Genomic DNA, 63468 nt, shown 5'->3' on the forward strand with positions numbered 1-63468 from the left:
AGGAGACATCCGAGGTGTGAGGGGACATCTGAGGTGTGAGGGGACATCCAGGGTGTGAGGGGACATCCAGGGTGTGAGGGGACATCCGGAGATATGAGGGGACATCCGGGAGTGTGGGAGGGCACATCCGGGGTGTGACGGGACAGTGAGTGTGAGGGGACATCCGAGGTGTGAGGGGACATCCAGGGTGTGAGGGGACATCCAGGGTGTGAGGGGACATCCGGGGATATGAGGGGACATCCGGGGGTGTGAGGGGACAGCAGGTATGAGGGGACATCCGGGGGTAGGAGGGGACATCCAGGGCATGAGGGGACATCCAGGGTGTGAGGGGACATCCAGGGCATGAGGGGACATCCAGGGTGTGAGGGGACATCCGGAGATATGAGGGGACATCCGGGAGTGTGGGAGGGCACATCCGGGGTGTGACGGGACAGTGAGTGAGGGGACATCCGCGGGTGTGAGGGGACATCCAGGGTGTGAGGGGACATCCGGGGTGTGAGGGGACATCCAGGGTGTGAGGGGACATCCGGGAGTGTGGGAGGGCACATCCGGGGTGTGACGGGACAGTGAGTGTGAGGGGACATCCGGGGTGTGAGGGGACATCCAGGGTGTGAGGGGACATCCGGGAGTGTGGGAGGGCACATCCGGGGTGTGACGGGACAGTGAGTGTGAGGGGACATCCAGGGTATGAGGGGACATCCAGGGTGTGAGGGGACATCCAGGGTATGAGGAGACATCCGCGGGTGTGAGGGGACATCCAGGGTGTGAGGGGACATCCGCGGGTGTGAGGGGACATCCGCGGGTGTGAGGGGACATCCGCGGGTGTGAGGAGACATCCGAGGTGTGAGGGGACATCCAGGGTGTGAGGGGACATCCGGGAGTGTGGGAGGGCACATCCGGGGTGTGACGGGACAGTGAGTGTGAGGGGACATCCGCGGGTGTGAGGGGACATCCGCGGGTGTGAGGGGACATCCGGGGATATGAGGGGACATCCGGGGGTGTGAGGGGACAGCAGGTATGAGGGGACATCCGGGGGTAGGAGGGGACATCCAGGGCATGAGGGGACATCCAGGGTGTGAGGGGACATCCGGGGATATGAGGGGACATCCGGGAGTGTGGGAGGGCACATCCGGGGTGTGACGGGACAGTGAGTGAGGGGACATCCGCGGGTGTGAGGGGACATCCGAGGTGTGAGGGGACATCCAGGGTGTGAGGGGACATCCGGGAGTGTGGGAGGGCACATCCGGGGTGTGACGGGACAGTGAGTGTGAGGGGACATCCAGGGTATGAGGGGACATCCAGGGTGTGAGGGGACATCCGAGGTGTGAGGGGACATCTGAGGTGTGAGGGGACATCTGAGGTGTGAGGGGACATCCGCGGGTGTGAGGGGACATCCAGGGTGTGAGGGGACATCCGGGAGTGTGGGAGGGCACATCCGGGGTGTGACGAGACAGTGAGTGTGAGGGGACATCCGAGGTGTGAGGGGACATCCATGGTGTGAGGGGACATCCAGGGTGTGAGGGGACATCCAGGGTGTGAGGAGACATCCGCGGGTGTGAGGGGACATCCAGGGTGTGAGGGGACATCCGCGGGTGTGAGGGGACATCCAGGGTGTGAGGGGACATCCGCGGGTGTGAGGGGACATCCGCGGGTGTGAGGGGACATCCGCGGGTGTGAGGGGACAAGCAGGGTGTGAGGGGACATCCGGGAGTGTGGGAGGGCACATCCGGGGTGTGACGGGACAGTGAGTGTGAGGGGACATCCGCGGGTGTGAGGGGACATCCGGGGTGTGAGGGGACAGTGAGTGTGAGGGGACATCCGCGGGTGTGAGGGGACATCCGGGGTGTGAGGGGACATCCAGGGTGTGAGGGGACAAGCAGGGTGTGAGGGGACATCCGCGGGTGTGAGGGGACATCCGCGGGTGTGAGGGGACAAGCAGGGTGTGAGGGGACATCCGGGAGTGTGGGAGGGCACATCCGGGGTGTGACGGGACAGTGAGTGTGAGGGGACATCCGCGGGTGTGAGGGGACATCCGGGGTGTGAGGGGACAGTGAGTGTGAGGGGACATCCGCGGGTGTGAGGGGACATCCGGGGTGTGAGGGGACATCCAGGGTGTGAGGGGACAAGCAGGGTGTGAAGGGACATCCCAGGGCGAAAGGGAAAATTCCTGCGCCTGCTCCTGGGGACCCGGCGGCCGGGGCGGGGGCGGGGGGGGGGGGGGGGGGCGCAGTAGCAGCCGGGACTACCTTTCCCAGCAGGCGTCGCGCTGGCGTCACTTCCGGCAGCGCCCGCGGCGCGCGTGTGGGAGTGAGTAAGAGAGTGTTTACTTCCGGCCGCCGCCGCCGCGGGCTGAGGGCCGAGTGAGTCGGGCGGCGGGCGCGGCGGGCCCCGCGCAGCCATGGACTGGCTCATGGGGTGAGTGCGGCGGCGGGGCGGGCGGGCCGGGCCGCAGGGCGCGCCGCGGGCGGCACCGGTCAAGGACATGCTACCGGGCGGGCGAGGGGCGACCCCGGGTCGGGCCAGGGCCGGGGCTCCCGGGAACGGGTTCGGGGCCGGGCCGGGAGCGGGCCCGCGTCCGGCCTGTGGTCGAGCGCTCGCGCGGAGCGCCGCGTCCCGGGAGCCGGACCGGGGCCGGTGGCCACACCTCGCCGCTCGTTGTCGGGCGGCGGGAGAGGTCGGACCCGGGCTGCTCGCCGGTCAGCGCGGGGAACTTGCTTCTGCAAGAAATAACATTGATGCCGGCAGAGGACAGTCCCTTTAAAAGGAGGGAGAAAGAGCAAAACAACCCAACTCTGCCAGCGTCCGCCGGGCGAGGTCGGCGGGCAGGGTGCGCTCGGCGCTTCCGCGGGCGGCCGCCGCAGGGCGGGGTAGGAAGGAAGCATCAGCACCGGGCCCGGGCCGGGCTCTCCCTCCCTCGGCGTGTGTTGCGCTTGCTGGAGGTTAGATCAACGTGCGGGACGTCACGTCGTCCTCCACGAGTGATTCTACCTGCTTCGGTCCTTTTTTCTTCCTTCCTTTCTGTTCTTTTTTTTTCTTTTAACTTTTTGAGGATGGAGAAGGGCAGGCACTTCTCACCCAGTTGGGCGGTCCTTCGTTAGCCTGGCTCTAACGTGCACAGCGCTCCTCTGGAGTCTGGGTAGTTACTCTAGGGCCTTGGGGTGGGAGTGAGGGAGCGCTTGCCTGGCTGGGGTAGGTGGAAGGCTTGTCTGGACACCGAAGACCTGGAAGGGAGGTGAAAGGTCCCATGTACGTTTCATGTCACTGTCTGATCAGGCTGTTGCTGGCGTAGACAGTGGAGAGTGCTGGCAGGACAGTCAGCATGAGACCAATGAGACCCTTCCCTGCTGGCAGGTCGGCTGCAGTCTAGTGAAGGGGGAGACCAGACAGCGTGAGGGAGGAGTCAGAAGGCCAAAGACAGGTGCTGAGTGTGCCGGGGAGGATCTGGAGCCAGAGCGCAGGGACCAGGAGGGCATGGTGCTGTGGGGCGAGGCAGCTCACCTGGTTTCTTGCAGAGGCGGGACTCCCATCCCAGCCTTGCTGCTCAATAGCTGTGTGACTCTAGGTGGTCGCTTCTTCTCCAGACCTGCTTTTAAACAGTCATCTGTAACGTGGGAGCCGGGTGACAAGGACCACACTGTGGCGGGGCGCGCTGAGGTGGCAGAGCTCGGTGTGTGGCGCCTGGCGTTGGTGGCATAGGTGGAGGCGCTCGTGGGAGGCCTTTGTCGCTCACAGGCACCGAGACTGGAGGGCAGGCAGCGGTGTTATTTTGAATGGTGGGTGCTTGCTTTCTGCCTTTATCAGGAGAGACGGTGTTGGAGGCCACTTGGCCCCCTGCAGGTTGGTTTCAGAAGAGTAGACGAATGGCCGAGTTGGATCCGCAGGCCTCCGTATCAGGGGGACCGGCCTGGTGAGCGGGGCTGCCGAGGAGGCAGCTGATCGTGTTCTTCTGTGATCATTCTGCGCTCGTGTCTGCTGCTCTGTCCCTGGAAGCTGACCGGCTGGCTGCTTTCTCTAACTGCCTAAGGTCTGTGCCTTATGGACTTTCTTGTTATCATTGTGAACGACCAGAAATTTACCGCAGCTGTTCTTGAGGCCCTTATCAAGACTATGCACCCAGGTGGTCATCTGGGCAAGGTCAGCAGAGCAGTGACTTTCTCATGCTCAGTGGCCGGTGCCCGTGCTGGAGGAAGACAGCTTTAAAAGGGACCGTCTTGGAGTTGCTGCCTCCGTGGTCCCTGCGGAGGGAAGGAGCCCTCGCTGCCGCCTGGCTATAAAGTCGGCAGCTCTAAAGTGGCTCGAGCTCTCGAGAGAGAGGTTAGGATGGGGTTTGCTCATCTGTGTGTGTGTGTCTTTTTAAACTTGGTGGACTGCGTGTTGGATTTGGTGAATCATGAATTCTTTCACATCTCCTTAACTATGAACCCCCTGCTCCTTAAAAAGAAGGCAGAATAATCTCAGTCGTCACGTTCTGATCTTGAGAACATGTTTCCAGGGTGGGTGTCCTGGGACACGAGCTGGGAGCGCCGGGGTGTCCCCTTGTCCATCCCCCGAGTTTATCGAGCATCTGCTGTGAGGTAGGGGGCTGCCGAGGCCCGGACCTCACAGCCACAGGGGACATGAGCGGTGCAGACCCCGGACCGCCTGCCCTGGTCCACCTGGTGCCTCTGAGGAGAGCTGGCCAGAGGCAGGTGAGGGGCCTGGCTCCTGCTGACGCCTTTTACATGCTCAGTGCTGGGACTGCAGTTGGCCAGGTTGCAGCCTGGAAGAATTGAGGAAGAGTGTGTGTGTTTTACTATTTTTTGATATTTTTGTTAATTTATACCATCCGCTGTCAACCAGGCTGTTTGGAATAGAGATTTCATGTTTTCCATGTTTTTTGTTCTTTCCAAAAGAAGGACTTTCTTTGCCTTCATTCGTCTTGAGTGACAAAGTGTGGCCGCAAGTGGAGTGGCGAGTGGGGCGCCCTCCCCCTCTCCTGCTCGCCGTCCTGACCACAGGAGCGGCTGACAGACGGTTCTGTGAGCTTGCATCTTCCCCATCGCTGCAGGGCCTTGCTGAGCAACGCTGGCAGCCTTATCTTCAGCTCTCCCTGTCGTGGGTGAGGAAAGCGAGGCCTGCAGGAAACCTGCTCCGGGAGCTGGAAATGAAGCCAGCATGTTATGACTTGCTGCTGGGCTTTGCTGGGCTCACTTGCAGGAGAGCCTTGTGCCAGGCAGCTCACATCCGCCGTCTTCCTGTGCGTTTCCTCTGCTTGGCGTTGAGCCGGCCATTGAAGTCGGTGCGTGGTAGCTTTGTCCCTCTCCTTTTACAAAAGTAATTTCTAACTTGAAATGGGCCGTAACTTCTCGTGTGGTCACGTCTCTGGTCCTTGGCTCTCTCCTTTCTGGACAGCGGCTTACAGGCTGGCACCCTCCTCGCCCAGAGCAGAACCTGCGTGAGCTGGGCCAGCGAGGGACCCACCCCACAGAGCGTGGTGGCTGGGGCACCTTTTCATCCGTCCTTCGCTGGCAGTGGCGGGCATCTGGGAGTGGTTGATAGCAGCGCAGTTTATGTTTTGCCCGACAAAGCCACTCCAGAAGCTTCCCGGCAGCGTCTGGGAATGCAAGAGAGGAAAGGCACTCCCTTCACTTCTGCCTGGTGGGGCCCACCGGGTGAAGTTTGCAGGGACCTGCCCGCCAGGGCGGGGCCCGTGCACCCCGCCAGCCCCTGACGGGGGCGGCTCCCAGCCTGGACGTCGGCGCCTCCTGTTCCTCCCTGGAGGCAGAGGAGGCGGGAGAGGTGCAGGGTAGGGCTTCCTGGCTCTCCTGGCCGAAGAAGATTGGCTCCTGGACAGGTCACTTACTCCAGAGGGCAACGGGCTTGGCACTTTTGGGCTGTGCCTAGGGTTTGCTGTGCAGATGAGGCCTCTCAGGCCCAGTGGCTCTGCCCGCAGGCCTCATGTTCTCGAGTGAAGGGGACCCAGGGCTGTGGTTGCCACCCCTGTGGGTGTCTGAACTGGGTGTTGATGACTGTCCCTTGGCAGTTTGCCTCTGGGGAGGATGTCGCGGTAGCTGGCTGTCAAATCCGATCATGAGAACACCCAGGCTGAACTTTAACAGCCTCATGGAGCTGTAAGTTACATACCATAAAGTTTACTTGCATCCGGTGTGCAATTAACTAATTTTTAGTAAAATTACAGAGAAGCGTGACCGTCACCACAGTTTAGTTTGAGAGCACTGTGGTCACCCCGAAAGAAGCCTGGCTCTCGGTGGCTCCCTGTCCCCATCCCAGCCCTGGGCGCTGGCCCTTTAGGGCCCACGTCTGCCCACCTGCCTGCTGGGCCGTTTTTGTAGAGGGAACGGAGGCACAGCTTGTGGTCTTCCGTGACCCGCTCGCTCAGCTCTGCCGTGGAAGTCCTCCATGCTGTCGCTGGTCTCAGCTGTCCTTTTGTTGCCAAGTGAGAATCCGTGGTGTGGAGATTCGTGTGTATCGCCTCTTCATGGACACCTGGACTCTTCCTGCTTTTCGCTGGTCCTGAGAGATGTTGCTGTGACCCAGCCTATCTCAGCCAGCCGTGCGCCGGACGCTTCTCGCCGGGAGACCTCCAGGCCCTGCTGCGTTCGCAGTCTGGCGTGGGCCGGGCCCTGAGCCCAGGATGAGACGGAGAAGATAGTCTGTACTGCGTCAGGCTGGCGCTGGGGGCGCCGAGGGCCAGGCAGGTGGCTTGGGAGGGTGCATAGGCGCTTTCCAAGTAGAAGAGGGACGGTCATATCCCTGGGAGGAGGATGGCCCGTGCAAAGGCACCGAGGCAGGAGCAGCGGCTGGGCGTGCGACAGGTGGGCCTGGGCGGGTGTACCGACCCCTTCAAGGGGAGCCACGGTCACGTGGAGCATGGCACTGGGTCTCTGTTGCTGCACATGGGCTTTCTCTCGTTGCACGCGGGGGCTTAGTTGCCCTGCGGCCTGTGGGGTCTTCCCTGACCAGGGATTGAACCGTGTCCCCGCATTGGCAGGCGGAGTCTCAACCACCGGACCACCAGGGAGGTCCATGCGGGATCCTCTTGGAACGAGCCCCATGTGTCTGCACATTTGGTGGTGACACGTCGTTTCTCACTTGTCCTCCTGCTTGGAGGGTCTGCAGGGAACGCTCGCACGAAGCGTCCCCAGGGCTGTGCTGCTGGTGAGAGACTGGCAGACGGGAACCCCGCAGAGCCACAGGGAGCCCGGTGGGTGCTGGGCAGCGCCCGCCTTCCGCCTGGCAGATGCTCCTGGGGTAGCCGCAGTGCCCCGTCCCAGCTGTTGGCCTTGCTTCTCACCCCTGCCCTGGTGTCACTGCCCGCTGGGCTCACCGACGCCTCATCTCAGGGTGCTGGACAGCTGGGTGGCACCAGCTGGACTCGTCCAGCGCTCGTGCTGGCCTGGGCGGCGCCTGCTCGGGCGGGTGCTGGCGGCCGCCTCTGTGGATGCTTCTGTTGACGATCCGCCTGCACCAGCCTTTCCACACTGCCCTTGCTGTGTCCTGGAAACTCGGCTGTGCCCAGGCCCATGTGGTTTTGTCGGGGAGGGGTTTGCAGGGTCCGAGAGGGAGGCCTGGCCTGGGCGCAGTGTGCTCAGTGGGGCGCCCTCTGCGCCTGTGTGGAGCGCGTCGGCCCTGCGAGCTGGTCTCGGCACTCGATGGAGACTTCTGCATGCATCCCCATGTCTGCTCCCAGCTGACCTGGCTGGAGGGCCTGCCCTTCTTTGTCTTCCTCCGGTTTGTTTTTCTTTCTGCCCAGCACTTCTCCCAGCCCGGGACACCCTGGGCCGTGTGCAGGGCTCTGCCCTGGAGTGGAGCCTGGGGACGGGGGCTAGAAACAGCTGGAACCAACGGGTAGACTGTGGACACTTAGGGTGAGTAGGGGCTGGTGCGGGCTGGGCTGCGTGGCTTTCCTTGCCTGGAGCCACGTGCCTTTGGGCCGCAGCCACGTTCTCCGCATTGCTTGGTTTTTTTCTCTTTGAAGAAGTCTCCTTGCTGGTGGAAGTGCGGCTGTGCGTGCTTGCCTGCAGTGGCCGGGCCTGATGTCCCCCTGCTGCTGCTGGCGGGCTCCCCCAGAGGGTGGGTGCAATGCTGGGAAGTGGGGCGGGGTCCTGTGGGGGGTTACACGAGAGCCGTTTAGTGGGGATTCCGGGGGGGGTGGGTGTCTTTGAAAAGTTTCTGTTTGAGCTAAGAGCTCGGAGATGTGAATGGGGCTCAGGGCCCGGATGGTTTGGGGTTTGAATCCCGACTGCAGCGTCACAAGATGTCCTGTCTCATTTTTGCGAGCCTCAGTTTCATCCTCTGTGAAATGGGCGGAGGATGAACAGTAACCTTCCCAGCGGGTGGTGGGAAGGAGTTCTGCGTCCACGTGGAGAAGGCCCCGCGTGCCCTCGGCAGTGCCTGTGTGTAGAGTGCGGGTGAGGGCTCTGCTCTCCAGGCCCCTAGCCCCTGCCAGCGCCGCTGCGGCCCGCCCTGCCGTGCTGCTGGGGCGAGTGGCCGCCGGGTCCCGGGGCACGCAGCCCCCTTCTGCAGCAGGCCCGGCTCTTGGGGCGACTCAGGCGGGAGGGAGGGTCCAGGGGCTCTGTGCTCTGCAGGTGCCTGATGCCAGCCCCTGCCGACCGCGCCCTCCATCCGTGACCCTCCCGCCCAGCTGCCCCTGCCAGCCCCGAGTGCCGCTCCAGCGCTGTCCTGCTCCTGCCCCCCAGGTGCTGCGGGAGTTGCCTGGCCACCCCTTGGGTCTCCTCTCCCCCCAGGTGGCGGTGCTGGGCACGGAAGGTGAAGTTGCTGTGGCGGTGTGTCCGCGGCTCCGCGCCTTCCACGCTGAGAGGCGTCCTGGGTCGCCCAGGGGCGCGTGCTGGGGCTGTGGGGCCGCCTGCAGCGGCGCTTTGTGCTGGCTCTGTCGTCACACCAGCCCACTCGGGACCCAGGCTTAGCTCCCCCGTCGGTGTGGTCCAGCTTGTGGTCGTGACTGGCCCCGTTGGTCCGTTCCCCAAGTTCCTGGGGGCGTCTCGGAGGGAGGGCAGAGGAAGTGGTCACTACTGTCTCAGCTGCCTGCCGGTGAAAGTGGAAGTGTTAGTTGCTCAGGTGTGTCCAGCTCTTTGCGACCCCTCGGTCTGTCCATCGGATTCCGCAGGCTAGAGTTCGGGAGTGGGAAACCGTTCCCTTCTCCCAGGGATCTTCCTGAAGGAAATAGCAACCCACTCCAGTGTTCATGCCCGGAGGATCTCATGGACAGAGGAGCATGGCAGGCTACCATCCATGGGGTTGCAAAGAGTCAGACGTGACTGAAGCAACTTAGCACGGCCATTCCCTTCTCCCAGGGATCTTCCTGACTCAGGGATCAAACCCGGGTCTCCTGCATTGCAGCAGATTCTTTACCGTCTGAGCCACCAGGGAAGCCTTCAAGAGTACTGGAATGGGTTGCCGTCCCCTCCTGCAGGGCACCTTCCCCACCCAGGGATCCCGCCTGAGTCTCTCACCTCTCCTGCAGGCGTGTTACCGCTGAGCCACCTGGGAAGCCGCTTAGTGAGGCGCTTCCAAAACAAACAGGCCTCTGGGCAATGGCAGTTTCCATTGGGGGGGGGGGAGGGGGTGCCTCCCTCTTCCTGCCAGCCTGTGGGCTGACGGGTGCGACCCCAGCACAGGGCCTCTTCCTGTAGGGGCGCCTCTGCTGGACCCTGTCTCCCAGCTGGGGCTGCAGGGGAGGGTCCTCCCCGCTTCTCCAGCTGACTGTGACCTCTTCTGTTCCCACTTCTGGGCTGACTCGGTGGTGTCACCTGGAGGTCCTCCATGTGGCCATGGGATGGACCCCCTCTGGGAGGAAGGTGTCTGAAGGCATGGGGCACACACCCCTCCCAGCCCCCTGCTGCCTTGGTTGGTGGGTGTGCACGCTGGGCTCGGCAGCCACGCCTCGGAGTGGAAGGAAAATATGGAAACCGGAGAGGGGCTTCCGAGTGGCTGGCCTGCTCCCTCTGGACAGGGCTTGCTGGGTCTCCAGCGTCCTGATGCACGCCTGCTCGGAGACCTTCATGCTTTTCAGTGGTTTGGGTGAGCTCCCCTCGTCAGGCCCTAACAGCTGCCAGGGGCGGGGATGGAGGGTGGGGAGCTGGGTGGGGGGCCAGGGGCGGGGCGTGGAGAGTGGGGAGCTGGGTGGGGGGCCAGGGTCTGGGCGTGGAGGGTGGGGAGCTGGGTGGGGGGCCAGGGGCGGGGCATGGAGGGTGGGGAGCTGGGTGGGGGGGCCAGGGGCGGAGATGGAGGGTGGGGAGCTGGGTGGGGGGGCCAGGGGCGGGGATGGAGGGTGGGGAGCTGGGTGGGGGGGCCAGGGGCGGGGATGGAGGGTGGGGAGCTGGGCGGGGGGCCAGGGGCGGGGATGGAGGGTGGGGAGCTGGGCGGGGGGCCAGGGGCGGGGATGGAGGGTGGGGAGCTGGGCGGGGGGCCAGGGGCGGGGATGGAGGGTGGGGAGCTGGGTGGGGGGCCAGGGGCTGGGTGTGGAGAGTGGGGAGCTGGGTGGGGGGCCAGGGGCTGGGTGTGGAGGGTGGGGAGCTGGGTGGGGGGCCAGGGGCGGGGCGTGGAGGGTGGGGAGCTGGGTGGGGGGGCCAGGGGCGGAGATGGAGGGTGGGGAGCTGGGTGGGGGGGCCAGGGGCAGGGATGGAGGGTGGGGAGCTGGGTGGGGGGGCCAGGGGCGGGGATGGAGGGTGGGGAGCTGGGTGGGGGGCCAGGGGCGGGGATGGAGGGTGGGGAGCTGGGCGGGGGGCCAGGGGCTGTGGCCTTTATTGTAGCTTGCTCGCTAAGTCATGTCTGACTTTCTGTGACCCCGTGACTCCAGTACACCAGGCTTTCATCTCCTTGACTGTCTTCCCGAGTTTGCTTAAATTCATGTCCTTTGAGTCAGTCAACCATCTCATCCTCTGTGTCCCGCCTCTCTTCCTGCCCTCAGTCTTTCCAGCATCAGAATCTTTTCCATTGAGTTGGCTCTTCACATCAGGTGGCCAGAGGACCGAAGCTTCAGCATCAATCCTTCCAGTAAATATTGAGGGTTGACTTCCTTTAGGATTGACTGCCTTGATCTTGCTGTCCATGGGGCTCTCAAGAGTCTTCTCCAATACCACAGTTCAAAGCATCAGTCCTTCAGCACTCAGCCTCCCCTATGGTCCAGCTCTCACATCCGTACGTGACCACTGGAAAAGCCGTAGCTCTGACTGTATAGACCTCTGTCAGCAACATGACGTCTCTGCTCTTTAACACACTGTCTAGGCTTGTCTGCACAGCATGACCCTCATAAAACCCTTCATTCCCCCTCCCACCTGTGGAAACGGGAGGGAGGCAGTTTCCTTGTTGTGCTGGGTGGAGGGTGTGGTTCCACACAGCCCAGAGGCCCCTGGTACAGGGCCAGCCCAGGAGGCCTGGAGAGGCTGGCATCCTTCTTGGTCCTCGTGTGCCAGGTGCTGGTTAGGACCGGAGCGCTCTCTTGGGGGCATTGTCAGCCCTCTGGAAATGGAGCCTCTGAGTCTCTCAGAGAGGGACTTGAGCTGCTGAGTTTCAGGTTCTTTCCTGTGGGGCCAGTGCTGACTTGAGCCCGTTTTTGGCTCCGCAGGGCCTGGGCCCTGGGTCAGGTGAGGGATCCTTGCGTTGGCCTTGCCGCAGCCCTGGGAGCGGGCTGCCTGCCAGCGGGGCTCAGCCTGGAGCCATCTCACTGTCCAGCTGGGCAGGGCCTGGGGCTGTGCCCTGCTGGGGTGCCGCTGGCTCCCAGTGGGCAGGAGTGCCGCTCGGCGCAGGTGGGGAAGGTGCTGGTTGGCCTGCGTCGGCCAGGAGGTGGCAGCAAGACCGTCCCTGGCTGGGCTGGGCTGGGCACGGGGTCTCTGTAGTCACTCGCGGGCCTGCTCTTTGCAGAGCCGTCTGGCTGCTTATGACTGAGGTGAATCCTTGCTATTATGTTGGCCAAAAAGTTCCTTCAGTTTTTAAATACGAAAAAGAAAACACAGGTTTTAATTTTCACCCAGAACTTTATTGAACCGTTTTCAAGGTAGTGGAGCATGATGACTTCCCGATTTCATCTTTCTCAACCTTCTGTATCTTTTTGAGCAAAGAACTGTCGCGTGTGCCTTTTCACAGTCTGCCAGGGAATTGAGTGTTCTCCATTGGCAGAGTTGTTAACAACCAAATAAAGGGAAATCTGAAGGTGCAGTGTCTGATGGATGCGGAGATGAACCGAAACTTCCCAGCCGAGCTATAACAGGTTTTACCTGGACATCACAGAAACGCAGTCCTTCTGGCCAGCCCAGTGTTGTAAGGGGATCTGATCCCAAGTGTCAGGATGAATAGGACTTATTCTTAAAGAGACAGGGAGGAGCAGAGACAGGAACTGGGAGGTGCTGGCTCCCAGCTCAGGGCGCTCTCTCCCCGGAGCGCCCAACTCTGTGTCTCCCCTGGGCGCAGGCTCTCCTGCCGAGAGGGGCTGTGGCCGTGCGGGAGCCCGAGCAGCGCACCCGAGGCGCAGCTGCCTGTGCGTGTGTCCAGGCCGAGGGAGCCGGGGGCCGGGTGTGCGTCTGTGGGCTGCAGCCCTGGCAGGGCCTGGGGATGGACCAGAGCTCATGTCCCTGCCCTCCCCTTCCTGGCTGTGTGCCCATGTGTACAGACACACACAGACACACACAGACACACACAGACACACACACACACACAGACACACACACACACACACACACACACACACACACACACACTGTGTTGGGACTGTGCATGCCATTTAGTTGATTCTGTTGGGAAAGGAATTCCGTTCTCACTGCCCTCACAGAGTGTGGCTCCCAGTCCAGGCGCACGTGGGCCCTGGGGCCGTGGGGAAGACGGCAGGGGCGGGTCGCACGGAGAGCCTGGGCCAGTGCGGTCCTCCAGGTGAGCTCGTGCAGTGCCTGGCCCCTCCTGGGTGTTGGGAGCGACGGCGGGAGGCAGGGCTGAGCTGTCCCGAGGGAGAGACTGTGGACACCCCGCTGCCCGCGTCTGGTCCTCTGTCCTTTGGTCTCCTAGCCTGTGAAGGTGGTGAGTGAACAGAGAAGGACTCCACAGAAGAAAGCGCAGGCTGTGGCTGCCCCGGGCTGCCCTGCCTCTCCCCCATCTCGGTTGCTGCCCCGGGCGCGGGATGACTCTCTGGGAGGACCTTGTTCTCTCGGAGGACCTTTTGCTGGGAGTGTGGGGCGGTTGGGGCGGTTGGCGTCGTGAACATCCTCCCTTGTCCAGCTGGCAGCGTGTTGTTCGGGGGCGCTCAGGGCTGGGGCTGCCCATGTTCTGAGCATCCCCAGCATGGGGTGTGCGCGGAGAGGGGGCGCCGCGGCTTTTTCCCAGGACAGGGCTCTGTCCCTCTCCTGAGAGGAGGTGTGCCTCTGGTGGCCGGGGGAGCGTGTGACCTCCCTTCTGGATGCTCTTCTCTCCCACAGCCCCGCAGCAGGCGGGCACCAGGGCAGCTGGCCTCGGGGCTTCGGGCCCATGGCCTCCGGTCCCAGGAGAGGCGCCAGGAGCAGGGTTCGCTCCCACCCCCGCCCGTGCCGTCCACAGGCCAGGTCAGCTCGGGGTCACTCACGGCTGCTCCCTGAGCCCTGGCACCCGGTGGGGAGGCTCCAGCCCCAGCCCTGCAGACTGGTTCTGGCTGGGAGGAGTTCTCTGCGAGGCGCCTGCTGTGTGGAGGTGTTCTCGTGGCTGCGGTCATGTTCACTAGCTTCACAGATGTGGACATGCTCACGCCCACTGAGCGCTGAAAGTGCCGGGGCACGTGGCGGAGGTCCTGTGGGTCCCGCCTGTCATCACAGGTTGTCCCCGGCCTGCTCCCGCCTCCTGGAAGCAGGACGTTGGGCTGGGTCCGCGTGGCCCTGTGCAGAGGCCCGGGTCTGGGGGTGCTGTCTGCAGAGTGCCCCACACGGCTCTGTGCTGTTGTGGCGGAGGCCCAGGCGCTTCTCCGGACGTGGGCCTGCAGCAGGGGTTGGAAATGCTTTGTGATGGAAACCCTTGTTTTTGAGCACATTCTCTTGTTCCTGCGGGAAGGCCTCCTACCTTTTTGGCTGAAGAAGTGCTGGGCTCAGCTGAGTTCTGAGAGCTCTTGCGTTTATAATTTGTACAAAAATAAACGTGTCCTCTTGTTGTGACCTTGCTGGCTTTTGTGCGCTTCCTTTCAGGCCAGCCGAGTGTAGCTGGGTTTAATGTGCGATGGTCAGCCCTACCAGGCAGGAAGGACCCGTGAACCCTGGCTTGTATGCGGCCGTGGTGTTGGGTGCTCTGTGTCCTTTCTCCTCGTGCGTTGCCTCCTCACTGGACGTGTGGGTGTAAGGTGGGAGCGTTGGTGGTGTGCGGGCCCTGAGTCTGAGCTGTCGCCAGGAGGACAGCCGGCCCCGGTTCACAGCAGACGGCCACTCTCTTGTGAGGTGGCGCCATGTAAGGCGCAGCCCGCCACCTGCCGTGGAGCTCGTGGAGCTCACATCTGCTCACGCGCCGTCCTGGGCCCTGCCCAGCCATCGAGCTGGGGCCCTCCGGGCCCGCATGGCCGTCCACATGGTTGAGGGCAGGGGCGTGCACAGGCCAGCCCAGGGCCCCCGCCCCCCACTCGGCTCCTGCTTGGGGACTGAGGCAGGTCCAGCTGCCCTCCCAGCTGGAGCCCCCCTGGGGTGCAGGCGTGCTTGTGGGGCCGGCGTGGACCTTTCAGGACGGAGCAGCAGGGGCCTGATGGGGTCTGCCGTCAGCCTGCTCCTGTCTGCACAGCCAGGACCTGCGGGCACAGGGCTGACCAGGGGCCAGCATGGCCGGCCCTGCACGTGGTGCTCAGAGGCCCTTTCTCTGCCGCCAGCCGGGTGGCCGCGGCTGCTCTCTCGGGTCTCCAGGCCTTAGTCTGGCCCTGCCGCCTCCCCCTGGGGGCCGTGGCTCCTCGCAGGTAGGGGGCCACGTCCTCACGTCTCTTCCTGTCATGCCTGCAGTGGTGGCTGCGTTGTAGGAGCAGGCTCTGCTGCGAGGGTGTGGTGAGCACATCTCCACAGTGCCCTTGCCCTGCGCCTGCCCAGCAGGGGTGGGAGAGTGGGGCTGGGTGCGCAGCTGTGTTTGTCCAGCGTCCATGGGCCTTACGGCGTCAGTGCCATCAGGACCCTGGGCCTGCGGGCGTCCCCAGCCTTCTGCTGATGGGCTGCAGTCAAGGTCACAGGGTCCTCCGGCAGCACAGCATATGGGAGAGCAGCGGTGATCACGGGCCCGCCCCCGCCCCCGCCCCCGCCGTCCACCAGGAGCGGCTCGCAGGCAGCACTGTCACGGCCCCGTCCACCGGGAGCAGCTCGCAGGCAGACTGCGGTTTTCTCAGTGTTTTTCTCAGAAGTCCGGGTCACTTGGTTTCTAATGAAAACAATAAAATGACCCTCGAGTGAGGTTTGGAGGGTCTGGGCTAGAGGCTGCACCCTGGCCTTTGCGAGCCTATGCTGGAGCAGGCAGGGCCTGACTGCTTGCACGGCCCACGGCCCTGCCCGCGGGACCTGACCCAGGAGTCACCTGTGGGCGGTGTGATGACACCAGGGTCACGACTTCCTGGGCTCCCTCCGGGTGGGCCCACGGTTCCATGGGCTAACCCAGCTCCAGGGCCTCAGGCCCTCCTAGACCCAGGCACCCATGGGTGGGATTGGGGAGCTCATGTCTTTATCTTTGGTTCTCATCTTCCGCAAACCAGCAGAGTACTGACCGGGTCGTGCTCCTGCCCAGAAGGCCTTCTGGACGCCCTTGTCTGAGGGCTGGGGGTCCTCATCTCCCTCCATCCCCACCCGCACCCGTGGGTGCCCCCGCACTGAGCCTCTGACGCCGAAAGCCCTGCCTGTGCTCCTCGACTTGGAGAACCTCCCGCCTGCCCACCCAACTCCTGTGAGGCTTTCTGGTCACAGCGTTTAGAATATTTGACCTCCACCTTCAGGACCCAGACGCAAATGAGGGCAAGGATTGAGCTTCCCAGCCATCTTCTTAAAGGCGCTTGCCCTATCCATTAGAGAAATGAAGGGGCCTTGCCTGGCAGTCCAGTGGCTGGACTCTGGGGTTCCACTGAAGGAGCGTGGGGCCAGGCCCTGGCTGAGGAACCAAGAGCCTGCATGCTACGTGGCATGGCCAGAAAAAAAAATTAAGAAAATGATCCCATTTCCAATGACATTGAAAAGAATAAAATATTTATGAATAAACTAAGGAGGTGAAAAATTTGTATATTGAAAACTGTAAGACATCAATTAATTAAATTGAAGGCATAAAAGATATTCTGTGTTCATGGATTGGAAAAACTACTAACGGTTAAAATGTCCACACTATCCAAAGCAACCTAGAGATTCAGTGTAATCACTGTCAAAATTCCAATGGCACTTTTCACAAAAACATAAAAAATGATTGTAGAATTTGTAAGGAAAAACAGAAGACCCCAAACCAATTGTGAAAAAGAACAGAGTTGGAGGCATCACATGCAGTGATCTGAAACCATGTTATAAAGCTGCACTAATCAAAACAGTGTGGTACTGGCATAAAAACAGATGAAGATCAATTGAACAGAGTTCACAGCCCCGGGGGTGGGGGCGGGGGAACAGCCGTGTGTGAGGCCGGTAAATTTACAACAAAGGAGCCAAGACTATACAACGGGCAGGGGGTGGTCTCCCTAGTAAATGCACGTGCGGAAGAATGAAGCTGGGCCGTTGTCTTTCGCCGCACACAAAAATGAGCTTAAAGTGGATTAAGTGTTTGAACCTAACACGTGAAATCTTAAAACTTGCAGAAGAAAACATAGGCAGTATGTTGACATTGGTCTTGGTGATGATTTTTTTTGCATTTGACTCCAGAAGGAAAGGCAACAACAGCAAAAATCGGTGGGGCAACATTAACGAGAGCCTGCGCAGTAGCGGGGGCCGCCACCAGAGGCAGAGACAGCCCGGGGGTGGGAGAGAAGGGCAGCAAGCCGCCCGTCTGACACGGGCTTCAGACCCAAAACACACCGTGAGCTGAGGCGCACAGAAGACCTAAACAGACACTTCACAAAGCAAGTACACAGAGGCCGACAGGCACACGAAAAGATGCTCAGCATCACTAATCAGGAAAACGCGCGTCAAAACCACACCGAGATAGCACCTCACTCCTGTCAGAATGGTATCAGAAAGAAGACGAGAGGTCTCGAGACTTGGTGCGGATGTAGAGAAAGGGAAGGCTTTGTGCAGGGTTGGGAATGTCAGCTGGCACAGCCACCATGGAGAACAGCGTGGAGGGGCCTCAGGGAACAGAATGGAACTGGCGCCTGGCGCAGCAGCCTGCTGTTGGGAGTGTATCTGAAGGAAGTCGCTTTCTTGAAGAGAGTTGTCTACGTCCATGTAGACGTCTCTACGTCCGCTGCAGTGCTAGTCGCGGTTGCCAAGATACGGAAGTGTCTTCAGTGTTGATTGGTGGGCGAACGGATGGGGAAAACGTGGCCCACGCGTGTGCACAGAGACCCCTAAGGAGGGGAAAGGCCAGCCGCCTGGGGAGGCGTGGTGCACGCGGCCCTGGCAGAAGGCACGTCCAGACCCCATCAGAGAATAGAGGAAGGGGCAGGGAGGGTGTGCCCCAGGCCCCTGGGGAGAGCCTGGCCGCGCTGCTGGGGGCTGTAGTCGAGGGGCTGTCCACGACGCAAGACCGCCCATCTCTGCTGGCCTCACGTAAGTGGACAGGCACACGCACGGAGATACCCCGAGGGTGAAGGCAGACTCCCTTTACCCTTAGCGTGCACGTGTGCAGGCACCATCTTCCCGAGAAGCGGGCCGAAGCCCTGCTCAGGTCGAGGCGCAGGGCAGTGTGGACGAAACAGGGACGAGAGGCTGCCGGGAGCAGCCAGGCTGCCGCTCCAGGGCCAGAGGCAGAGGCTGGAGACAGGCGACGGGGACGTGAAGGGCGCTCGGCCGGGTCCAACTCTTTGCGACCCCATGGACTGTCTCTGGAATTCTCCAGGCCAGAATACTGCAGTGGGTAGCCTTTCCCTTCTCCAGGGGATCTTCCCAACCCAGGGTTGGAACCCAGGTCTCCTGCCTTGCGGGCAGGTCCTTTACCAGCTGAGCCACCAGGGAAGCCCAGGAATACCGGAGTGGGTAGCCTGGCCCTTCTCCAGCGAGATGGGTCGCCATGTAGACATCGGCTGCGTGAGCGACTCAGCCTGTTTCTTACTGAAGGATTTTGAAAGCAGCCTCTGTTGATGAAAATCGGTAAGATCCTTCCTTCTTGTCTCTGCTGATTCTGGAGTGTTTAGGTTGAAGCTGTTTGCAAGTGAAGGCCGCCCCCGTGCTCCTGTCTGCAGGCCCTGCCTCTGCTCTGGGTCGCTGGCTGGTGGCATTGGAGCCCCTGGATCTGATTGTGAGGTCAGGGGGCCAGTGCCCACTGGGGTTTCTGGGTAGGCTTTGCTCCAGCATGCTTCCTGTCCCAGCAGGCCTCACGTGACCCCCTGGCGACCCTCCCAGTAGAGACCTGATGTGTGTGCTGGGGGGCCCGGCTGTCCCTGCGGCGCCCCCCTCACAGGTTCCCAGAGCCTGCTGGACCCAGGGTAGTTCCTCCTTCCATCCCGTTCAGCATCTCGCTCTTCCCTGCTGCTCCACCCATGCCCAGAAAGGCCCTGCCGGCGTCGCCGTCCCCGAGCTCCTGCAGCATCGGGCCCCTTCAGCCGTCCCTCTGGAGGCAGGCAGGGAGGGCTCACGTCTGTGCGCCGGTCTCTGGGGCCGGCCTGGGGAGGTGCCCGCTGCAGCATGCACTGTGCCCCCCTCTGCCACCCCTGGCCCCACGCCAGTATCCCCACACAGCAGCCTGCCCTCGGTCAGGGCCTCTGCTGAGACAGGTCTGCCTGGCCCTCTGCCTTGGAGGGGAGCCGAAGCTGCCCCTTCGGTGGGTCCCTGTGATGTGAGCAGGGACTGCGCCCTGCAGAGCTTCCTGTGAGCCGCTGGGGTCTGAGGTGTGACAGCAGCCCCTCTGTGACGGGAACAGAGCCAGTGCTGGGCGCCAGGGCAGCTCAGATGGGGCAGCTTGTGGCCTCCCCCGCTCAGCCACCCTGGGTGACCGGGGACCTGGGGAGAGGGAAGCACACCTTCGGCCTCCTGGGAGCCGACAGACAGCTGAGCGAGGGGCTGCCTCTCGTTCCAGGTGTCCCCGAGCCCCGGGGGAGTGTCCTCCTGGGCCGTGGTGGCCCGGGGCCTGTCCTCCGCACTCAGAGGAGCCAGCGAGAGGCGGTGCCGGCCTCCCGCAGCGGCCACACGCAGGACGAGCGCGCTCTGCAGAGCCCGATATGGCCTCGCTGAGAGCTGGCTGGGGCACTCCCTTCTGGAACTCAGGGTCTCGCTGCCCAAGTCGGCCTCGGGCGCACACTTCTGTTCACTGTGCGTCTTGCTCTCTCCTCATGCGTTGAGGGGGAGAGAGCAGGTGTGAGCCTTCACCTTTCTGGGGTGTGGACACGGCGACGAAGGCCGCAGGCCAGCCTGGAGCACAGGTGCTCTGGCCGTGATGCCTCTGAGGAGACGCTTTGTCCTGTCAGCCCTTTAGTGACCCCACATCAATATACACGAGGCTGGATAAACGCTTGATTCCTTGCCTCTACTTACCAGCTCTCAGAATTAAGTGTTGATTCTGCAACGCCTTCGCCAAGTAACCAAGAAGGTATAAAGTGTGCATCTCACTAGGAATTGATGGACTGAAGCAGTCTCCGTCTTGGAGGCTGCTACAGCTCCGATCCTCCCTGATGGTCAGTCTGCCCCGTCCGTGGCCTCTGGGCGCTTATTCAAGCTGGTTCCCAGCGTTGTGACAGTGACTCTCGGGGCTTCGGAGAGTGACCCCGCTCTCTGCTGTGACAGTGAAGCCCCGGCTGCAGCCTGCCTTTCCTCCGGGGAGCCCTGGTTTCTTGTGGTGGGAATGGCTCGTGGAGACCACGTTCCCGGTGCCAGGGGCTCCCACTGCTTTGGGATGGTCATCGTCTCTGGGACTTCCCGGGGAACAGACAACGTGTGGAAAGACTGAAGGTGGCCTGGAGTCGCGCTGGCCCTCCCCATCCCACTGCAGGGCCCAGGGCTTCCGTGGGAGACCTGGCCCGTTCTGTGGCTGTGCCTCACCGTGCTGAGGGGCCAGGGGCTGTCGCCTGCTGGCCAAGCCCGCGACTCCCCCTTGTCTGGACAGGGGCCTCTCCTGCCAGCGCGACGCGCTGCTAACAGCGGGGCTGGAGCAGCGGGCTCCCCGGCGGCCCTCAGTCCTGTCTGGGCTTTCCGTTGTCTCTGAGGTGGGCTTCTCTCCAGGAGGGTGTGCTGCTGACCGATTATGTGCCGAGAGACAGTGGTTCTCTGCTGTCGGTCTGAGTCTTTGTAATTCTGATTCATGATTATGGTGGTTCTGTCCTGGCTTTTTAATTTTTCCTAATTTTTAAAACAATTTTGGGATTATAGGTAGTAGTGTTTATTTTTAGGAGTAGATCTTTCTGGCATGCTGTCCTGGTATAGAGGCTGTTCTGATTCTTACTTATTCATTTTCTGTGTGTCCTTATTGAAAGAGAGCTCCACTTTAAAAAACACGTCGTTTACTCCCCTCTGAGCTCGTCTCTGACTGCGCCGGGTCCTCGTTGCTGTGTCCGGGCCTGCTCTGGCTGTGGCGAGTGTGGCTGCTCTGGTTGCCGTGGGCAGGCCTCTCGTCGCCGTGGCGTCTCCTGTGGCGGAGCACAGGCTGTCGGCGTGCGGGCCTCCTGGGCTCCGTGGCCCCCAGGCTCCAGAGTGCAGGCTCAGTAGTTGACAGACGGGCGTAGTCGCCCCTCAGCATCTGAGGTCTTCCTGAGTCAGGAATCAGACCTGTGTGCCCTGCGTTGGCAGGTGGGGTCTTATCCTCTGTGCCATCCTCTGTTGTTTTTTAGTAACTTTGGATCAGACTCCACCCGTCACCCTTTCTTTCGATCTCTTTTCAAACAGAGCGAGTCTTGTGTGTGTGCCTGTGTGCGCTGGGTGGAGCGCTGGCCTCTTCAGCTTTGTGCTCTGGAGGTCCCACTTCTGCTGTCCGAAGTGTCAGAGTTGGGCTGGACTGCCTCCCCATCCGGGCTCCCCCCAGAAAGGAGCTGTGTGGGTTGGCCCGGGCTGGCCTGTCCACACGGGCAGACCTCGCCGCGCGGGGCCCGCCTGAGCCCAGACGCCCCTGTGCTGGGCGCCTCCTTGCTTCCCGGGCACGTGTCTTTGGTGGTGGGCTCCCTGGCGCTCGCAAAGGCCCCTGCCCTCCTGGCTCTCCCCACGCACCGTGCTGCCCCATCGTGTGTTTTACGCGCCGAGGTGTTTCCTGTGGTTGCCTCCGCACGTGTTGAGAGCCCTCTGTGAGAACGCCAGCAGGGACACCGAGCAGCTTCTCTACCCGTGGAGGGAGTCGCGTGGGGGCTGCCGCCCCCAGAGCCACACAGGTGCCCCCTGCTGTGCCCTCGTCCCTCAGCTCCTCTTTCTCCGCTGTCTCGTTTCCCACCTGCCTGCTCTGCCCGGGGCAGCCGTGGTCACAAAGCTTCCTGACCCGCTGCGGGCCCTGGGTCCGGGGCAGCAGGAGTTTGATCGTCTGTGTGGGACAGGCAGGGTCTCCTTGGGTGAGAGGCTGGGGTCGGGCCTCTGAAGGGCTCCAGGGAGACCCAGAGTGGGGAGCCTGACCCAGAGCGGGGAGCCGCTGCCCCAGCTCCACGTCTAGGTGCCAGGGTGCAGAGCGGCCAGCCCCGGACTCGAAGCCGAGCTGAGGCTGGAGGGAAAGACAGGAGGGAACCAGGTGCAGCAGAAAGGCCCCGGGGGGGCCCGCTCTCCAGCTCGATGTTTTTCTCATCGACCTGTCTTGACTCTTAAACCACCAAACCCACTGGATCTGGAGAATTGCACCCTGGAAAGTGCAGGCCCAGTGCCATGCTGGAGCCTGGGACGGACACAGGAAGGGAGCCACGGGGCCGGGGTGGCGAGCTGGGCAGCGGTGCGGGCTGTTGGTGTGACAGTTCTGTAGGACGTGTTTGGGAAGGGCATTTATTCATTAAGTGGACACTTTGAATGACTGTCTTGAGTAGAACTTGAAAAGCAGCTCTAAAGATAGCAGCCGTCATTTGAAGTTCGCAGCCGGCCTGTAGAAACACGGATCCATTGGACACACTTGAGGGCCACGCGCTTGGAGGGCGCTTCCCCTTGGCTGTCTTCAGGCACTGCTCGGCTTTTCTAACGACGGCCTCCTCAGCACTGTCGCAGGCCCCGGTGCCCGCTGCGCTTCTGCACTGGGCTCTCGTGTGCCCCCTGCGTGTACAGAAAGGACCCCCAGCAGACGCCCTTGGCCGGCGGGGCCCAGGCCCTGTGCGGACCGCCGCAGACGGAGGGCCAGAGGCTGCAGCCGCCTGTTCTGGAGGCCTCCGTCCAGCTGTGGTCATGACCGCTGGTAAATGCATCCTGTCACGTGGCCTAGGGCGTGCTGCGTGTGTGCGCGTGTGGTCTGTGTGCCCGCTGCGTGCATTGTCGGGCGGGGCTGAGCCGCAGCCTGACCCGGCCTTGGGGCCACTGCTGTTGGGATGGGCCTGGGCCGAGCACAGCCCCACCTGGGGGTCCCTGGGCACTGGCCCCCCAAGGCGCTGGGACCTGGCTGGTCCTCCATAGTCTCTGGCAGCCGCTATTCACAGTGAAGGGGGCGGCACGGGGCCCCCTGCAGCTCTGGGGCAGTCCCTCCCCCTGGCCTCTCCTCGTGGGGGCCCCACACCCCTTCCTCTCTCCGAGCCCCACCCCGGCCTGGCTGTGGCTTCCTGAAGCCCCTCCTCAGAGCTCACCGCTGAGCTCGGGACCCTTGCCTTTCACATCCTCCACTCCCGGAACCCACAGCGGTGAGGCATGTCAATGCGCGAGGGGAGGCTTTTCCCAAATAGAAGTCCCGTCCTGCGTCCCTCCTCGGGCCGAGCCTTCCCCTGAGCCTCAGTGGCGCCGGCCAAGAGCTGCGGGGTCTCGGGGGGCTGCTGTGTGGGGCTGTCCGGCCCGCGGGTCCTGGTGGCCCCACGCCGATGGCAGGGGCTGTGGGGCCCGGCCCAGGACGCGGAGGCATGGAGGCCGTGGAGGAGACGGGTGAGCTCAGGAGGGTGGGTCTGTTCTGGCTCCGCACCCCGGACAGCCGTGCCACCCCGTCTGGGGCGGTCGCTCCCTGGTGCTGTCACGAACACCGTTCTCCTTGCCGCTTGTCTTTGGGACCCGCGGCTGGGACACGGGCTCCCATGCCTTCTCTCCCCGGCCGGGTGGCTGGCGGCCGGGCCCTGCCCTGGCTGCCGCCCCCCCACCGTCTTCTCTGGCCCTGTCTGCTGAGGGGAGCATCTCTCCCAGCACAGTGTTTCTTGTCAGTGGGGCTGAGCCTGCTTCGACGTCTTCATTACCTTTTTTCATGAGCCTTCGGCAGGGTCTCGGGGTGCTCTTGGGGTGCACGTGCTTGCTGTGGGGAAAGGGTTTTGCTTGCCCCTTCCTTCAGCCGCACTCACCATGCTGAGGGATCTCCTCCAGGAGGCAGAAGCCGCACGTCCCAGTCAGGTGGAGCAAGACCTTGGAAGCAGCTGGTGCTTGGCGCCTTGTTTGCACAGTGGGAAGATGTCCTTTCCTTCCCACAGCCACACTTGCCGGATCACTGTCCTTGCCTTCGCCAGCTGCGTTCTGCTCCTGTGGAAAATGCTCCCCCACGTCGTGTATCCTGGGGGCCCAGGCGGTGCAGAAGCTCTGCCAGCCGGGAGTTGGCTGGACTGCCCCGTAGCTATCCCATGGGGAGGGGGCGCACTGGGAAGTGCTGGCCGCTCTCTGCCCCAGCCCACCCAGCCCGCTCTGCAGGCCTCTGGGCTGGTCTAGGGGCACCCAGGAGGCGGTCTGACCCGCCTCGCGGTTCTCCGGGCGGGGGCGGGGATGGGGAGGCTCGGGGAGCTCTTTCCCGCACTTGCTGGAGGAGGTGGGAGGCTCTGCAGGCTGAAAGCGCCGCCTGTGGCCCCTGCGTCCACCAGAGGGCGCGCCGGACACGCAGGATGCCGGAGCCCGGAGCCCCGGGGCTTCCGACCGCAGCGCGGCCGGCGGAGCGGGGCTCCGCGTCCACGCGGGCTGCGCGGCGCTGCCGCTCTACTGGGTGGGCGTGGCACAGGTGGGTTGGGTGGGAAGGTGGGAGCCTCGGGTTCCGGGTCCCACCTGCGTGGGGGGGGGGCAGGGCCTGGGGAGGGGGGCTCCCGGCAGCACCAGTGTCTCAGTGTGAGTGTCTGAACGGGGAAGCAGCTGTTCGGCCTTCGACGGCCCTACTGGCGCCCCCTCCCCCACCCCCGCCGTCCCCACTGGGATCCTGTTTGGGGGATTCTTGGCAGCTCGTGAGCACCTCCTGCCTGGAAGCACCCCTCAGGTGATGGCCCTCAGGGGCACGTGCCCATCCTGTGCCCCGTGCTCTAGGGAGCCCTGGCCACCACGGGGGGCTGGCTTCAGTGACTGCCTGTGTTTGAGCAGCTAAGGGCCACCAAGGCCAGGGTCTGCATTTCGCCACTCACTGACCTTCAGTGAAGTTTTTGTCAATACTTCCTAGAATCCTCATGAAAGCAGCAACCCCCGGCAGAGCACACTGTCCGCTGTACCCATTCTGCCACGGTGGTCTGAGACCTGGGGCAGGTCATCCAGCGTCAGGGACTCCGCCTGTGGCCTCAGCAGAGGGGGCGGGGACCTCCCTGAGCCACAGAGCCCTCGTCCACGTGGTTTCGGAATTCCGAGGGGGGCGGTGGCTGGTGGCGGTGTGGTCCTGTGAAGGCAGGGTGGCTGAGGGGCCGCAAGCAGGAGGCTCCCCAGGGCCTCTTTCTGGGCGGATGTGGGCGCACCTGCTGCCCACATGGCCTGCCCTTCCTGTGCAGGCAGGAACCTGGGTTCCCAGCCCTGGCCTGGCTCCGGCCAGAGAGTCCTGAGGGTGGCGGACCTGTACTCTGTGCTGGCCTCTGGGCACGTCTCCGTGAAGACACAGGCGTCCATTTGGAAGCCTTGGGCAGAGCCTTGGGTTTAGCCCACGGCCTTGGACAGGATGCGGGTAGCCCACTGACCCTCAGGGTTGGGTCCCAGGGTTCTCTGACTGGTATTTGAGGATGAGGGATGGAAGGAGGCGAGTCGGGCAAGGCTGAGCTGTGCGGGGATACTGTTAAGATGAGTTTTCTCTGAAGCCCACCGGGTCCATAGGCAGGGTAGGCCCACGTCCGTGAATCTGCCTGAACTGGGTGGGAAGCCTTGCCCACAGGTGGGCGGAGGAGGGGTGTGGGCAGCTTGTGAGCACCCCCTGTCTGGAAGCACCCCTCAGGTGAGTGGCAGCTTGGGGGGGCTGTCAGAAAGGGGAGAGCCCAGGGGCCCCATTGGAGGGGAGCAGGGGCCGCCTGCCAGTGTCCCGTCGCGTTGGCCCCTTCGCTTGAAGAGAGCGGACTTTGCATTTGTGTGTTGAATCTGCTCCCTCTCCAGCCCCGCTGGAATGAGAGCTGAGGGCTCTGGAGAGGCAGAGACCGATGGGAACAAAGCGGGGAGACAGCAGAGTCAGAAGTTGGAAAGCTGGCGATCAGGCGGATCGCAGGCGCGAGGAAGGGGAAGTCTGAGGAGCCTGGCGGGGCCCTCGGGACCTCCGAGGGGCTGGTTGGCGGTCTGGAGGTGCGCAGGAGCAGCTGGACAGCCTGCTCCCTCCTGCTTGCCTTGAACCCGAGTGTCGCTGTCCCGAGAGCGCGCATCCCGGGACCGCGCCAGGGCCTCCGCCGTGCAGAGCCACGGACACAGCTCCCAGACCAGCCTGTGTCCAGGGCCCCGGCGCCTGCCGTCCACTCCCCGGGCGGAAGGATGGGGTCTGACCCGCCCGGGAGAAGAGCCCTCCAGACACCGGACAGTGGAGGGGTGGGTGTGCCCCCTGCGTGCGGCCTGAACCAGCCCTGTCCCCCCTCGCCCCCCCTCAGCCCCCCACATGAAACTGTTGGTGAGCTCCTTAGTGCCCATCGCTAAATATGAGTGGATGGCCAGGAAGCACCCCGTGTCTCATGGACTGTGGGAACAGGAAGGCAGAGACCAACACCAGTAGAAAAAGAGGGAGCCGATGGAATACACAGAGGGGCTGCTACTGCTGTTAGTCTCCTGAGAGGCCTGCAGGGCCCAGAGGAGCCCCTGGCAAGTGAGAACCGACCAGGAGAGAAGAGGAACGTCCAGAGAATTAACAGGAGCGCTTGGAGGCTGGACGTGTGATGACAGGGTGAAGTCTTGGTAAAGAAGAGGCGGTGAGTTGGGGGTATTTCCCAGCAGGGCCACAACGTCAGATACGGCACCAGGTCGGTGGTGGTGAAGATGTCGGCGCGTCGGTGCAGGGGCCTCTGAGCCACGGCGGGGTTCCAGAAGAGGGGCTTTGAAGCAACTTAGAAAATTTCTAGAATCACAGGAAGCGAGTTGAGACTGAGTAGGCTCACTCCGTGCCCCACAGACTGAAAGCTTCGCCACTCCCACCAGGAAACACGAGTGGGACCTTCAGAGCATGGGATAAGGGAAGGATTTCAGAAACCTTCAGAGGGGAACAGAGCAAAACTAACCAGGAATCTGAACAAAATTCAACCCGGAAACTAAAAAACAAGGAATTCCAAAGTGGAAGTCATTTCACACCAGCCGAACTATAATCCAATGCAAGAACAGAATAAAACGTCTTTCACTTGCAAATTCTGGAGAAACTAGCACTTCTCCACCTTCTTCCAGGAAACTCACTGCTGAGGAGGCCCAGCGCCAAAGGGAGAGGAAGGGGGTTCTTGGGAGGCGGCGCAGCCCAGCAGGCGGCTGGGGGCGAAAGGGGCCGAGACTGTCCTCCTGGGCTCCCCGCGGCGCGGGGAGCATCGCGGCGGCGCGGCGGCTGCAGGTTCTGTCCGAGGAGTCTGACCCTTGTTGGGGGCCTGTCCTTACTCAGATCTCCCTCAACTCACCCTCCCACCAAAGCTGTCTGTCGTAAGCTGAAAATATGGAAAGCTGAAAAGGCATTCAGTGCTTCTGACCTCACCTGCTTCAGACATGCCCGGAACTCGCACAGCAGCCTCCACGGGGGCCAGACCGTCTTACACAGAGCCCTGCGAACGCCCCCGGGGACAGGCCTGCCCTGGGCCCAACGGCCACGCGGGACAGCAGCCCGGCAGGGAGGCAGGTGCCGCCGGGTCCACCCGCTTGCCCTGTGTCCACGACAGGAAGCTGCTCCACCAGCCTGGCGCGCCTCAGGCGCCCCTGGGTCATGGGGACATCTCCCTGGACGTGACGGGGCTCTCCCGGACACTCGACGGGGTGTCCCTGGAGGCGGTGGGGGCCAGCCTGGGGCGGTCACCGTGGGAGGGGTGTCACCGTTCGTCCCCGCCGAGCTCCCAGCCTGTCTTCTCTCGGGATCCCTTCCTCTTGGGAAGCTTCCCTACAGCCCTGCGTGAGCAATGCGCCTCGTCCATCTCTCTGACATTTTCCTCCGGAATGTCTGTTTCTTGATTGGATTCTAGCATTTCAGATTCAGAGGAGTCCCAGTATCTGTGCTTGAGCACCTGTTGGGGTCGGGCCCCGGGCAGGGAGGCGGCTCCCCCAGCCTCCTTCCCATGCACTGCTGCTAAGTCGCTTCAGTCGTGGCCAACTGTGCGACCCCGTAGACAGCAGCCTACCAGGATGCCCCGTCCCTGGGATTCTCCAGGCAAGAAACTGGAGTGGGTTGCCATTTCCTTCTCCAGTGCCTGGGCTAAATGTTGCCTCTGATGTTTTTATACCAGTGGGGAGGGCGGGTTGACTTGGCAGGACCCACCTCAGCCTTTTCTTAGGCAGCCTGGGCTCTGTGCCTGCTGGGCTTGGGAAGGCTCATGGGGGGAGGCGGCAGTCCCTGTGTCCGGGCCAGCGCTTTGGGGGGTCAGGAGTGGCGGCTGCGTGACCTGGGTGCCCCATAGTCAGCGGCGACCCAGGGGCCACTCGCTGGGCTTCACCAGCCTCTCGCCAGGGGGCAGTTGGCTTGGCTGGAACTTCACACGAAGGTGACGGCCTGCTCCCATCCCCTAGCCTGTGGGGTGCAGCCTGCCTTCCGCTCCCGTCCAGGTGCTCTTCCTGCCTGGCTGCCCCCTGCTCAAGTGCCCGGGCATTTCCGAGCTCCCCCTGGCAGCCAGGCCCAGGGGGCCACTCCACCCCACCCGCATGTCTTCTCTGCCCTCCTTGGCGGGCGGTCCGGGGGTGGTGGGCCGACACGGGATGGATGCGGAGGGAACCCAGCACTCAGCCTCGGGCGGGCGAGGCTAGCGGGGCTCCTGTTTGCCCAGGCTGCATGAGGTGGGGGGCTGCCCTTCTCCCCATTAGTGTGAGGAGCTGGGCAGCTTCCCAGGAGCCCTGGTGGCCTGGGGCTTCCTCTTCCTCTAGAGAAGGAGCACAGGGCTGGGAGGGAGGCGGGGTGTAGCCCTTGCACTTCCCAGTGACTCACTTGCCGCCTGAGCAGCCGCAGGGCTGCTTGTGAGGCCCGCCTCTCCCTGCCCAGGGCAGCTGCGCTCTTGCCAGGAGTAGAAATTCACGTCCCTTGGTCCCGGGCCTGCCCTCCTGGAGGTGCGAGTGCCCCGGAGCCAGCGGCAATGGGGTCACATGTGGACCTTGTCTCGGCTCTGCCTCCGCCTCCTGCACTATGAGATGGGGCGTCGGGTCAGGTGAGTGGGCCTGGAGAGGGGGGCGCTGGAATGGGGCAGGGGGTGGCCCAGGCCTGGGGCTGGCACGAGGGTGTCACCCTGGGCAGTGGAGGCCCGGGAGCTAGTGCCCGGGGCTCCCGGCCATCCAGGTTCCAGCTGGCTTTGGGCGGAGCAGGTCCAGAGCAGGCCGGGCAGTGAGGAGACGCCCCGGGAGGTTCTGCTCCTGCCTCCTGCCCCCTGGGGGCCTCTGGTCTCAGGAGGCTGTTTCTGTGCTGGCCGCGAGGCAGTCACTGCAGAGGACCCCCACCCGCCCGCCTTCCACCTCCACCTCTCCTGGTGTGCGCATCTCCTTGGCTCCAAGCTGGTTTCTTTGAGTGGATCTCTAGCTTTCCCCTCTGAGAGCCAGCATGGTGACCGCCGCCCCCCCACCACTACCACCACTGGTAGGATCGGCTGCGACATTTAGCGAGGCGTCCCAGCCCTTCTGATTGAAACCGCAGAAGCCCCTGTTTCACTCACAGGGCCTTGAACAGGGACTCGATCCACCCGCCCAGCCTCAAGCTCACCAGGCTGCTGGCGCCTCTGGATGTGGCCCCAGTGGTGTGGCTGCTGTGTGGGGTGCCCGGGGGCCTGTGGGGAGGGAGGGCAGGTGCTCTCGGGGCTCTGAGGACAAACAGGGCGGGCCTGGGAGGAGAGAGCCTCTGTGTGGCCACTCCAGGCCCCCAAACCTTTGCCTACTCCCTTTTGTCTTTGAAAACCTAGATGAAGCTCTTTGTTATTGTGGAATAGATCAGTCAGAGAAAAGGGATTGGAGAAAGTGGCGACAGAGCTTGAAGCCACATCCAGCCTAGAAAGAAGACGCTCCGGCGCAGTCGTCCCCTCTCTCTTTCCTGCAATACGTGAATAGCTCTGTTGCAACAGAACGCACGAAGAGAAAGCACGGCAGCTCCGAGCGCACAGGTGTGTGGGTTTCGGGTTAGAGCCCCGCGCCCCTCCCGAGTCGTGGAACCGGAAAGGAGCTGGCGCCCGGCCCTCTGGTCCCCCCCGGCCTTTGGCGCCTCTTGCCCTTGGGCGCCCTGTGCCTGGAGTCCTCGGCGGGGGCCCTGTGGGCCGTGGCTTCTTTGGGGCCTGTGGGACTCCCTGCAGGGGCGCCAGTGAGAGTCCCTGCTTCGCTGTGGGCATGTGCGTGTTTGCCTCTGGTCAGCTTGCCGAGGTGTAATCTACATTCCACTGAGTCTGAAGCGTAAGCTTTGTTGAGTTCTGACAGGTATGCGTAGTCTCTGACCTCCCACCAGGCTGATCTAGAACTTCGGACGGCCCTCGCCACACCCTCGGGGCTTAGCACCCACTGAGCTGCCGCAGGCCTCAGATTCCAACCTGAACCCGTCTAGAGGGGACCCTCGAGTGTCCGGTGTGTGGGTTCTGCCCTTGGTGCCTGCTGCGGGGAGGCTCGCCCGCCGCTGGGGAGAGCTGTCCTCTGTCCTCTCATGAGGCGCAGCCTCACACAGAGAGGGCCCGGCTGGCTCCATCCTTCCTGCGTGTTCAGATCAGGATCGCGCCGCCGTGAGCGCCCACGCTGTCTCCGTGTGCCCGGCGCCTTCGTCCTCCCGCCGAGGGGAGCAGGTGGCTGGGTGCCCAGGGAGGCACGTGTGGCCTGTGGAGGCTCGGGTCTGTGTCTGCACGTGCTCTCTGGCCCTGTCAGCCTCCGTGGTCTGGTTCTGACCGTCCTGGTGGGTGTGGGTGCAGCTTCTCTGGGGGAGTGTCTGTCACCGTGTCCTGCCTGTCCTCCGTTGCATTTTGAGAGCGCTCTGTCTGTTGGGAGGGAAGTCCTGGGTCAGTACACGCTGCTTGTCTTTTCATTCTCTCACGGGGTCTCTTGAGGTGGAAAAGCCCTTGCTGTGGCTCGTGTCCAGCTCCTCATCACTGTCCAGGGACTGGGCCCTGGCGGCTGCTCTCTCATGTGCACGGACTGAGTGTCGGCTCCTGCTGCTTCTGGACACGGCGCCCAGTTTGGTGCCTGCCCCTTTCTGCACGCCTGGGGCCAGCCTCCTGAAGGGGTCAGGGGCAGGCAGGCAGGGGGTCCGGGTGGGCACAGGCACCTGACTCTCTCTGCGTCCTTTCCTGGAGCTCACTGACTCGATGGATATGAGTGTGAGCCAGCTCCGGGAGGTGATGGACAGGGAAGCCTGCCGTGCTGCAGCCCACGGGGTCACAAAGAGTGGGACGAGACTGAGCTAAGCTTACCGGAGCTCAGGAAGGTGGCGGGCGAGGAGAGACGCATCCTGATAGCAGCCACAGGCCTGTGGGGGAAGGCCTGTGGTCCCGGAGGGCGGCAGCTCCGTCACTGTGCAGTCCACAGCGCTCTCGAGGGCCAGGAGGGTGGCGGGGCCGCACTGGGGAAGCCTGGGCCGGGCGTGGGGAGGGAGGGCATGGCTGCCCAGAAGCTGCATCACACCCCCACGCACACACAGCGCCTCCCCCTGCAGACACACGTGCTCCACCTCTGCAGCCGTGGAGGAGCCCAGAGGCTGGGCCGTGCAGATGGTTGTCTCGAAAGTAAACAGGCGGGTGGCTTCCGGCCTGGAGAACTTCTTTGCCCACTCAGCGGGAGGCATGTTTAGGTATCTTTAAGTAGACGCACATGACATTCGCCCTGCACAGCGTGGTTAGGGGTTTGTTTCCTGGTGTGCGATGGTCTGAGAGGAGCTCGGCAGTTGGGAGGACTGTCCGGACCCCGAGTGCAAGGCCCTCACTGCACAGGATTCTGGCGCAGAGGCGCCTCCGGTCCAGCTCTGCCATCCCCCTGCCTCCTGGCCCCGGCGGACGCCTGAGCTCTCCAGACTCACCTTCTAGCACAGCAGGCTGCTCTCTGTTCTCCTGAAAGTCCGCCCGCGGGGCTGGGGACCTTGAAGTCATGGTGGCGTCTTGCCTGCAGTCTTACCAAGGAAGCGGGCAGGGTGATTCGTCGGGGGCCCTGAGGCCCTCCTTCATCAGCCTGGGTCTGTCCGCCCCCAGGGCACTCGGGCCAAGTGCGCACATTCTGTGTGCTCACGGGTGCCCTTCTGGCAGTGGGGCCTGGGCCCAGCCCCTAGTTGTTGATGGTGAAGGACTCGGGGGCCCGTGGGAGCAAGGCCCAGGGCGTTGTTTGTGTCCTGAAAGGCCCTCTCCTTGGGGGCAGCCGCCCTCGGGGCTGGGCTCTCAGCTCTGGGCTCCTGGCGGGGGCCTGGGTACGGGGGTGCAGACGCCTGAGCGTCCTGAACGCGTGGCACCTGACTAGGGCGGCTTGTGCTCCAGGGCACGAGTGCCCAGGCAGAGGCCCACCCGCAGCACCATCCGGCAGGGGGCGGGGTTTCTTCCCCGGGCATTCTGGGCTTCACTCGGCTGGCTGGTGCCTCGGAGGCCTGTTCGCCTGTTGCCGGCGGCCGCGAGGGTTGTTTCCAGTTTGTGACCTGGCGGATTGCTTGCTGGGGTCTGAGGATGCTGGCCGCCTTCCCCCGGGGCCCGCCCGCCCTTGCTCGCTCGCTCGCTGGCTGCAGCCTGAGGGCGGGTGCCGCTCGTGCCCAGCCTGGCGGCCGCGTGGCCCTCACACTGGCCCCTCTGCTCTGCCTGCAGGCACCTTCAGCCCTTGTCCCTGTGTCCTGTGCGGCTTCGCTGTTGAGACGCAGGAGGAGCTGGGTCTTCCCAGGAGGCAGACGTGGCCCTCCCCTCGAGCTCCTGCTGCCCACCTTCTGTCGCCACCGCTGTGTCTCGGCGTTCAGCCTCCATCCAGGGAACTTTTTGTCTCAGATATTTCAGTTTCTGCAAGTTCAACTGGGATCTTCAAAAAACACGTTTTTTAAAATCTCCTTGGAACGTGTCCAGTGTTTCTCTCGTCTCTGGAGCAGGCGGGACACAGCCGCGGTGACCCTGACGCCGCTGTCTCCTCGCTGAGCCCTGAGCCCTCTTGGGCCTTTTCGATCAGTTGATTCGATTCCTAGCGTGGCTGTGCCAAAGCCTTTGACCGTGTGGATCTCAGTAAACTGTGGAAAATTCCGAAAGAGATGGGAATACCAGACCACCTGACCTGCTTCTTGAGAAACCTGTATGCAGGTCAGGAAGCAACAGTTAGAACTGGACATGGAACAACAGACTGGTTCCAAATAGGAAACGGAGTACGTCAAGGCTGTATATTGTCACCCTGCTTATTTAACTTCATTGCGGAGTACCTCATGAGAAACGCTGGGCTGGAGGAAGCACAAGCTGGAGTCAAGATTGCTCAGTAACCTCAGATGTGCAGATGACACCACCCTTACGGCAGAAAGGGAAGAGGAGCTAAGATGGAAGTGAGAGAGGAGAGCGGAAAAGTTGGCTTAAAGCTCAACGTTGAGAAAACGAAGATCATGGCATCTGGTCCCATCACTTCATGGGAAATAGGTGGGGAAACAGTGGAAACACTGGCTGACTTTTTGGGGGGGTGCTCCAAAATCACCGCAGATGGCGATTGCAGCCATGAAATTAAAAGACACCTACTCCTTGGAAGGAAAGTTATGACCAACCTAGATAGCATATTGAAAAGTAGAGACATTACTTTGCCAACAAAGGTCCATCTAGTCAAGGCTGTGGTTTTCCCAGTGGTCATGTATGGATGTGAGAGTTGGACTGTGAAGAAGGCTGAGCGCCGAAGAATGGATGCTTTTGAACTGTGGTGTTGGAGAAGACTCTTGAGAGCCCGTTGAACTGCAAGGAGATCCAACCAGTCCATCCTAAAGGAGATCAGTCCTGGGTGTTCTTTGGAAGGACTGATGCTGAAGCTGAAACTCCAATACTTTGGCCACCTCATGCGAAGAGTTGACTCATTGGAAAAGACTCTGATGCTGGGAGGGATTCGGGGGCAGGAGGAGGAGGGGACGACAGAGGATGAGATGGTTGGATGGCATCACCAACTTGATGGACCTGAGTTTGGGTGAACTCCGGGAGTTGGTGATGGACAGGGAGGCCTGGCGTGCTGTGATTCATGGGGTCCAGAGTCGGACACGACTGAGCGACTGAATTGAACTGAACTGTACTGTGGCTCAGACGGTAAAGCATCTGCCTACAATGCGGGAGACCCAGGTTGAATCCCTGGGTCAGGGAAGATCTCCTGAAGAAGGAAATGGCAACCCACTCTGGCATTCTTGCCTGGAAAATCCCATGGATGGAGGAGCTGGTGGGCTGCAGTCCACGGGGTCGCAAAGAATCGGACACGACTGAGCAACGTCCCTCTCACTGACGCGCTGCTCCCCTTTCCTGAGGTTGGTGAGCTCCGGCTGGACGCGAACCTCGGGAGCTGTGCCTCGGGCGGTGTTCGCCTTTGCTGTTCACTCGCCGAGTCGTGTCTGACTCTGTGACCCTGTGACCCCGTGGACCGTAGCACGCCAGACTCCTCTGTCCTCCACCGTCTCCCGGAGTTTGCGGAAGCTCGTGTCCGCCGAGTCAGTGATGCCACCCAGCCGTCTGGCCCTCGGCCGCCCGCTTCCCCTGGTGCCCCCGACCCTTCCTGGCGTCAGGGTCTTTGGCCCGTCTGCTGCTGGATGCCTCTCTTTCTGTGAGCTGCCTGGACTCAGGTTGGAAACGACTGGCTCTCAGCCTTGTGTTCTGTGTAGCTGGGGTTGTGGCGCGATCTCGTATCTGGCCGGCTTTTCTCGCCACTGACCTCTGGAGTTCTCCACCTGTCCTCCATCTGGGGGGAAGGAACTCGCTTTAGGCCCATGCGAGCCTTGAGGTGGGCCGCACCCATCCTCCTGGGTGGGGTGTCCTCCCATAGCCGCTCCTGGAGCGAGTGTCCAGGTGGGCTCAGCCAGGGACCCGAGGGCCTGCAGCACAGTGCTCGGCATCCCGTCCCCCCCGGTGCGCTGCCCGTGACCTCTGCCCGTCTGGCCTCCCAGACTCGCTGCTGGGGCCCCTCAGAGGGGTCCCCTCCCCGCCGAGCAGGTCCTTGCAGGCAGGGGCTGGGCACCACCGCAGGCCCTCACTGGTCACCTCCCCACCAAGGAGCCCGGAGGAGGAGACACCTCAAGGAGGAGACAAGACAGGACCCCAGCAGAAAGGCAGGGCTCGGCGCAGTGCCCCCCGTGAGCACCGCAGTAAAGCTTCCTCAGCCCGGGAGTCAGCCGAAGGCTTCGTGGCCCTCTGTCCATCCACGCGGCCCTGCCCTGGGAAGCCCCGTCCCCTCTGCTTCTCTGCCCCGCGTGTCCGCAGCCCCAGCTTCTGTTCTTGTGTCCGCCGTGGCCGAGACCCTGGGCCCTCCAGCGGGCCGTCGCAGCCTTCCCCAGGCTTTTTTTGCCGTCCAGGGCGCCATCCCCCGCGTCCTCCAGCGTCTGAAACCAGTTGCTGCTTATGTTGTATCCAGTGTGAGGTTGTTGATGGTGGAGGGCAAGTCCAGCATCGGTTACTCCCAGTGGAAAAAGGTCTTCATTCCCTTTCCATTAAAACCAAGAAGCCCTCCCCCCTCGTGTCTCCCCTCATCTAGACTTCATTTGGGAGCTCCCATTTCTTGCTCTTATTGGCCTTTGTGTCTGCCACTTCAGTTCTTTCTTTAATTCGCTTTGTTTCTGAGGTTTCCAGGTTTAATTTTTGAGGCATGGGTTCCATCTGTCTTCTGTGTGTTTTTCTGGACTGTTGTGATTATCACTCTTCCTTGTTCTTTTCCATTTTCGTTGGACTTAGCCTTGAAGTTTTGCCCACTTGCTTTTACGTGAACCAGATGTTCCTGCACCTTCAACCAGTGTTCTGGGCTCTGCTGCCCTCACAGCTGGGGCGCCGTGAGTGGGAGGGTTCCAGACAGGCGGGGAGGAGGTGGGCATGGTCCCCGGGGGCGGACCAGAGGCGGAGGCATCAGGGTGCGCGCACGCCCAGCTCCACATGGATGCCGTGTCCGCTGGGCAGGGACGTAGCTGTCGAGGTGGGTGTGCACACCCGTGCCCTTGCTCTGCCAGCCCAGAGCGCCCGGGAAGGGGACTCCCCGGCGGCAGGGTGGCTGGGTCAGTCTCGGCCTTCTATCTGCTCCGATAGGGGGGCCCAGGGCCCCTTGAGGAAGTGGCAGTTCTCATCCCGTGGCGGGGAGTTGGAGGCACCCTCTGCTCAGTTGCACCAGCTGCCTGGCAGGCCGCGTCCTCCCCACTCAGGGAGGCTCACGCTCCCCAGGTGAGTACAGTGCCTGGGTCCTGTCCTGGTCCTCACGTGTGGCCGGGCAGCCAGCCTGCTCCACACGTGTGGGGTGGTCCTCCTGGGGGCTTTGCCACAGCGCAGAGCTAGCTTGAGCCTGGGTGAGTGGTTGGCTCTGTGGGATGCGGCCGTGGGGCAGAGTCCAGCTGAGGCCACGGTGTGGGGGCCTGGCCGCTCCGGGGCCACGCTTCTGCTGGATGGGGCTGCTGCTGAGTGCAGGCCAGCGCCGCGCTGACATCGAGCTGGGCCTGTGGCCAGTCAGAGGCTGGAGTCCAGCCGGGGTCGTCCTGTCAGACGGTTGCTTTTCTAGTCCTTGACGGTCCTGTATGGGGCCCGCGTGATGAAGACCTCGGTCACACCCCTCTTGTGCCCCCTCGGGAGGCCTCTGGCAGTGTCTGCCGCCCTCTGCCTTGTGCCCACTTGGCAGCTTGTCTTCCCAAGAGCATTCGGATGGAGACGCTGCCTGCCTGCCTCCGCGCTCTGCAGGTGCACAGCCCGCCTCTCCCCGCAGCCCTGCCTGCCCAGAGCGTCCCCGGCCGCGTCAGAAGGGCCCCCCAACAGGTCCTCTCTGGGGCCACACCAACCCCGCAGCAGTGACCTCGCCCCACACAGCGCCTGAGCGGCGCCACTTTGAAAGGCGACTGAGGCGTCCCCTCAAGTAACCGGGCTTGGCTGGCCCTGCCTGTAAAAGGAGCAGCTGCTGTCCCTGCCCAGCCGGGGCCCGGCCGCCCTCCCGCCCGCTTGCCTCATTGGCCGGCCTGGCTGGCCCCCAGCCAGGGCTGCGAGGAAGGCAGGGAGCGTCGGGGCTGGGGCGCCTGCTTTCCCGGCTCGCTTCTGCGCTGCCCACCATGCTCGGAGACCACAGTGGTCTCCCCACAGACCGAGCTCTGCTCAGCCCGCCCCCCAAGGCCGGGCTCAGCTGCAAGACAGTGCTTCAGGCAGTTGGCAAAGTGCTCAGGTGAGCGTGGCAGGGCCGCGGGCGTCGGAGAGTCCCTCGTCCGGCCCCAGGCTGTCTGGGGAGGCGTGGCCCTCCCCCTGGTCAGGTCTCCATGTTGTGCAGACCCCGCCTGGGCTGAGGAGCGGATGGGCCTGGGGCGGGAGCAGCTGGGCGTGCTCAGAACTTTGGAGTGAGGTTCTCCCTAGACTTCAGCCCTTCCTGCTGTCTGTGGGAGGCAGAGAGCCTCCAAAGCGGGTGTCCAGCCCAGAGGGTCTGGGTGAGAACAGGGGGCTCCTGAGACTGGCGTCTGCCTGCAGTGAGCCGTGCCTGCAGCAGACCCGTGTCATGCCCTCCTGAGCCCCCTGGGCCACACCTTCGCCACCCCCGGTCCCTGGGCAGGGTGACCGGAGTCTCTGACGAGCGACCTTGTCCAGAGCCTGCCCTGGTTGTGTCTGCTGTGGGGCCTCTTTCCTCACCTCCCTCAGCTGCTCCACAGAGCCTCCAGTGTCCCACGTGAGAGGCTGGAGCCTCTCCAGAGCCTCTTCTGCGTCAGGGTGGAAGCGTCTCGGTCGGGCATTCAGGAAGGGGGGGGGCGGTGCTGGGGAGCGGCCCTCCCAGGCGGGGTGCCCATCCCGTGCTGCGTGCTCTGGGGGCCCGGCTCAGCCCCGCGGTGAGGGGGCCTGGACACGCTGCTGGCAGTTCAGACGCGACCCAGCCGAGCTCGGCCTCTGCATGCGCGCCACGTGTCTGCTTGTGATGCGGGGGCATCACAGCTCTCGAGGAAAACTGCCTTTTGCTCCCCTAATTCATTGACTGTAACCAGGCTGCGCAGGCGTCTGGGGGAGGCCCAGCTGTGCTGCTGCGGTCCCTGGGGGAGGGGCCACCGGCGGGCTCCGTGATCCGTGTCCCCGGGGTTCTGTGGTTGCCACCCTCCTTCCCACAGGGCCACCCCCAGCCGCCCCCCCACCATGGAGGACTCTGCGGGGTCATAAGCAGAAGCCCAGAGTGAGCTGCCGTGTAGAGGTGTGGGGTGTGGGCACGCTGGCAGGGCCCCCTCTGGGATGTTGGCTCTGATTAGGAGCGGTGACGCCCCCAACAGTGTCAGGGGCTGCCATGTGTGCCCAGCGTAGCGGGGGGCCCCAGACCCGGAGTGGGTGCCAAGGAGGACAAGGGCAGGGCCAGCCCTCTGAGCCGTCCGGGAGAGAGAGGCCAAGGCCTGCCCCAGGGACCAGGAGGACTTCACACAAAGGTGGTGATTCAGCCAGGAGTCAGAAGAGCAGCTTACCTCCCGGGAGAGAAGTCCCAAGCATGCGCGGGCTCAGCGCGTGGCGGCCCCTGGAGGCTGCGGTGCCGGGTGGGGCCACGCCACGAGCACCCGATGCGCGAGGACTGGTCTCGGGGGTCTCTGCCGCCCTCGGCCTGCGCGGTGCCTTTCCTCTCAGCTGGTCTCTTGTTTGGTGGGGACGCACAGCTTCTGAAAGCCTGCTCTGTTTGGGGTGCTGACCGCCCGGCCTCTAACCTAGAAGGGAAACGACTTCACCTGTCTCCCCACAGCGTCTGGCCACTGCAGCTCGTGGGGATTTGACGGGGGTTCCGTGGGGGTCTTCCCAGTCTTCTGCCCCCACATCCCTGCTCTAGGAAGGGGCTGGTCGCCAGGGCCCGTGAGGACCCGCGAGAACATGGCCGGGGGCAGTCTGGTCTCCAGGTGTCAAGAGTGCAGGTGCCCCAGGCCCGCTCGTCAGAACGTGGGGTCTTGGGAAGGTGAGCTCTCTCCCTGGGCGCCTCCTTCCTTGTACCACCCTGGGCTCCCCTGTGGGCCCACGCAGCACCCGGGTTTTACTTGGAGTGCACGTCCTCGCGTCTGTAGGAGGCTCGTAACCCAGCTCCCCTCCAGCCATGAGGCCGTGCCAGGCCACCCGCCTATGTCAGCTCCCGCAGCCCCCGGCGCAGGCCGCCTGGACCACCCCCCCGGGGAAGGCGCTGGCTGCTCTGGTATCCGTTGGTATCAGCGGAAGGCGGCGGGCCGGCTGGGCTCTGAGGGGAGAGGGGTGCCGTCCCCTGTGTCCGCACCCCCAGTCCAGGGCCACCTTGCCGGCTCTGTGCCTGGAGGCCCCAGCCCCTCGCCCAGCACCGGCGCCTGGAGGGGTGGCTTGTGGGAAGACCTGGACTGCCCGCCACTCCCGGATGTCAGGACCTCGCCACAGGTGTCCTTGTGGTGGCGCCTGGGGCGGCCATGCCTGGGGCCAAGCTGGCCATGATGCCTTTGGAAGGAGTTGATGAACGGAGCTGGCGGCAGCGGCGCTTGGCACCTGGGGGGCGTCCACTGCCTGAGCCGGCGGGGAGAACCTGGCTCCAGGGTCACTGCGTGTCGCCGGAAGCCTGTGCCCGAGGGCTCTCACCGCCGACTCCAGGCCCACTTCCTCTGCCTCTTCGCCCAGCTGCCCATGTGAAGACCCCCAGGGGGAGGCTGCTGCACGGAGCGCAGGGCACGGGGGCGGGGCCATTGGGGGCTTCCGGCCTGGGCCCCCTCGCCCCAGCCCTCGCGGGTGATGGCGGCACCTCCACCCGCCGCCACTGACTCGGGGTGTCTGGCCCCAGCCAGGTGCGCCACCTGGAGCAGAGGCAAGGGGGTCAGGTCAGCGGGGCCGGGCGCACAGTGGACAGTCGCCCATGGGCAGACGCTCGGGGATGGGCAGAGCAGAGGGCCACTCGGGGTGGGAGGTGCACTCTGCAGGCTGGCCCTGGGAGACCGGGGCTGTGGGCACAGCACCGTCCAGGCAAGTGCAGGCTTCCCGCTGGGCGGCGGCAGCTCCGGGCTCGGACCCAGGCTCCAGAACGCGCTCCGCCCACTGGTGTCCGCAGCCCCTCTGGGGCTTGGTCCCTTCTGTGCCCCCGGGGGAGCTGCGGGGCCCCCAGAGGTCTGTGTCCACACTTGCCCCCTGTGACCCGCACCCCCCAGAACTCCTGAGGTGCCCCCGCGTGAGCCCATATGTGTGCCGTGTCTGCGCCTGGGCCCAGCGCAGGACCTCATGGCCCCCACCCAGTGCTGGCCCTGCCGCGCCGCACCCAGAGGCCAAGCACACGCTGCCTTTTAAGGCAAAGATCTGCTGTGCGACGCTGAGGGGAAAACATTTCCCTGGCATTCAGAGAGCATTTTTCCTTCCTGTTTCTCTTAAATAAACCACTAGCAGCTTTTCAAAACAGAAGAACAAAAAGGGCAAGGTCAGGAGCGGCAGACCTTCCATCCTGTGTGACCCCCTGACCCCTGTGCCTCGGTGGGGCTGGAGGGGGGCCACACAGAGTGTCTGGTTGGCGCCCCGTGCAGGGCCCACAGTGGGTCTCCCCCAGGCACCCGGGTCCTCCGTCTTCCCACTGCCCTGAGACCGGCCCCGCCCCCCAGCCAGGCTACGTCCCCCAGGCCTGTGGCTGCCCCTTGGGTGGGGGCCTCACCGAGCATTTATGCCCTCGGATGCCCCCCACCCCCATCCCAGATGGCCCTTCCTCAAGAGTCCGCAGCTGAGGGCAGCCTTTTCTGGTCGGTGGACTCAGGACAGGCTGATGGACCGGCCATGTATTTGCTCAGAGTCGGGATGTTGCGCTGGAGATCCCAGGCATTCGAGTGAAGGAAGAAGACGAGTCCCTGTTCTTAGGAACCTCCCTCACCCTCCGTGAGAGCCTGACCGGCCTTGAAACGTGGTGGGTGGGAGCAGTGTGACCCCATGTCGGCCCGGGGGCCCTGCTCTGCACACGGCACACGCTGGCTCCCTCTGCCCCAGCCTGCGGAAGACACGGGGACTCGGGTCTAACCCGGCCCGGGCTGGCGTCCCGGCCGCGGCTCTGGCCGCTCCGTCGGGCGGTTTCCTCCCCGGGGGATGTGCCATCCCCTCCGTCTCGGGCCTCGGGGCCAGGGGGGAGGCCGGCTGTGGGGCCACTGCCGTCCCCACCGAGGTGGGGCTGGGGCTCCCTCTGTCCCAGGAGCGCTGGGTCTTGGTGCTCAGTGTCCAGAGAACACCTCAAAGCCGTGTGTCTTGTTACACGGCAGCAGACTCTTAACGGATAAGAAAGAAAAACGTTAGTGAGAAGTGGCCATTTCGTCAAATCTCTGTGACATGCGCTGGCGCCGACGTCTGTCTGTGCCTGGAACCACGCGGGGCCGCTTAGCTGGCGGCGGGGAGCGGGGGCCTGTGGGGACAGCAGGCCTCGGGGCGGCCCGGGGTGCCGGCGCACGGCAGGGCCTCAGCAGGGCGAGCTGCTGGCCCCCCTGTGTGGGAGGACGTCAGGCAGGACCCTGTGGGGCTGCGGGGCCGTGGTGTCACAGGGGTGGGGGGGGAGCCGGCTCGTATAGCCACTCTCCCGTCCTCGGGTGGGCTGCAAGCCCCCTGTTGCCTCTGGTTCCAGGCTTGGGCCCTGACAGGGCAGGGAGGGCAGAGGCACAGGGCGGCTTCCGCCCACACCTGGGCCGCAGGAGCTGCAGCCCCCGAGGCGCCCCCCGGAGCTGGGCCTGCGGCCTCCACGCCTGCCTCCGCTGTGACCCCTGCCTCTCTTCTCTTCGCAGGAAGTCCAAAGCCAAGCCCAATGGGAAGAAGCCCGCCGCCGCCGAGGAGAAGAAGGTGTACCTGGAGCCAGAGTATGCCAAGTCCAGGATCACGGACTTCGGGTTCAAGGAGCTGGTGGTGCTGCCCCGGGAGATCGACCTCAACGAGTGGCTGGCCAGCAACAGTGCGTGGGGGCGGGGCGGGCGGGGCGGCCTCTCGTTGCCCCGGGGACCCCCGGAGCTGGTGCCCAGTGTCCGCACACACAAGCTGACTGAAGCTGAGGCACGGGACAGCCAACCGCACAGGGCCTTGGGGTCCCTGCAGAGAGGGCAACTCGGTGCGGGACACCAGGGCCGGGGGAGGCTGCGGGACGCGAGCGTGGCGGCAGGGCCAGGGTGGGGAGGGCCGCAGCCTGGGGGGTGGCTCGCCCACACCTGCCAGCCAGGCTCGGCACTCGGCTCACAGAACACCCTCCGCAGGGTCGTGTGCCGGCTCTCCTCAGAGGAGAGTGCTGCCGGTGCTGCGGCCATGTTAGTGGTGTCTCCGAGCAGCTGGGGATGGTAAGAGCCGGGGTGGGAGGTGTTCTGCCCAGGCCTTCGTGGAGGGCACTGGGTCACACTGGCTGGGGCACTCTGCCCAGCTCAGCACCGTGGCCCGTGCCGCCCACCCCCGAAGGCGGTGCTGTGCTGAGGCTGCGGCCTCTGGCCTGGTCAGCGCCAGCCGCCGTGCCCAGGGCCTGAGGAGAGGCTCCGGCCCCGCTTTCCCTTCGCAGCCACGACATTCTTTCACCACGTGAACCTGCAGTACAGCACCATCTCGGAGTTCTGCACGGGGGAGGCATGCCAGACCATGGCCGTGTGCAACACGTGAGTGCTCGCCTGCCGGGCCTGCCCGGCGCCCCGTCCGCCCCTGCCGCCCCGCTCCCACGGCGGCCTTGTCGGAGGCTCACCAGGGCTGCTCCCCTGTCCCCAGAGGCCCCAGCCTGGTGGGGAAACAGGAAGCAGAGCCCAGCAGAGGGGGGACCCGGGCAGCGTGGGTCCCCCTGGGCACGGGTGCCAGGAGCCAGGCGGGCCCTGACGGGCTGTGTCCTGGGGCAGAGGCGTTTCCACAGGACGTGCCCGCCGTGCACCCTGAGACTGCGGGGTATGTGCAGCCAGAGATGCTTCCCGGCGCTGGTCCCGCCGGCTGAGGGCCGACCCGGAGCTCACACTGCATGGAGAAGGCGCTGCCGGCCCATGGGGCTGGGGTGCTTTGGTGCCCCCCGCATGGTGCCCTTCCTTGGGCCCGGCGGGGCTGTGTCTTCTGGAAACGGGCACCCCGAGGACTCCAGGACACCCCGCCTCTGCGGCAGCTCTTGAAGCTGCGTGGGTAGGAGAGCCACCACGTGGACCTGGGCTCACCCCCAGCCCAGGGGGCAGAAGCCACGGAAGCGGCCGTGGGCAGGGGGCCACGTGGGCCAAGGGGGAGGCACGGGAGCTCCTCTCTGACAGCCCGTCAGGGTCACGGCCTGCGTGCCGGGCTGACACAAGCGTGTGCTAGCAGCCGGCCTGCTAGTGGGCGTGCTGTGCTGCCGCAGCAGCCCGACTCAGACCCGGAAAAGGGGCCCTGCTCTCGCTGAGACCCCTGAAAGCCCAGCCCCACAGAGGGCGTGAGTGCAGAAGACGGCTGCTCTCCACTCCTTACTCACCCGGCGAGAGCTGCTGATGGCATGCTTGGGTGTCACTGTGTCCCCAGAGAGCCGCAGCCCGGCCTGGCCCGCAGGGGGTGTGGCAGTGCTGGGCGCATGTGCGAAGTGAGCCTGGGCTCCTCAGCGTGAGGCGGTAGCCTCTACTGCAGACGTGGCTGGGCAGCCGGAAGGGGGCAAGGGCAGTGCTGCATCGCCTGCCTACAGCACGCTCGCAGGAGGTACCTGGCCAGGAGATGTCAGGGGGCCCGCAGGCTGGCAGATGCGGAAGCCAGGGCCCTTCTGATGCACTGCCCTTTAGGCACCAGAGTGCTTGAGAAGAGCCTCCTTGAAGGGGCACAGGATTTGGTGTCGGGCAGACGTGTGTCTAAATGTTGGCTCTGCCACGTCAAACTTGGAGATCTTCAGACTTGTGCTGGTCAGTCTTGCTACCTGTACCCTGCTTTATAGGCTTTTGTAGGGTTATATCAGTGGTTACTGTCCCTTCATCCAGTAATGCGCGACTCTCTGTGACCCCATGGACTGCAGCACACCAGGCTCCCCTGTCCTTCATCATCTCCTGGAGCTTGCTCAGACTCAGGTCCATTGAGTCGGTGACGCCATCCAACCATCTCATCTTCTATCGTCCTCTTCTCCTCCGGCCTTCAATCTTTCCCAGCATCAGCATCTTTTCCAGTGAGTCAGTTCTTCGCATCAGGCGGCCAAAGTATTGGAGCTTCAGCTTCAGCATCAGTCCTTCCAATGAATATTCAGGACTGATTTCCTTTCGGATGGAATGGTTGGATCTCCGTGCAGTCCAAGGGGTTCTTAAGAGTCTTTCCTAACACCACAGTTCAAAAGCATCGATTCTTCGGCGCTCAGCTTGCTTTATGGTCCAACTCTCACGTCCATACGTGACTGCTGGAAAAACCACAGCTTTGACTAGGTGGACCATTGGTGGCAAACTGATGTCTCTGCTTTTCAATATGCTGTCTAGGTTGGTTATAGCTTTTCTTTCAAGGAGCAAGCATCTTTTCATTTCATGGCTGCAGTCACCATCTGCAGTGATTTTGGAGCCCAAGAAAATAGCTTTTGAATGTTGAGTTTTAAGCCAGCTTTTTCACTCTCCTTTTTCAGCTTCATCAAGAGGCTCTTTAGTTCCTCTTCACTTTCTGCCATAAGGGTGGTGTCATCTGCATATCTGAGGTTATTGATATTTCTTCCTGCAATTGTGATTCCAGCTTGTGCTTCATCCAGCCCAGCGTTTCTCATGATGTACTCTGCACGTAAGTTAAATAAGCAGGGTGACAATATACAGCCTTGACGTACTCCTTTCCCAGCCAGTTTTGAACCACTCCATTTTTCCATGCCCAGTTCTAACTGTTGCTTCTTGGCCTGCATACAGATTTCTCAAGAGGCAGATCAGGTGGTCTGGTATTCCCATCTCAGAATTTTCCAAAGTTTGCTGTGATGCACACAGTCAAAGGCTTTGGAGTAGTCAATAAAGCAGAAATAGATGTTTCTCTGAAATTCTCTTGCTTTTTCGATGATTCAGTGGATGTTGGCTGTTTGATCTTTACTTCCTCTGCCTTTTCTAAATCCAGTTTGAACATCTGGAAGTTCTTGGTTCATGTACTGTTGAATCCTGGCTTGGAGAATTTTGAGCATTACTTTGCTAGCCTGAGCTGAGTGCAATTCTGTGGTAGGTTGAGCATTCTTTGGCATTGCCTTTCTTTGGGATTGGAATGAAAACTGACCTTTTCCAGTCCTGTGGCCACTGCTGAGTTTCCAATTTGCTGGCATATTGAGTGTAGCACTTTAATAGTGTCATTTTAAGGACTTGAGATAGTTCAGCTGGAATTCCACTACCTCCACTAGCTTTGTTTTTAGTGATGCTTCCTAAGGGCCACTTGACTTCGCATTCCAGGATGTCTGGCTCTAGGTGAGTGGTCACACCATCGTGGTTATCTGGGTCATTAAGATCTCTTTTATATGGTTCTTCTGTGTATTTTTACCACCTCTTAATATTTTCTGCTTCTGTTAGGTCTGTACCATTCCTGTCCTTTATTGTGCTCATCTTTGCATGAAATGTTCCTTGGTATCTCTAATTTTCTTGAAGAGATCTCTAGTATTTCCCATTCTATTGTTTTCTTCTATTTCTTTGCATTGATCAGTGAAGAAGGCTTTCTTATCTCTCTTTGCTATTCTTTAGAACTCTGGATATATCTTTCCTTTTCTCCTTTGCTTTCGCTTCTCTTCTTTTCTCAGCTATTTGTAAGGCCTCCTCAGATAACTGTTTTGCCTTTTTGCGTTTCTTTTTCTTGGGGATCATAGAAAAAGTAAGAGAGTTCCGGAGAAACATCTGCTTCTGCTTTATTGACTACACCAAAGACTTCGACTGTGTGGATCACAACAAACTGAAAAATTCTAAAAGCAACGGGAACACCAGACCACCTGACCTGCCTCCTGAGAAACCTATATGCTGGTCAAGAAGCAACATTTAGAACTGAACATGGAACAATGGACTGTTTCATAATTGGGAAAAGAGTGCGTCAAGGCTGTATATTGTCAGCCTGCTTATTTAACTTATATGCCGAGTACATCATGCAAAATGCCAGGCTGGATGAAGCACAAGCTGGAATCACGATTGCAGGGAGAAATATCAATAACCTCAGATATGCAGATGACACCACCCTTATGGCAGAAAGGGAAGAGGATCTGAAGAGCCTCTTGATGAAAGTGAAAGAGGAGAGTGAAAAAGCTGGCTTAAAATTCAGCAGTCAAAAAACTAAGATCATGGCATCCAGTCCCATCACTTCATGGCAAATAGAGGGGGAAACAGTGGAAACACTGACAGACTATTTTCTTGGGCTCCAAAATCACTGCAGAGGGTGACTGCAGCCGTGAAATGAGAAGACGCTTGCTCCTTGAAAGAAAAGCTATGACCAACCTAGACAGCATATTAAAAAGCAGAGACATTGCTTTGCCAACAAAGGTCCATTTAGTCAAGGCTATGGTTTTCCCAGTAGTCAAGTATGGATGTGAGAGTTGAACCATAAAGCAAGCTGAGCACCGAAGAATTGATGCTTTTGAACTATGGTGTTAGAGAAGACTCTGGAGAGTGTCTTGGACTGCAAGGAGATCCAACCATTCCATCCTAAAGGAAATCAGACCTGAATATTCATTGGAAGGACTGATGCTGAAGCTAAAGCTCCAATACTTTGGCCACCCAATGCAAAGAACTGACTCATTGGAAAAAACCCTGATGCTGGGAAAGACTGAAGGCAGGAGGAAGAGGGGATGACAGAGGATGAGATGGTTGGATGGCATCACCCACTTGATGGACATGAGTTTGAGCAAGTGCTGGGAGTTGGTGAAAGACAGGGAGGCCTGGTGTGCTGCAGTCCACAGGGTTGCAAAGAGTCGGACACGACTGAGCGACTGAACTGCACTTCTTGGGGATGGTCTGGATCACTCCTCCTGTCACAAGCCTCCGTCCATAGTTCTTCAGGCGCTCTATCGATCAGATCTAATCCCTTGAATCTATTTGTCAGTTCCCTGTGTAATTGTAAGGGACTCGACTTAGGTCATACCTGAATGGCCCAGTGGTGTTCCCTACTTTCTTCAGTTTAAGTCTGAAGTTTGCAATAAGGAGTTCATGATCTGAGGCACAGTCAGCTCCCAGTCCTGTTTTTGCCGACTGTATAGAGCTTCTCCATCTTTGGTTGCAAATCAGTCTGATTTTGGTGTTGACCATTTGGTGATGTCCATGTGTAGACTCGTCTCTTGTGTTGTTGGAAGAGGGTGTTTGCTATGTCCAGTGCGTTCTCTTGGCAAAACTCTGTTAGCCTTTGCCTTGCTTCATTTTGTACTTCAAGGCCAAATTTGCCTGTTACTCCAGGTATCTTTTGACTTCCTATTTTTGCATTCCAGTCCCCCTATGATGAAAAGGACATCTTTTTTTGGTGTTAGTTCTAGAAGGTCTTGTAGGTCTTCAGAGAACTGTTCAGCTTCAGCTTCTTCACCATTGCTGGCTGGGGCATAGGCTTAGGTTACTATGACATTGAATGGTTTGCCTTGGAAGCAAGCAGAGATCATTCTGTCATTTTTGAGACTGCACTCAAGTACTTCAGTTTGGACCCTTTTGTTGACTATGAGGGCTACTCCATTTCTTCTAAGGGATTCCTGCCCACAGTAGTAGATATAATAATGGTCATCTGAATTAAATTCTCCCTTTCTGGTCCATCTTAGTTCGCTGATTCGTAAAATATCGACGTTCACTCTTGCCATCTACTGTTTGACCACTTCCAATTTGCCTTGATTCATGGACCTAACATTCTAGGTTCCTATGCAGTATTGCTCTTTACAGCATCGGACTTTACCTCCATCATCAGGCACATCCACAGCTGGGTGGTGTTTTCATTTTTGTTCCGTCTCTTCGTTCTTTCTGGAGCTCTCTCTCCGCTTTTCTCCAGTGGCATACAGGCCCCTACCAGCTGGGGGAGCTCGTCTTTCTGCACTGCATATGTCTGTCTTCATGCTGTTCATGGGGCTCTCAGGGCAAGAACACTGAAGTGGTTTGCCAGTCCTTTCTCTAGTGGACCACGTTTTGTCGGAAATCTCCACCATGACCCGTCTGTCTTGGGTGGCCCTACGTGGTATGGCTCATAGTTTCATTGAGTCACACAAGGCTAACATGCTGGCTAGGTTTGTCATAGTTTCTCTTCCAAGGAGCAAACACCTTTCTAGGAATCGTTCAAGACCAAGGAATGGAAACTCACATGAGTTAGTTTAAAAGGAAACGGGAGGTTTGTCAGAGGTCCACAGAGCCGTGTGCCGTCTGTCACAGGGCCATCAGGTCCACCCAGGGCCCAGAGTGGGGCTGCAGCCCAGGCCGGACACCCTTCTCCACCCTGCTGATGCCTGAAGGACTGGAACCAAAGGGGAGTTTGGAGTCCCAAGAGAAGAGAAGGAGGCTTGTGCCCAGAACACATTTGAAGACCTAACAGCTGAAAACTTCCAAATTTGGCCAAGACACAAACCTACAGATTCAGGAAGCCTAATGAGTTTGAAATAGGATAAACCTGATGAATCCACCACAGGCACGTAATCAAAGTGCTGAAGAGAACACGCTGTCACAGCCAGCGGAGCCAGCAGCAGCCACCCCTACAGGGATGTGGTGGGGTGGCTGTGGCCATCCTTACCCATCGAGGGCCAGGAGGAGGCTAAGGTGCTGAATGGAAATAGCAGTCTCCCGGGAGCTCCACATAATGTCCTTCAAGCATGAAGGTAAGATGGGGACCGCTGTCAGCGAGGGGACACTCAGAGAGCTCACCTGCCGTGCAGTGAAGGGAGCAGGGCTAGGCGGGCCGCGGGCCAGAGGACACGGGCAGACGCGATGACCGCCTCTTCTCTTCAGCTCTTTGAAACGTGTCTGGTAGGTGAGCAAAAGCCATAGCTGTCTGACGGGCCTCCAGTGTGTGTCTGCAGCGCTGAGACAGTGGTGCCCTGGGGGCGGGCGGAGAGCCCTGGGGGCGGTCAGCGTTCTGACTCCAGATGTAGAAGAGGTCCTGGGCGCCAGGTACAGGGTGGAAAGGTCAGGAGGTGCTTTGTAATCCTTTGAGTAACCTCTAAAAAAGTTGCATAAGGGACATAAATCATACTAGATAAATTAAAAGGAGATAGTGCGGAAGAAGGCAGGAAGTACAAGGAGTGAAAACGAAGGGAAGAAGTAGTGATTGTGAACTTAGATTCAGACAGGCCCGCCATCGCGGTTACTATCGTGGTGTGATCGTGCTGGTGACGAGACAGAGGCTGTAAGTCTGGGGTTTTAAAATGAACCAGCTGTACAGGGAATATGAGAAAGTCACTTTAAATGCAGTGACACTGGCAGGTTGAAAATGAAAAAATGGAAAAAGAAATGCCAACAAAACATAAGTCAGAAGAAAACTAAAGTCGCTGCTCTCATACCAGACAAAGCAGACTTCAAGTCAAGAAGTACTGACCTCGAGCGCGTCTGTGCCAAATAGAGCTTTTACACAAAGCGGACGGACAGAACCGAAGGGACAGATACTATGGTTGCAGGTTTCAACATTCCTCTCTTGGTAATATATGGACTAGTGGATAGAAAGCCAGCAAGAATCCGGAACTAAATAGCACCGTCAGCCAACTGGACTGAATTGACATTTACTCCACCCTCAGTAGCACAATCCACATTCCTTTCAGGTGCACTGGGGTTACTCACCACAGGAGGTCACATCCTGGCTCACAAAACAGACCTTAGCAAACTAATCAGAGGTGCAGGGTAAGTTATCCGACCAAAATTAGTTATGTTTGAAATCGGTAACAGAAAAACCTCCAGCCGTTTAGAAATCAGTGTACTTGTTTTCTCTTGCCATGCTGTGTGGCATGGGGACTCTTGGTTCCCTGATCGAGGCAGGTCGGATGTGTCCCCTACGTGGGGCACACAGTCTTCACCACTGGAATGCCAGGGACATCCCAAGAAATTAACACACTTTCAAATAATCCATGGGTCAGAGAGGGAGTCTCCAGGGAAATGAGAAACTTATAAACTGAAACGATGCAGCAGATTTAACCTGCATTTGAGATGCAGCTAAAGCAAGGTTTAGAGGGATGTTCAGAGGATTAAATGCTTGTTTCAGAAGAAGAAACACCTTAATGCAACCTAAGCTTCCATATTAAGAAACTGGAAAAAAGCGTGTGCGCGCATACATGTGTGTGTTGCCTTGTCCAGCTCTTTGCAGCTATAGCCCGCCAGGCTCTGTCCATGGGGTTCTCCCAGCAAGAAGGCTGGAGTGGGTTGCCACGCCCTCCTCCAGGAGATCTTCCTGATCCAGAGATCGAACCTGCATCTCCTGTGTCTTCCTGCATTGCAGATTCTTCACCACTGAGCCACTGGGGAATCCCAGAAAAAAAAGCAAAAAACACAACCCTAAATTGAGCAGAAGAAAAGAAATGATAAAATAGGGACAGAGCTCACTGACGTGGATTTCCGAAAACAAATGAAACCAGAAGCCGGTTCCTTGAAAAGAGAAGTAAAATTGAGAAACCTCTAGTAAAACTAACAAAGGTAAAAAGAGAAAAGATACAGATTATCAATATAAGGAATAAAAGAGGAAATAACTGTAAACCCAGCAGAAATTAAGAGGGTAATAAGGAAGCATCAGAAAAATCTCTGCTTACGTAAATTTAACAATTTAGATTAAATGAACTAGTTCCTTGGAAAGCACAAAATACCACAATGGACCCAAGACAGGTAATGCAGTGAGGCAAGAAAAGGGATAAAGTCATTTAAATTGGAGAAGAAAATAAAACTGCATTTGCATACAGCATGATTGTCTGTAGACAAGCCCGAGAGCTCTAGGAAAAAGTTGAGTCAGTCAATCTAGCCAGCTCAGCACACACAAACCATCAACCGTAGTCTGTACACTAGCAGTGTGCAACTGGAGCACAGAGTTGATAAAGTTACATCATTTACAGTAGCTCCAAAACCAGTGAAATACTTAGACGTAGACTTGAGGAGACACGTGCATGCACGAAGCTACAAAACGCTGATGAATGAACCAGTGCAGATGGGGAGACAGGAGACAGCGCAGCAGAAGTGTAGATTCACTCAACGCGACTTCAGTCAGACTCCCAGCAGAGCCTTCACCCATAAAGAAGCTGATTATAGAATGTACACGGAGCAGCAGAATCCCTAGGATAGCTACAGTGATTTTGAAACAGTCAAATCAGAGTCCAACAGTGCTGTGCTAAGAGTTACTATAAACCTGTGGTGATCAACACTGTGGTGTTGGTGAAGAGACTCAGAGGTCCGTGCAACAGCAGAATCCAGAAACGCACCGGCACAGACGTGGCCCCTTGATGTTTGACAGGAATGAGAAGGATTCAGTGGAGAAAGGATAGTCTTTTCAACTCATGCTGTTAGAAAAACCAGTCATCCAGATGTCTCCTTCTGCCAGAGTTGACTTGAAGTAAATGCTAACTCTAAATATAAGCCATCACACTTTCAGAAGAAAACACGGGAGCAGCTTTCGTGAGGTAGCACTAGGCTAAGAGTCCTTGGTCGTGACGCGAGAGACAGTCCATCCGTGGAGAAGAGCCAGTAAAGTGGACTTCACCAAAATTCAGAACTTTGGTCCTGAGAAAGACACTGTTGAGAGAAAGAGACAAACCACAGACGGATCCCATATCCAAGGGAGGACTAGGGCCTGGAAGGGATGAAGAACCCTCACAGCTCACAGTGAGAAACCTGGTTCTGACTGGGCAGAGGACGCAGACCGGCCACGGGGAGGACCCCGTGCACCCACGGGCAGAGGAACACCCGGAGCAGGCGGAGAGCACGGATTCAGACGCTGCTGGGGAGCGTCTGTCACCTCCTCGCCACGTGCCCGCGCGGGTGGAGGGGGTGCCGGTGGAGCGGCCACTCCGGGGACATCTCGGTGGCGTTCCTGCTGTGGACCTGGCTGTCCTGCTCCCGAGCATCCACGTGAGAGAAATGGGAACTGGAGCTCATAGAGACGCCTGCCCAGGAGGGTTTTAGCAGCCTGACCCATAATTGCCCAAACTGCAGGCCACCCAGATGCGTGATGGACTAGTGCATCCGCACAGGAGTCCGTCTCAGTGACGAGAAAGGCAGGGCGGACGGCAGAGCCGGGCTCCGGATGCCACCTGGGGTGCCTGACGACGCATCGCTAGTGTGCGGGGGGCTGACAGCAGGCCAGGGGCCGGTCTGGGAGCTGTTGAGGTTAAAACCCGTCAGGCTGCACGCCAAAGCCAGTCAGCTTTACTGTGAGATGGTGCAGAAATAAAACGAGGCCGGAGAAGAATGCTGAACGTGGAGGGTCCCGGCTGCATGGGCAGGGCCGCAGCAGGCCCCGAGGAGTGGGTCTCTCCGGGTCTGGACCTCGTGGGAAGGCCTCCTGGTTTCAAGCTGCAGTGGTTTTTCCGACTCTGGCACTGGTGGCCAGGGGCATCAGCACCAAGCAGGGCTGGGGAGTCGCTGGGGTGGTGCTGCCCCCCTCCCTGCACCAGCCCCAGGGCCCCAGGGGCCACTGTGAGGGGAGGGGCGTCATCTGTCCTCTCTCAGCGCGTCCTCAGGCAGGGCAGGGGCCTGGGCAGGGGACAGACGGTCAGCAGGGCCACCCTGTGTTGGGGAGGGCTCTGGATCCTTGCTGGGTGTCTGCTTCCTGGGGGCCCGCAGGAAGCTTGGCCAGCTTCTCAGGGCTTTGTCTGACCCACTCCGGGGCCTTGGGGGGCGTGCGGGTGCTGGGCTCTGCGGGGCCCGCAGTGCTGGGGCAGCCTGGGTGCAGGCGTGGCAGGGAGGCCTCGCCGAGGTGGAAGTGGCTGGCAAGTGTCATCTGCCTTCTGCAGTGGGGAGGCCGGAGCCTGGTACCCAGTGGCAGTCAGGGCTGTGTTCCCTTGTCCAGAGAGGGGCGGCCATTTTCCTGGTGGCCTGCCCATTTGTTGTGGGCTGTGTTCCCATCTTGCAGCCTGACCCCAGCCCGACCAGGGGCACAGATGAACTCACAGGCGAAGGGGGTGAGAAGAGCCCTGGTTCCTGCTAGAGGGGCAGGGGTGGGCAGCAGGGCTGTTCTGAGGCCCCCTGGGCTGTGTCTTTTCTTTCGGCCATGAAATGGAGAGCCTGCTGTCCTGCCAGCAGGTCTGACCAGGTGTTGGGAGTGCGGGGGTGCCCTGTGGCTGTCACCCAGGGGTGCTTAGTGAGCTCAGGAAGTCAGGGCAGGGTGCTCAGGGCCAGCCTGGGGTCCTGGCCTGCGATAAAGTGGGATGGTGTTGGGGAGAGCTGTCAGTTCTGAAGCCCAGTAAAGACAGCGAGAGGGGGCGGGGTGCTGGCGGAGGTCTGCTGGGGCAGGGTTGGTGCTTAGGCCGTAGAAGAGGTGCCTGGTACCCAGGCAGCCTGCAGTTCCCCTCTCCCCGCCAGCGGCTCGGTGCCGCGCTCGGCCAGCCCGCCTGCAGGCACAGGGCCCCCTGCTGGGAAGACTGGAGCCCACCTTGGGGCGGGAGGGGAGAGTGGGACGTGGTGGCTGCAGGGGCCCACGCCTGGAGGATGGCAGAACAGCAGTGTTTCGTGAACTGGGAGATGCCCCTGGTCTCAGGGCTGGGCCGGGTGTCCGCAACTCCTGACGCCCTGACCCACCCCCACCTGCCGGGGAAGTCTGTGAGGTAGCCAGGGACAGAGGCCCCCTCACCCCAGGCGGCCCAGGGCGCAGGTTTGGCCCATACTGGGGTCAGCAGGAAGCCGCCTGTGGGGCGAGTGAACGTGTTGCGCGCTCGGTCACGGCTGACTCTGCTGCCGGTGGACTGTAGCCCGCCAGGCTCCTCTGTCCATGGGATTCTCCAGGCCAGTACAGGACGGGGGTGCCAGTCTCTTCTCCAGGGGATCTTCCCGACCCTGGGATCTAAGCCAGATCTCCCGCACTGCAGGCAGATGCTTTACCCTCTGAGCCACCAGGGAAGCCCCGGATCCTGACAAGTCAAGGCAGGGCCTCCGGGGAAAGATGGGAAAGCTGTCCGTGGCCGTTAACGCAGGGGGAGGTCCCGTGTAGCTCAAAGGGTGAGCGCGGCCAGCTGTCCCGGCCGCCCGTCACCGCGCGCCTGTCCCCACAGACAGTACTACTGGTACGACGAGCGGGGCAAGAAGGTGAAGTGCACGGCCCCCCAGTACGTGGACTTCGTCATGAGCTCCGTGCAGAAGCTGGTGACCGACGAGGACGTGTTCCCCACGAAATACGGTGCGTGTCCCCGCCCCGCCCCCGCCCCCTCCAGGCTCTGCGCCCTGAGCCGCCAGGGCAGCGCGTGGCCCGTGGGCGGTACCGTCGCCCCGGCCCCTCCTCGCGGGCCGCGGGTCCCAGGCGGTGGCGCCGCAGGCGGTGGCGCCGCAGGGAGGCCTGCGGCGGGGGGGAGGGGGCAGACCCCGCCCCGGGGCCGGGCCGCGGTGGTGACCCGGCCGCCCCGGGTCGCAGGCCGCGAGTTCCCCAGCTCCTTCGAGGCGCTGGTGCGGAAGATCTGCAGGTACCTGTTCCACGTGCTGGCGCACATCTACTCGGCGCACTTCAAGGAGACGCTGGCGCTCGAGCTCCACGGACACTTGAACACGCTCTACGTGCACTTCATCCTCTTCGCCCGCGAGTTCAACCTGCTCGACCCCAAAGAGACGGCGGTCATGGACGACCTGACGGAGGCGCTGTGCGGCGGGGGCGGCGGGGACGGGCCGGGCGGGGCGGCGGGCGCACAGAACCACGTCAAGGAGAGGTGAGCCCGGCGGCGCCCGCGCCGAGGGAGCGGCGGCGCGCCGCGCGCGTCCGTGTCTGTGCGCGCACGGACTCTGGGCGCCCGGACTCTCTGCCGTCGGCCCCGAGAACCTTGGACTCCGCTCGTCCGTGGCAGACACCTCCGGGGCCGCCCGTCCGCGTCTCCCTCTGGGCTCTGCCCCTCCGGGTCTTCCGCGCCCGCCCCGCCCCGGGCTCGGCCTTGACCTCCGGGGAGACACGCAGCGGGGCGGGGCCTTTCCCCTCGGCGGGGCCCGCGGGCTTCGCTTCTGCCGCCCTTTGTCTTGGCTCGGGCTGGAGTGGCTTTTAGAGACCCCGGCCCGCCTTTCTCCTCCCCCCGCGCGGTCTGGACTCTGGCCCAGGGCCGGCTGGAGGGGCGGGGAGGCCGGGTGTTCGGATCTCCGCGAGCTGCAACGTCTCCCTCCACTGCCCTCACTGCCCAGGAGGGGAGCGGGGCTGGCCAGGCTCCGGGCTGCGGTGCCCCGGGGCGCGGCCTGTGCGGAGCCGCGGCGGGGGCAGGAGAGCCTGGCCTCCCTGGGCGGGTGTAATAAAGAGCCTTCTCTCAGGTCAGCCCCTGTGTGTGTCCTCAGCGTCTCGGTGCTCCGTGCTCTGGCGGCCTGGCCCTGCGCCCTGCTCCTCACATGGCCCGGGGCAGCGCCCTCCCTTGCAGGCCAGCCCATGGAGCCCTCACTGAACACAGCTGTGCTGGCCGGGAGCAGGTGCTGCGTCCCTGCCGGGGCTCACCCCGGACTCCCTGCTGCACGTGTCCACGGGTTGCCAGGAGCTGCGGGCAGGGCTGTGTTGTGGGGGTCAAGTCCCCAGGGGTTCTGGGCCCTCGCTCTCCCTGTGGTGTGCCCTCTCCACACTGGCAGCAGGGACCCTGCAGTGGGGCCACAGTCGGCCAGAGGTGGGCGTCCTGGCCAGCCGACACAGAGGCTCTGCTGCAGGGCCCCCTCTGGACTGGGCAGCATCACTTGGCTGGGTGTAGGATAGCTGGGGGGTGGTGTGAACAGCCTTGGAGCTGGTCCAGCCCTCTGTGGGCAGAGACGCGGGGCTCCCGCAGGGCCCTGTGCCTTCTCTGGGTGTTGATTGTTGTCACGCGCCCCACCCCGATCCCCTGCCCACCCTGAGTGGCAGTAATGGGACCCTGGGCCCTGGTCTGACTCCCAGCTACTGGGGCTCCTATACTCTCCCCGCCAGCCCGTGCCCTCCTCGGTCCTGAATTTTCTGCCCTCCTGACGCTCAGCTGACCTCAAACTCAGTCGTGGCCAGCAGACCCTTCCTCTGCCGCCCTGGCATGCCACCAGCCCCCAGGCCTAGCGGGGCCACCTGCTCCCTCCGCCTCCCGGAAGGACAGGCTCCTGGCTGACCACGCTGCACCCACACACACACTGCCAAGAGCTCTGTGCCTCTGGGAGGCCACGGCCCCTCCCAGGCCACCCACCCCGCTCACCGCCCCTCTGCCTTCCGGCTCGCTGTGAGCCCTTGGTCTGCAGGCCATGTGAGCTGTCCCCCTCCTCTTCTAGGTATGGGTCTCTGAAGTAGGGGACGCAGGGGAACTGGACCATGGCTGACCTGGTGCCCAGGGAGGACCCTCTGGGGGAAGCCGGAGGGGGCGGAAGGGAGCTGGCCTGCTGGGTCCCCAGATGTCCGTGCAGCACTCGTGAGCAAGCAGCTTGGATGTCAAAAGTGTCAAAGGTGCAGCCTGCTTTCTCTGCTGCTTATAGTAAAATACACGTTGAGAGACTGAGAAAGAGCTAGTAACAAGAGGGATCAAAACACTTGATGGTCTGAGGTCTCAGCCAAGCCCGACTGCAGAAAGACACTGGACTGAGGAGATTGCCTGTCGGGAAATGCTGCCTAGAGAAAAAGCCAAGGGTTACTGGGCATCCTTTTGCTGGAAATGTAGAACATGAACCAGGGCAGAGATTCTGTCAGAGAGTCTTGGAACAGACCTCAGTCGGCCCAGCGGAAGCCAGAAACGGGAAGGATCTCAGGAGGATCTGAAGGAGCCTCTTGTCTTAGGGACTGAACCCCCACGCCGTACCACGATAGCGCCATGGTTCCTGAGAACTTCATTCCGTCAGAAACACGGCCAGCTTGGACCGAAGGGGCAGAGGGTCGAGTGGGACGCTGTTGGACTCACAGCTCTCTGGGCAAGATGCAGACTGATGGAACCTCGGCTGAGGACGCTGGCTCCTTTTCTCTAAAATGAAGGCCTGAAGGGGGCAGAGGGTCCTGCGGGTGGAGCCCGCAACCACGGAGGGCAACTGCGGGGCCTTGCTGCGCACTGGCCTCACGGGCTGTGCCGCGCTGGACTTTGAAATCCGCCTCCTTCATTTTCTCCCTTTTCGGATGGAAACTCCCGTGCCTGGCCCCTTGCACCTTCTCTCCTGTTCTCGTTTGGAAGTAGATGACTTCTAGTTTCAAACAACCATGTGGAAAGGGACAGTTCATATTCCGTGTCTGCTATTAGCTGCTTCAGGTGGTTTAGGTGAGGTTTGGGGTTTGACTTGACCCTGTAGTGGGTTGAGACTTCAGGAAAGGCGTGTGTTTTACACATGAGGTGGATGTGGGGCTTGCTAGGGAGCAGTCTGCAGTGGGCGGAGCCACACACCCTCCCCCAGAAAAGAGCCCACCCCCACGTGCCTGGAACCTGTCGGCCTGTCACCTTCCCCAGCAGAGGCGGGCAGCTGCAGAGGGAGTGAAGCTTGCTCACCAGCTGGACTTGAGGGGGGAGACCGGGCTGAGTGTGGTCACGGGGCTCCTTCAGACGGAGGAGGGAGAACCAGGGCGGCGCAGCGTAAGAAGGGCTGGCCTGTGCTCCTGGCGCCAGGAATGCAGGGGCCTCCAGAAGCTGACCTAGGGGACGTCCCTGGTGGCTCAGTGGTTAAGAATCGGCTTTCACTGCAGGGTAGTTCAGTCCTTGGTCGGCCCCCCGTGCTGTAGGATGACGGCGCCCACAGACCTCGACTAAAGAGCCTGCGTGCCCCGATGACAGAGACTAGGGCGCCCAAGGGTAAACCAACAAAGGCTACAAAAAAACAGCTGCGGAAGGAAATGGGCCCTCCCCACGGTCATCAGAAGTGAGGCCATTTCAGTGAGGCCCCATTCCTGAACTTCAGAACTTAAGACGGCACGTTTCTATGGTTTCATTTCAGTTCAGTTCAGTCGCTCAGTCATGTCCAACTCTGCGACCCCATGAATCGCAGCACACCAGGCCTCCCTGTCCATCACCAACTCCCAGAGTTCACTCAGACTGACGTCCATCCAGTCAGTGATGCCATCCAGCCATCTCATCCTCTGTCGTCCCCTTCTCCTCCTGCCCCCGAATCCCTCCCAGCATCAGGGTCTTTTCCAATGAGTCAACCCTTCGCATGAGGTGGCCAAAGTACTGGAGCTTCAGCTTTAGCATCATTCCTTCCAAAGTAATCCCAGGGTTGATCTCCTTCAGAATGGACTGGTTGGATCTCCCTGCAGTCCAAGGGACTCTCAAGAGTCTTCTCCAACACCACAGTTCAAAAGCATCAGTTGTTCAGTGCTCAGCCTTCTTCACAGTCCAACTCTCACATCCATACATGACCACAGGAAAAACCATAGCCTTGACTGGACGGATCTCTGTTGGCAAAGTAATGTCCCTGCTTTTGAATATGCTGTCTAGGTTGGTCATAACTTTCCTTCCAAGGAGTAAGCGTCTTTTAATTTCATGGCTGCAGTCACCATCTGCAGTGATTTTGGAGCCCCAAAAAATAAAGTCTGGCACTGTTTCCACTGTTTCCCCATCTATTTTCCAAGAAGTGATGGGACCGGATGCCATGATCTTCGTTTTCTGAATGTTGAGCTTTAAGTCAACTTTTTCACTCTCCTCTTTCACTTTCATCAAGAGGCTTTTTAGTTCCTCTTCCCTTTCTGCCATAAGGGTGGTGTCATCTGCACATCTGAGGTTATTGATATTTCTCCCAGCGATCTTGATTCCAGCCTGTGCTTCTTCCAGCCCAGCGTCTCTCATGATGTACTCTGCATATATGTTAAATAAGCAGGGTGACAATGTACAGCCTTGACGTACTCCTTTTCCTATTTGGAACAAGTTTGTTCTTCCTTGTCCAGTTCTAACTGTTGCTTCCTGACCTGCATGCAGGTTTCTCAAGAGGCAGGTCAGGTGGTCTGGTATTTCCATCTCTTTCAGAATTTTCTACAGTTTATTGTGATCCACACAGTCAAAGGCTTTGGCATAGTCAATAACGCAGAAGTAGATGTTTTTCTAGAACTCTCTTGCTTTTTCGATGATCCATCGGATGTTGGCAATTTGATCTCTGGTTCCTCTGCCTTTTCTAAAACCAGCTTGAACATCTGGACGTTCATGGTTCACGTATTGCTGAACCCTGGCTTGGAGAATTTTGAGCATTACTTTACTAGCACGTGAGATGAGTGCAATTGTGTGGTAGTTTGAGCATTCTTTGGCATCGCCTTTCTTTGGGATTGGAATGAAAACTGACTTTTTCCAGTCCTGTGGCCACTGCTGAGTTTTCCAAATTTGTTGGCATATTGAGTGCAGCACTTTCACAGCATCATCTTTCAGGATTTGAAATAGCTCAACTGGAATTCCATCACCTCCACTAGCTTTGTTCGTAGTGATGCTTTCTAAGGCCCACCTGACTTCACATTCCAGGATGTCTGGCTCTAGATGAGTGATCACACCATCGTGATTATCTGGGTCGTGAAGATCTTTTTTGTACAGTTCTTCTGTGTATTCTTACCACCTTTTCTTAATATCTTCTGCTCTGTTAGGTCCATACCATTTCTGTCCTTTATCGAGCCCATCTTTGCATGAAATGTCCCTTGGTATCTCTTATTTTCTTGAAGAGATCTTAAGTCTTTCCCATTCTGTTGTTTTCCTCTATTTCTTTGCTTTGATCGCTGAGAAAGGCTTTCTTATCTCTCCTTGCTATTCTTTGGAACTCTGCATTCAGATGGGAATATCTTTCCTTTTCCCCTTTGCTTTCACTTCTCTTCTTTTCACAGCTTTTTGTAAGGCCTCCCCAGACAGCCATTTTGCTTTTTTGCATTTCTTTTCCATGGGGATGGTCTTGATCCCTGTCTCCTTTACAATGTCACGAACCTCCGTCCATAGTTCATCAGGCACTCTATCTATCAGATCTAGGCCCTTAAATCTATTTCTCACTTCCACTGTATAATCATAAGGGATTTGGTTTAGGTCATACCTGAATGGTGTAGCGGTTTTCCCTACTTTCTTCAATTTAAGTCTGAATTTGGCAATAAGGAGTTCATGATCTGAGCCACAGTCAGCTCCCGGTCTTGTTTTTGCTGACTGTATAGAGCTTCTCCATCTTTGGCTGCAAAGAATATAATCAATCTGATTTCGGTGTTGACCATCTGGTGATGTCCATGTGTAGAGTCTTCTCTTGTGTTGTTGGAAGAGGGTGTTTGCTATGACCAGTGCGTTCTCTTGGCAAAACTCTATTAGCCTTTGCCCTGCTTCATTCCATACGCCAAGGCCAAATTTGCCTGTTACTCCAGGTGTTTCTTGACTTCCTACTTTTGCATTCCAGTCCCCTATAATGAAAAGGACATCTTTTTTGGGTGTTCTAAAAGGTCTTGTAGGTCTTGATAAAACCGTTCAACTTCAGCTTCTTCAGTGTTACTGGTTGGGGCATAGGCTTGGATTACCGTGATATTGAATGGTTTGCCTTGGAAACGAACAGAGATCATTCCGTCGTTTTTGAGATTGCATCCAAGTACTGCATTTCAGACTCAGTGGAATGTGGTCCACTGGAGAAGGGAATGGCAAACCACTTCAGTATTCTTGCCTTGAAAACCGTATGAACAGTATGAAAAGGCAAAATGATAGGATACGGAAAGAGGAACTCCCCGGGTCAGTAGGTGCCCAATATGCTGCTGGAGATCAGTGGAGAAATAACTCCAGAAAGAATGAAGGGATGGAGCCAAAGCAAAAACAATACCCAGCTGTGGATGTGACTGGTGATAGAAGCAAGGTCCGATGCTATAAAGAGCAATATTGCATAGGAACCTGGAATGTCAGGTCCACGAATCAAGGCAAATTGGAAGTGGTCAAACAGGAGATGGCAAGAGTGAATGTCGACATTCTATAAATCAGTGAATTAAAATGGACTGGAATGGGTGAATTTAACTCAGATGATCTTTATATCTACTACTGTGGGCAGGAATCCCTTAGAAGAAATGGAGTAGCCATCATGGTCAACAAGAGTCTGAAATGCAGTACTTGTATGGTTTAAGCCCCTAGGTTTTTGCTAACACGTTATTCCAGCACCGTGTGTAAGACGGGCTATGAACTCTTAGAGGGTCATCAGGAGCCCGAGAGGGTCCACGAAGGCACTGCACCCAGGGCCTGGACCCCGCGGACAGGCCTGCCCGCAGCACAGCCTCTGCAGTCCCACCTGCGCCCTGGGGTGCCCCACCTTGCTGGGGGACCGTCTCCGCGGCCCCCGCCTACGCAGACACCCCAGCTTTGACGTTCACACCACTTCTCTCTCCTCCCCGCCCTGGCCACCATCTCTGCGCCCTGCCACCTCCACCCTTGCCAAGCCACACCGGGAGACTGGGCTGCTGGGGGTGGGGGTGGGGTGGGGTGGGGGCGGGCCCGGGAGGGGGGAGGTGTGGGCTGGACCTGGTGGCCGAGGTGAGCCCGGAGTGGGCGCGGATCCGCGGGGGGCGGGGGGCGGGCCAGCTCTCTGCTCCGCAGCGCCCCCGGAGGCCGGCCGGTGAGAGCGGCGGGGCGGGGGTGCTGCCAGCGCCGGGGCGCGCCTCTCCCAGCGCGGGCGCCCCTGTCGGGGTGGGCTCCGCGCAGGGCGCGGGGAGGGCTGGGCGGCGGCTGCAGCCACGGCTGGGTGCCCCGCCCACCGGCTGTGCCCCCAGCAGCGCGCAGCGCCCCCGCCCAGGGTTTCCCTGGGGGGCAGCACCCACACCGGTTGGTGGCTCACCAGGCCTGCGACGTCATCCTCTGATCCTTTTTGTTTTCTGCAAGGGCGCATTAAAGTCTCTACTTCACAGACATAGTGCTCAGTTTAAAGCGCTCCGAAGGCATCTGTCTGGCACACACGGATGTGGTTATAGGAGTGAATAGTAGCAGCAGCAGCTTTAGGCTTAGCTTGCTTTGGTCTGTTATTTACAACCGAGAGAGAGCTTGGTGCAGAAGCGGGACTGCGGGAAAGGGCGCTGCCCCCGAGGGAGCGCGCTGGTGGGCGCCCATGGGAGGCCGAGGGTCGCTGGTGTTGGCTGCGGTGTCCTCTTCGGGGGACGCCAGTCGCGCCCACTGAGGCCGACTCGTCAGAGCGCAGACTCTAAGAGGGCCAAGGGGAGAGCTGAGGCGGCCTGTGGCGAGTCAGCGGCTTTCAGTGAAGACTCGCAGAACCGTCGGGTCAAGAGAACCTCTCTGGCGGCCGGTGAAGAGCCAGACGGCCACGCGCCTTGCCAGGATGTAGCAAGCCAACCCCCTCCCTCCACCTGGTTCTTAAGCTGAAGTGAACGGGACACCACGCAGTGCAGGGGCCACAGCAGAACCTGGGCCCAGAGCGGCCTCTGGGCGCCGACCTCCTCGGCGGTTGGGCGGTTTCCAGCGTCGACCCCCGGCCGCAGACTCTCGTGAGTCCGGGGCGCGCGCCGCTGCAGCGGAGCCCCCAAGCCCCCAAGCTCAGAGCTACGGCCCCGGAAGCCCGGCGCCTCCAGCACGAGGGCCGAGAGGGGAGCGCGTGAACCCTAGGCCGGATCTGCCCGCCCCGGGGCCAGACGGCAGCACCTCGGAACAGCCGGGAACAGCCGGTCGGGCGGCTGCGGGCCACGGAGGGCGCCGCCCCCACCACGGGCGAGAGGGCCGCCCAGCCCCCAGGCCGGTCGCACTGTGTTGGTGCGGATGGCCGGGTGCAGAGTCCCCTCCACACGCGGGGAGGCGGCTCCGCGGGCCCCGCGCTCGCCCCTGGAACCCCGGTCAGGGGCTGCTCTGCGTCCCTCAGGCCGCATGGTGACTCCCGGGTGCTGCCCTCGAGACATGCGGCTGGGTGGCCCGCGGCCCTAGGGTCTGGCCTGTCCTTGGCTTTGCAGCGACGCGGCGGGGGCGGGGGCGGGGTCCACCCCTGGCGGGGACCACGCTGCCCTGCCAGCCAGCTGTCCCAGCGTTGCCCACCCGCCTCGGCCCGTCACTCCAGGGCTGGGCCACACGCCCCTCTGCCTCTTCCCGGAGGAGGGCTGGAAAGGAAGGTCATCGTCCTGGAAGGGCCCGGGTGCGGCCTCGGGGTGCTGGTCTCGAGGAGGCAGCAGAGCCGCAGTGGCCGGGCGGGGGCGCGCTCGCCCGGTGCCCGTGCCCAGCAGCGTGCCACCCGGCCCCGCCCCCGCGGCCGGGCAGACGTCGCGCCGTCACGCCTGCTGCCTGGGTCCCAGGCCGTCCCACATCCCGCCCGCCCGCACGGAGACTGGCGTGGGTGACTTTACGGAAGGAATTTATTGTTCGGAACTAAGTTGCTCACAGTTATTTGATGGGGGTACACGGGGTGGGGCGCGTCCGTTTCCGTGACGTCTGTGTGTCCGAGTACAAAAGAGGAAGGCTAACGAGAGGTATTGCTTTCCGGTCCTCGTCTCTGGAGAAGCCCCTCCCACGGGGACCGCGTGGCTTTTGCTGTTATAGATGTTTCGTTTTTTGTTATGTACTGAGATCCCAGCCTGGGGGGGGCGGTCAATGGAACAGAAGCATTAAAATGTATCCACGACGGGCGAGCAGGCAGGCGGACGTGAGGTGGACTTGTGGCGGTCAGGGCATGCAACCCCGCCTGCCGCCGCGGCCCTCCGGAGGCAGGGACTCGCTGCCTTTCTCTTTGTCCTTGGTTGTTTTTTTTTTTAACTTTTTGTCATTTTAGTAAAAAAAAAAAAAAAAGCCTGCAATGCCTCTTCTGTCTAGCGTGTTATGTGTAGGGGGCCAACTCAGGCCTTCCCCAGGCCCCACACTCGGACACAAAACCAAGATGGGCCCCAGCCCGGGCCCCCCAGGATGGAGTCACGTCTCCTCAGACCGAACCTGGGACAGAGCGAACCACGCCATTCTCTAAATATATTTATATGTGTGTGTATAGAAAGAACCGAACTCCAAGTCTAGCCCTGCCCCGCGGCCCGCCCCCCCAACACCCTTCTCCAAAAACAACCAAGAAAAACAGTTTATAAAAATA

The 63468-nt window shown here is 60.7% G+C and overlaps 1 protein-coding gene across 4 annotated transcripts; it reads left to right on the plus strand.

Annotated features, from left to right (window-relative positions):
* Positions 1-2287: 2287 nt before the first annotated feature.
* On the plus strand, positions 2288-54826 carry MOB2 (MOB kinase activator 2). 4 transcript variants are annotated; one of them, XM_052662172.1, is made up of 6 exons: positions 33579-34212; positions 35660-35791; positions 41305-41468; positions 42057-42150; positions 53595-53719; positions 53951-54826. In XM_052662172.1, the coding sequence occupies exons 1-6, from the start codon at positions 34088-34090 to the stop codon at positions 54241-54243; spliced, it is 933 nt and encodes a 310-aa protein (XP_052518132.1). In that variant the 5' UTR covers positions 33579-34087; the 3' UTR covers positions 54244-54826. The 4 variants fall into 4 exon arrangements, with proteins under 4 accessions (XP_052518134.1, XP_052518135.1, XP_052518132.1 ...); XM_052662173.1 differs by lacking the exon at positions 33579-34212 and adding an exon at positions 34974-35055 and having other exon boundaries at positions 53599-53719; XM_052662174.1 differs by lacking the exons at positions 33579-34212; positions 35660-35791 and adding an exon at positions 2288-2415.
* Positions 54827-63468: the final 8642 nt, after the last annotated feature.

Source organism: Budorcas taxicolor, chromosome 25, assembly GCF_023091745.1.
Source record: "Budorcas taxicolor isolate Tak-1 chromosome 25, Takin1.1, whole genome shotgun sequence".
Classification (NCBI taxonomy): domain Eukaryota; kingdom Metazoa; phylum Chordata; class Mammalia; order Artiodactyla; family Bovidae; genus Budorcas; species Budorcas taxicolor.

Bases quoted from the DNA above. Each gene is read 5' to 3' on its own strand.
- MOB2 (XM_052662172.1), top strand. From the start codon at position 34,088: ATGCCACCCAGCCGTCTGGCCCTCGGCCGCCCGCTTCCCCTGGTGCCC. The intron at 34,213-35,659 runs GTTGGAAACGAC...CTGCTCCGATAG, and splicing joins TGTGAGCTGCCTGGACTCAG to GGGGGCCCAGGGCCCCTTGA. The intron at 53,720-53,950 runs GTGCGTGTCCCC...CCCGGGTCGCAG, and splicing joins CGTGTTCCCCACGAAATACG to GCCGCGAGTTCCCCAGCTCC.